General features: G+C 36.2%; 3 protein-coding genes across 6 annotated transcripts in view; 2 read left to right on the forward strand and 1 right to left on the reverse strand.

Annotated features, from left to right (window-relative positions):
- LOC136222971 (E3 ubiquitin ligase BIG BROTHER-related) overlaps positions 1-943 on the forward strand; it is a 6,447-nt gene extending 5,504 nt beyond the window's left edge. The window contains exons 4-7 of the mRNA XM_066010680.1: positions 89-130; positions 209-330; positions 502-610; positions 698-943. Coding sequence (XP_065866752.1) covers positions 89-130; positions 209-330; positions 502-610; positions 698-745 — 321 coding nt within the window. The 3' untranslated portion in view covers positions 746-943. The remainder of the gene's footprint in view (positions 1-88; positions 131-208; positions 331-501; positions 611-697) is intronic.
- Positions 944-38,309: 37,366 nt separating this feature from the next.
- LOC136221609 (pentatricopeptide repeat-containing protein At5g08305) lies at positions 38,310-40,085 on the forward strand. The gene has a single exon (XM_066008993.1). The coding sequence runs from the start codon at positions 38,466-38,468 to the stop codon at positions 40,068-40,070; it is 1,605 nt and encodes a 534-aa protein (XP_065865065.1). The 5' UTR covers positions 38,310-38,465; the 3' UTR covers positions 40,071-40,085.
- Positions 40,074-43,272, reverse strand: LOC136221610 (protein TRANSPARENT TESTA 16). 4 transcript variants are annotated; one of them, XM_066008996.1, is made up of 8 exons: positions 43,129-43,272; positions 42,795-42,988; positions 41,757-41,823; positions 41,509-41,673; positions 40,764-40,805; positions 40,645-40,686; positions 40,365-40,551; positions 40,074-40,287 (listed from the first exon to the last, which is right to left on the reverse strand). In XM_066008996.1, the coding sequence occupies exons 2-7, from the start codon at positions 42,980-42,982 to the stop codon at positions 40,372-40,374; spliced, it is 684 nt and encodes a 227-aa protein (XP_065865068.1). In that variant the 5' UTR covers positions 42,983-42,988; positions 43,129-43,272; the 3' UTR covers positions 40,074-40,287; positions 40,365-40,371. The 4 variants fall into 4 exon arrangements, with proteins under 4 accessions (XP_065865068.1, XP_065865069.1, XP_065865067.1 ...); XM_066008997.1 differs by having other exon boundaries at positions 42,795-42,984; positions 43,129-43,245; XM_066008995.1 differs by lacking the exon at positions 43,129-43,272 and having other exon boundaries at positions 40,365-40,545; positions 42,795-43,091.
- Between the last annotated feature and the right edge of the window lie 28,817 nt (positions 43,273-72,089).

Consider the following 72,089-nt stretch of genomic DNA (forward strand, 5'->3'; position numbering starts at 1 on the left):
TGAATAACATCAAATATGCAAAGTCTAGAATATATGGAAATTATTTTCCTTGTAGCTAATTCTGTAGTTGATCCTGTTGAACCTGCAGGATGCCTGGGAGGAGGTTGATCCAGATGAACTTTCATATGAGGTAAGTTGGCATTGATCTGGTGCTTCTATTGAGGTTTCCAGTTTGAGTTATATCTGATGGTATGCTTCATATTTTCAGGAGTTAATCGCATTAGGTGAAGTTGTTGGAAGTGAGAGTAGAGGGCTTTCAGCTGATGGTATTGCCTCTTTACCTTCAGCTATCTATAAGACTGGAAGCAGTCAGAATGGAAGCAATGAATCGTAAGTTGAGATGCCTTATTTCTCTCTCTCTCTCTCTCTCTCTCTCTCTCTCGATGTTTGTTTTGTTATTAGTAAATCAATCATCATGCTTCTGTTTCAGCTGCGTCTCTCTCTCTCTCTCTCGATGTTTGTTTTGTTATTAGTAAATCAATCATCATGCTTCTGTTTCAGCTGCGTCATATGTCGCTTAGATTATGAGGATGGGGAAACATTGACAGTGCTTTCGTGCAAACATTCCTATCACCCAGATTGCATAAATAATTGGTTGAAAATCAATAAGGTATGTTTCATAAATAATTGGTTGAAAATCAATAAGGTATGTTTTCAAGTAAAAAAGGGGTGTATGCTGAATCTTAGTTAAATGCAGGTATGCCCTGTGTGCAGCACTGAGGTATCCACTTCTGGACACAGTTAGCATTGGGGTAAGTTAGGTAGCTAGCTCTAGCTCTATTTTCTATCATTTCGTAAAAAGGGGCAGTGCCGTGCCGATTTGAGCTCCATATTCTATTCTTGTACTTTGCCAACATTTCTTATCTTTTATTTCTTTCAATTTCAATTGTCAACTCTAATGGATCTCAATTTCAATACTTTTACTTTAAATTCCTTTTTCTCAGTTTTGCCTTTTTGTCAAATTAATACAATTTTATCCAAAAGGTATAAATAAATTTAAAATGGATATTGGGTGTTTTTCCAACTATAAGCAAAAACTAACAACTCCAACATATTAATTATGCAAAAATTATTTTGAATGTCATAATCTTTCATTTTTATTTTTTCGTTCATCAAGTTCTTAAGTCTATAATAACAAAAAAAAAAAAAAGGGTTTGAACCTAAAATTCAAATAACTACATTCAAAATTTGGATTTTTTTATGTGTAATGTGATCATAGGAAAATTGTAAAATTTTTATTTTCAATTTCAAATGTTGTAATTTCAAACACAAATGAAGTGAATAATGTTTTTTTAATTGAATTAGAGGTTTACAATTCGAACTAATTTGGAACAAAAAATAAATAATTAAATGTTTAGTGAATTAAAAAGTGAAAAATCATGGAACCTCATACTTTTGGCAAAATAATAATAATGATGATTTTAATGGGTAAGAGCATTTTAAGAAGCTTTTTAAAAATCAGCCTTAACAGTCTTGTAGTGGTTCGAGGATCTTGAATAAAGGTTGTTTTAAAGAATGTTAAAACTTACCACATCATATTAAAATATAATATTTTATTAATTTAATAATTCATATTATTTTTTTTATAACTTTTGTTAAAATATTCTAATAAGCAACTTTAAAAGTTGCCTACAAATCATTATTTAATATATAATTTATTTTAATTATAAATATTGTCAACCAATAGCGAAGTGAGAGTCATTAAAAATATGCATCAATAGTATCCAAGTAGATCACTTTTTTTATATTAAAAAAAGTTTGGTAACCGTGAAGCAAATTGCTAAAAATTAGCAACTTTTTGGTAACTTTTTTGCCAAACCCAATGCCACACTAATCTTCTGAGCACCATTTATTGGAGATGCTCTAAGACACTAAGGACTTGATTGGATGGAGGGTTTAGAGGGGTTAGTAAGGGAATAGTTAGTAAGGGTTGATAGAAACCCTTGTTTGGAAGAAGGAAGGGTTAGTAAGGGTTTCTACAAACCCATGTTTGGAACACAAAAAAAATTAGGAGAGTAAGAGTTTGGAGGGGTTTTGAAGGGTTTCTTTTTAACAAATTGCATTCAATTTTGAACCCTCCAATTTGGTGGGTTTGGAAGGGTTAGAAATTACCCTTCCTTCCCCTTCCTTACCTTTTCCTACCTTTCCATACCCTTCTCTACCCTTCATTTATTAACTCTTCCCTACCCTTCATCCAATCAAGCCCTAATAGCTTTTCTATAATCTCTACAATGAATCTCTCCATTCTTAGTGTCTTTTTAATTCATTTCTTTTTATTAAGAATTTATCATTGGTAAATATAATAATCATTAATAATTTTAATGATAAAATAATAAATAAAGAGTGAATATGATTAGTATTGTTGGAGATAATATATTTTAGTAAGTGCACTACGAGCTTCTTGAAAATGCTCTAATAGGTTTGAAGTTTGACAATGATTTTAATGGGACAAGGGGTTTAATATTTTGAGTGTTCATATGGTTGTATTGAGGGTCAAAATGATATTTAAAGTTAACGGCTAAGATCACAATGAGTTTTAGTTTATTAAAATTTCTCTTTTCTAAAAGCTAAATTGATATTAAAGTTAAATTTAAATTAATTTGATTTTGGCTATTTTTAGCTTCAATTCACTTTTAAATGTGTTGATTATAAATTGGGAAATTTAGGGAAACATGCATTCTTGAAGCCTTTTTCTTTTACTCGATTAACAAACTGTTTGGATTGTATATATATAAAAAATAAAATTAACAAACTGTTTTTGGGGAATTTTTTGGAGTGGCCATTTTATATATAAACTTGTTGAATGTCAAAAAAATGCAAATGGGGAATTTTTCTTTTATCTCAAACATTGTTGTATGGTTTTTTTTTTTTTTTAATTGGTTAGTTTTTAGCTTTTTATATATTAGATTATCTTCTCTTCTTGACAAGCACCCAATTGGAAGGATGTACTTCTTTTTCTTTTATTATTATTTTTTCTGGTAGGAAAAAGTTAGGTAAGGGTAGGTCTACCCACTCCCAAGGTCAGGGCAAACCACAGACCTCGATGAGGGTTTACAGTGGAATTTACAGATCACCTATCAATGAGGACTAAATTTTCTTTTATTATTATGGAATATTGAATTTAATTTTTATTATTTATATTATAAAAAATAAAACTAAAAATCTCACAGTAACTTTATTGAGGTCTCATAAATTAAATTGGTAACAAAGTGATATTTATAAATTACAATTGAGTAATAATCAAAGTTATTAGTATAAAAATAAAGCGTTATATATGAAAAATTCTTTTATAAGAAGAAAATCACGAGAATACAATAATTAAGATTCTAAAAAAAAAACACCAAAACTCGAGGTATATAATAATTTGAAAGACAGTTGAAATATTTAGATTGTAACCTTACACCTCACAATGTGGTATTTTTCGAACTCTCGACCTCTACTCTCTCTTTTTTTTCTCTACAAAAGGAAAAAAAACTTATTTTCTAAACGATCTTTATGACATCCTACAAACGATGTTTATAGCATAGCACACATACTACCATTGACAAATACAAATGAATGATTATTTGGAGCTAAAGACTTTGACTAATATGTTGGGAAAGTTTTTGTCTATGCCGGTAACCAAAAAATTTAAATGTCCATATATTTTTAGACCCTACAAAGCTTCCCTCCAAACAAATGAGAAGTACTTGATAAGCTCCTTAATTGAATCCCATGTTGATTAACTTACTGCAGAACTCGAGCTTCTTTCGAGGAACCACTTTAGTCAGGATATATGAATGGTTTCTTTCTGTAGGGATTTTATCTAGATGAAGAACTCTTCTTTCTAGTTGATCTCATATCTAGTGACATCAAATATCAATGTGCTTCGTTTGAGAATGATACATATTATTCTTACTTAAGTTGATGATACTTTGATTGTCACAATATACTATGCAACATGCTTTCTTTTGACCCAATTCTTGAAAGAATATTTTCAACCAAATCATTTATTTACCCGCTTCAATAGTTAAAATGTCACTATACCATTTTCTCTTTCACATGATACAAGATACATGACAAACATTTATTTTTGTATCGTCTGATTGTTTTTCGTCACAATATATTAAAATTATGTCATCTGAAAGCTTAATTAAAAACACGCGCGATTCACATGTGACGTTACGATGACAGTCTTCTGTCATCTCAAAAAAACACGATTTTGATTGAAAAGTTACTTAACCATCAGACAACACTTCGTATAAATGACTGTCATTGTTAAATGAAAATAAAAAAAAGCGGCAACCAAGTATTAATTTCGCAGGGGAGCAAAAAGTGTGACTTTCATTTTGCACGCTTAAAAAAAGAAAGGGGTATATAAGGCAATTTCTGCATAAACCCATTCTTCCGAACTCATCTTCTCCTTCGAGCTCTACCTCTGCAAACCCTAAACACAACTCTCTCTTCTACACTAGCATCTAGATCTACATCGTGTGAATCGTCTTCGACTTCGTGAATTTATCATCTCGGTAAGGTTTTTATTAGGGTTTATTTAAGTCATTACGCTGTGTTCAAACAATTAGTTCTTGAAATTATTATACTATCTGCATGTTAGTTGTGACCTAATCCACTGCATATTTATTCTATAATTTGAAGTTTGTTTGCTTAACATTAGGTATCTACATTCTGAAATAAGGGTTTTATCTCATTTTAGTATATCTATTTATTTGTAATGTTTACCTGGTTTTTTTGATAATGGTTTTCGCATTGGATATTAAAGATGATTCTTTCATGTACTTTTGATGCTGGGTTTATAGTTTTGTAGATATATTTACATACTGGGTTTGTTGTTTATCAATGTATGTGTTTATTGTTATTAGTTAGAATAAAACTGATTATAGATTATGTTTGTTCAAGATGGATAAATCATGGATGGTGGCTGATAGGAGATCACTACAGTTTAGGCTTACAAGAGTTTCTGAAGTTTGTATCGGATAATGCTCCAAACTCAAACTATATTTTCTGTCCTTGTGTCAAATGTTGTAACCTCAGAGGTGGTAGTATTGACTTCATTAAGGATCATTTAATCTGTAATGGAATTATGAAAACATATACAACTTGGGTATGGCACGGTGAGTCTTCTATTGCAGACTCAAATCATACAAGTGAGGGTTCTGAAACAGTTGAAATGAACCATGACTTAGGGAGAGATTTAGAAAAAGATGGGTGCTTAGTAGAGTCAGATGAATTTATGCACTTCGTTCATGATGGAGACAAGCCTTTGTATCCCGGTTGTACTAAATCCACCAAGATGAATGGTTTAATACAAACCTTTAATCTGAAAGCCAAACATGGTCTGGTCGAGTCTTGTTATACCAACATTTTATTATTGTTTCACACCCTTCTGCATGATGGGAATGAAATGTCAATGTCTACCAATGAGGCAAAAAAAAAAAGTCTTGATGCTTTAGGGATGAATGTGAGAAGATTGATGCATGTCCTAATGACTGTATTTTGTATAAAGATGTTAATGAGGGTGCTACAAGATGCCCATCTTGTAATGTCTCTAGGTGGAAACTAGATAGGGATAATACAGAGAAAGTAGGGGTAGCAGCTAAGACTTTATGGTATTTTCCACCAATCCCAAGGTTTAGAAGAATGTTTCAGTCTACAGTTACCACTAAGAAACTTACTTAGCACTCGATTGGTAGGAAAAAGGATGGATTGATGAGACATCCAGATGATTCCCCAACTTGGCAAATGATTGACACTAAGGCCCTGTTTGTTGGGGGGAAAATATTCTGCAGGAAAATATTTTCCTAATTTTCCAGTGTTTGTTTGGACAGGAAAATAAGTCAAAAGAAAATAAGTTGCAAGTCAATGGAAAAGGAAGGAAGAAATAAGGGAAAATGTTTTACCATTTTCAAAATGGTAAAACATTTTCCTCAAAACATATTAGTTTAGAGAAAAATGGGAAAAACGTTAAAAAATGTAAAAATATGAAACATGAAAAACATGAATAATGTGAAAATGTTACAAAACACGAGAATATGAAAAAAGACCCGCAAAAAACATGAAAATGTGAAAAAACGCGAAAAACATAAAAACGCAAAAAAAAGCAAACACTTGAAAAGCACAAAACATAAACAATTCGAAAAAGTCACAAAACACGAAATATATAAAAACGTGAAAAATACAAAAAACACGAAAACGTGAAAAAATACGGAAAACGCAAAAAATGCTAAAATAAAAAAAACGTGAAAAACGCGATAAACATGAAAAGACGAAAAATGCAAACAAAACACGAAAACGTAAAAAACACAAAAACATGAAAAATACGAAAAACATGAAAAAAACGTGAATAACACGAAAAAGTAACAAAATGCGAAAAATAAAAAAACGCGAAAAAAAGAAAAAAGGGAAAAACCGAAAAACTAAACATGAAAACACAAAAAAATAAAGAAAAAATGCAGTAACGTTAATAACATGAGAAAATGTATAATTTATAGTAATATATTTGAGGGTAATGTTGTCTTTTAAATGAAAAATTATATATTCTATTCTATCTTATTCTACCAACCAAACATAGTAATAGTTATTCTTAAGAAATTTCTATTCCATTCTTTGCTATTCTATTCTATTCCATTCCACGAATGAAACGACACCTTACAGTTTATGTGTGTTTTTTGTGCTTAATTTGTATTTAGTACATGTGAATATCTTTTTTGTATTTTATATATACAATTGAAAATAAAAAAATACAGAAAATCTATATTTAATGGTTGGAAAATATTTTCATGTGTTGTAGCCAAACACCGAAAAATATTTTCCTGGGTTGTTGCCAAACACAGGAAAATATTTTATTTTCCTGCACAATATTTTCCATGCATAAAATTTTCCAAAACACAATATTTCCCCCCTAAACAAACGGGGCCTAAGTGGCCAGATTTTGGTTTCGAACCTGAGAACCTTAGGATAAGACTATCTTCAGATGGGTTTAACCCATTTGGCAATCTTAGCAGCACCTACTCGTGTTGGCCAGTGATAATGCTTGTTTATAACCTTCCGCCATGGCTATGCATGAAACGCAAGTACATGATGTTAACTTTGTTAATTTTCGGATCCAAGTAGCCTGGAAATGATATTGATATGTACTTGCAACCTTTAATAGATGACCTAAAAGTCTTACGGAATGATGAAATTGATTGAGTGTATGATTCAGTGAGAGGAGAATACTTTAGGTTGAGAGGGGTCTTGTTATGGACTATTAACAATTTTCCTACTTATGAGAACTTATCAGGGAGCATTGTTAAAGGGTACAATGCATTGTTATGGGCAGATCATGTGCTTCACTTGAAGTGACAATGGATATTGTGTGCATGTAATGTTTTTGTACAATATGATTATTTGTTTGTGTACATTGGGTACATTTTTTGTGCTCCTATTTTGGGTATGTTTTGGTACACATTTTCGTACAATGATATGACACTGGTTTATATGTATATATTGTGCACAATAGGTGTATATATTATGTAAATAATGGATACGTGAAGTTATATGTGAAGTTTATAGCTTTGTTATAATTGCAGTAGTACTATCATGTAATTCAATGGCAGTATGTATAGGTGCATGAAAGGGTTACAGGTTATCCGACACAATTGATAAAAAAAATCTATCGTCTATTGCAATATTGAATGAGCGCTAAATTAGAATAAATGTCATATTATGATGCGTGACACGATACCAGGTTAATGAAATACTGTCATGACAAAACGTTAAGATGACATAAACAAAAAATAAGACTGTCGTCTAATAATTTACGTTGTCAAATATGACTAATTTTTATGATAGTTTATTAAATGAAAATGTCATGTGAAATCCTCTCACAAGACAAAAAAAGTTAAACAGTCCGTCATCTCAAATACCATCCCATGACAGTAATAAAGAAAAAAATTTCCGTGTTAACTTATCTACAATGATAGATATGAGGATAAAATGTGTCGTATGACACGTAAAAGCTCTATTGTTTCACAAACTCCAGTGATGGAATATATAAAAGATCTGTTATTAGAATGAAATCAATGTGACAGTTCCAAATAATAACGTCATCGTAATGTGGAAAAGATGATAGAAGTCTAGGAAGCATGTGTCATGTGTTGCTGCAATAGATAACAGAACTCGACCGTCGTCTGATGCTTTATCAGACGGCAGCGAGCCTAGTGACAGATTTATATCTTGCGGGATGACGGGTTTTAATCGTCATCTGAGAGCCTATTTGGCGTAGTGTGTACTCTGCCTTAGTGGTAGAAAGTACAATGCTTTTTTGTAATTTAGATTGCCAAGAAATTGCTCCCTTAGTGTCAATGAAATCTTCTAGGATCGATTCAGATCCTCCATACTAGAAGTTGACCTTCTATGGTTGAGGTTTTCTATCATATCAGAATCCATTTAACGACTTCCATTTAACAACTTATTCAGAAGTTGACCTTCTATAGAAGCACATCTTAAGACTTCTCTTCAAGTATTTGAGAATCCATTTAACGACTTCTAATTGTAATCTTCCTGGATTATCCATGAATATACTTATGACTCCAACAAAATGTTTAATATTTCGGTCTTGTACAAACCATGACATACATCAGACTCCCGACTGCAAAGAGTATGGAATATTTATAATATCCTTCTTCACTTGTTTGGTTGTAGGACAAGACTCCTTACTCAACTCTATATGACCAACAAGTAGAATGCTAATTGATTTAGTATTCAACATGTTGAAATGTTCTAGTACCTGTTCAACATACTTTTCTTATAACAAAGAGAAAATTTTAATATTCTTATCATGAACAATTATCATACCCAAAATTTGTAATTATGGTCCTTATTCGTGTTGAAACACCTTTCCACATGATTTTGATTTGACAAAATTATTTAAGTTAATCCATGATTAAGGGGCAATTAAATTTAAGTGCTTTGATTTAATTGTACTAATATGTTTATTCAATGTTGAGTATAAACATAAATCAAAACAGAACCAAAAAGTAAGACAGGATGAAGTCAGCATGAGAACACAGCACAAGCTGAGTGGAGTGCAACTCAGCATAATAGAAGAAAAGTCATCTTCAGAACAAATACTCAAAGATGAAGCTGACCAAAGAAGCTGAGTGGAACGAAACTCAGGATCAAAGAAAGGAAGTCTTCCTCTAAGCCAATGCTTGCAGACGAAGCTGACCACGAAAGCTGAGTAAAAATACGACTAAAAAAAATGGAACAATAGCAACGTCAAAACAGTCAAGCTGAGTGTTCATCAGGACAACACGAATGATCCGTTTGCTAAAAGACAAGATTCGACAACTGTCTGCACCAATAATAGAAATCTCGGAATTACGCACAGAGTCAATTTCGAGATGCATGGGTCAATTGTTCGTTAGCTAAAAGACGAACTGGCACTAGAAGATGCACCTACGGGAAGAAGACAAGTCTGACGACTGCGGAATTCAGACGACAGGATTGGCCTGCAAAATCTGAAGCTGACCAGAACATGTCGCAAGAAAAAGCCGTTTGAATCCAACAGATAAATATAGATTCAAATCATTACAGCTTCAGACCTCAACTATAAAAGGACAAGCTCATTCTTGGATCCTCAGCCGATTCGAGACATACAAAAAGAGAAAAGAGAAAAATACAAAGCACAAGAAAAAGATCTTACACCAAACTTTCATTTTTGTGTAAAAGCTAGATTGATTTTGTAATCGTCTAAAGTGTTCTTCATCTAGAAAAGAACAAGTTTGTATCAATTGTAAAATTGAGAGAGTTGTGCTGAGTACTCGGTTTTAAGTACTCAGCGGTAGAGAAATCTAGGTGTTCGGTTATAGCACTTAGTAGGAGTTGAGTAGACGAATAGAGGACGATACTCTTGCATATTCAACTGCCTTGTAAACGGGTTGTGCTCTACCTTTAAAGAGCTCAGTATTGGATTGAAAAAGCCCGGAGGGACTTTGGGGACTGGACGTAGGGAGAGAGGCCGAACCAGGATAAGTCGTACTGAGTAATTTCTAACTCTCTCTCAATATATCTATATATGTGTTGCTTGATTAAATTGCTCAGGATATAAATTGTAAGAGCTGACATTGAGTAATCTTGGTGCTGAGTTGGAAGCTGACCTCAAGTGGTAATTTCCAACTCACGAGTAAAACAGTTCTAGTCAGTATCTGACTAAAGCTGTCTTACACTTCTCGGCCGTGCTGACCTGAACTAAGTTAAGTTAACCAAAGCATTATACTAAGTCAGCATAATTAAACAAAAAAGTTATATTAGTTCCTAACCCCCCCTTGGAACTAATCACACGGGACCAACAAGTGGTATCAGAGCTAAGTAGCTCACTACTCAAAGATATAACTATCTTGAGCTGATCCCGATAAATGGCTGAGAACAGCACTCGATTCCTTTCAGGAAATCAAACAACACAGATACTCCCTGAGGGATTATCAATTAGTCGGCCTCCTTTGTTTTTCAGATCAAATTATACATTTTGGAAAAACAGGATGAAGAACTTTATTCAAGCTACAAACATGAGTGTGTGGCTTGCAATAGTTCAAGGCCCATATGTGCCGTACAAAACTGTTGACAACAAAAAGGTTGTCAAGAGTGAAACTGAGTGGTCAGAAGATGACCTTAAAAGATTACAAAATAATGCTTCGGCTATCAATATGCTTCACTGTGCGCTAGATGCTGCAGAATACAACAAAATTTCAGGTTGTGAGTCAGCACAGGAGATTTGGAAAAAGCTCAAAGTGACCTATGAAGGCATAAGCAAAGTCAAGGAGTCCAAAGTAAACCAACACATGAGATTGTACGAGCTGTTCGAGATGAACGAAAACGAAGACATCTCAGAGATGAACTCAAGGTTCACCAATATTATAAATGAGCTTAAGAGACTAGGAAAGATCTTCACAGAAGAGGAGCAGGTGAAGAAAATCCTGAGAAGTCTCCCCAAGAGCTGGCAAGCTAAGAAGACAGCTGTGGAAGAAGCTCAGGACCTGACCACATATAAGTATGACGAGCTGATTGGATCTCTGCTGACTCATGAGATCTCTATGAAAAATTTTGAAGCTAAAGAGAAGTTAGAAGACAAGAAGTAGAAATCACTTGTCATGAAAGCTGACTCAACCGAAGCTGACTCATCAGATGATGAGGAAATGGCCATGTTCACAAGGAAGATGAAGAAGCTGTTCAGAAAGAATGATAAAAACAGCAAGAGGCCATACAAAAGAGGTGATAGGTACAAAGCTGAGTCCAGTGAAAAAAAATATAAGAAGGACAACTCCAAGCCTGTCACGTGCTTTGAGTGCCATCAAACTGGGCACATTAAGTCAAGCTGCCCTAACTTAAAGAAAGAAAAGAAGGGAAGCAAAAAGGCAATGGTGGCCACATGGAGTGACAGTGATGAGTCAACCTCATCAGAAGCTGATGCAAATGAGACAGCAAACATATGTTTCATGGCCGACGACGCTGCTGACCAAAGCCAATCTGAGCAAGCTAACCTCTCTGACGGTTCTGACCAAGAGGAATATTCTAATAAGGTAACATCTCTACACATGCTTAGAAATGAAATGGTTAACGCCCTGAGTGATCTATATACACTAACTAAAAAGTGTAACAAGAAAATAAAGGCACTCAGCAGGCGGTGTGACGAGATTGAAGAGGTCAAACTCAGTGACCTTCGATATCTTCTCGAAGACAACTCAACTTTGCATGACATCATGGAAATCATGCACAAGTTTGTCTCGGAAGTCCAATCGGATTCAAGGAAACTGAGAAAGGATGTCATAACCCTACAGAACCAAACAAAAGGCTCAACTAAAAAATCCCACGCTGAGTACTCAGGTACTGGTCAGCATCAGTTCACTCAGTGTGACTGTTATGGGAAAAGAGGACACACAATAAATGTGTGTTGGTATAATAAGCGGATTGTCCAATGTGACTTCTGTGGAAAGAAAAGTCATACCACTAAGGTAGGTTGGCATGCTCAGCACAATGGTGCTGACCAAAGAGAAAATCACCCTAAAAGGGTAACTCATTGTGACTACTGTGGTAAACAAGGCCACACCATAAATATATGCCGTCACAAATTAAAACATGATATAGCACCTATCTATGCTAACCATCGAGGACCCAAAAAGAATTGGGTACCTAAAGGTGAATGATTCAAAATGCAGGTGAGCATGAGGTGCGTGGAGAAGTCAAAGCTTTGGTATATTGACAGTGCATGCTCGAGGCATATGACTAGTGATAAAACTCAGTTCATCACATTTGAGCTTAAACGAGGTGGTAACATAAGCTTTGGAGACAATAAAAAGGGTAAGATAGTCGGATCAGGTACTATCGGAGGTAACCCTACTATTGAGTCAGTCTCCCTAGTTAAAGGTCTCAAATATAACCTATTGAGCGTAGCTCAGCTGTGTGACAGCGGGAGAAAGGTTGTATTTGATGCCACTCAGTGTCGGATACTCGAGGGAAAAACAAACAATTTAATTCTAACTGCCCATCGTGTTGACAATGTATACATGTTGAGTTTAGAAAAATAGTTTTCTAAAAATATATGCTTAGTGTCAAAGGAGGACAACTCCTGGCTATGTCATAGGAGACTTGGTCATGTAAGCATGGACCTCCTTGCCAAATTAGCAAGAAAGCAACTAGTTGAGGGAATGCCCAAATTGAAATTTGAAAAGGATCAATTATGTAATGCTTGTCAGCAAGGTAAACAAACGAAAAAGTCTTTTCAAAGTAAAAACATTGTCTCAACCAAGCGACCATTGGAATTACTACATTTGGATCTTTTCGGACCTGTCCAGCCACTCAGTTTGGGAGGTAAGAAATTTTCCTTAGTCATTGTAGACGATTTCTCTCGGTATACTTGGATCATCTTGCTGAGTAGCAAGGATGAAACATTTGAGATGTTCACAACATTGATTAAAAAGCTTGAAAATGACAAAGACCTAAGAGTAGCTCATATTAGAAGTGATAATGATAGAGAATTCAAAAACCAACAGTTTGATGAATTCTGTGAAGTCAGTGGCATTGACCATAACTTTTCTGCTCCTAGGACGCCTCAACAAAATGGGGTTGTTGAAAGGAAGAACAGAACAATAGTCGAAATTGCTAGGACAATGCTGAGCGAAAATAGGCTTCCAAAGTATTTCTGGGGTGAAGCTGTCCACACAACATGTTATATACTAAATAGGGCTTTAGTTAGACCTATACTCAAGAAAACTTCTTATGAACTTTGGAAAGGACGAAAGCCCAACATTGGCTACTTTCGTGCCTTTGGGTGTAAATGTTTTATACTCAACACAAAAGATAACCTTGCTAAATTTGATGCTAAAGCTGACGAAGCGATCTTTTTGGGGTACTCAACTAACAGTAAAGCATATAGGGTGTATAATAAATGAACTCAAGTTGTAGAAGAGTCTGTCCATATCGAGTTCGATATAACTGACCCTGCAGGAAAGACAACTCAGCCTGACGAAGATGAACCAAGCTCAGCTTTCGCTGACCAAGTTGGAGCCGCTGAGTCATCAGTACAAGGGCTGACCAAAGGTAAACACAAAACAGAAATTACCTTTGCTGACCAATCTACTCCCACAGATATTGTAGAAACACCTATTCCAGACAACTCAACATTACCCAAAGAAATAAAAATTCCAAGAGGACATTCGGAGAAGTCCATTCTTGATGCTGCTAACAACAAGCTGATGACAAGAGATCAGCTTAGAAAATATCTCAGCAATGTTGCATTCGTCTCAGTTCATGAGCCAAAGAATTTCGCTGAAGCTGAGCACGACGAACATTGGATCAATGCTATGCAAGAAGAGCTTGATCAGTTTAAAAGAAATGAGGTATGGGATTTAGTACCAAAACCTAGGAATCAAAAGACCATAGGAACTAAGTGGGTCTTTAGAAATAAGCTAGATGAGTAAGGCAATGTAGTCAGGAACAAAGCCCGACTTGTAGCTCAAGGCTATAGTCAGCAAGAGGGCATTGACTATGGTGAGACCTTTGCTCCCGTTGCTAGGTTAGAGGCTATACGTATATTGTGTGCATATGCTAGTTTCATGAACTTCAAACTATATCAAATAGATGTCAAAAGTGCTTTTCTTAATGGATTTATAAACGAAGAGGTATATGTTAGTCAGCCTCCTGGGTTTGAAGATCCAAAGTTTTCAAACCACGTTTATAAACTCAAGAAGGCCCTGTACGGCTGGAACAAGCACCTCGTGCTTGGTATGAGAGGTTGACCAATTTCCTGCTGACCAGGAACTATGTTAGAGGCAAAGCTGACACAACCTTGTTCATTAAGAAAAAGGGTAAAAATTCCCTCCTCGCACAAATTTATGTAGATGATATAATCTTTGGTGCTACTGATGAATCTATGTGCAAAGAATTTAGTAAATAGATGCAAACTGAGTTCGAGATGTCAATGATGGGAGAACTCAACTTCTTCCTTGGACTTCAAATCAAGCAAGGTAAGAACGGCATCTTCATTAGTCAGTCTAAGTACGCCAAAGAAATGTTAAAGAAATTCGATATGGAAGAATGCAAGCCCATATCTACCCCAATGGGTACTGACACTGTCCTTTGTGCTGACGAGAAAGGTAAGTCAGTAGATAGTAAGTTATATTGAGGTATGATTGGCTCTCTACTTTATCTTACTGCTAGTAGACCTGATATTCAGTACTCAGTATGTTATAACGCAAGATATCAAGCTGACCCCAGGGAATCTCACCTTATAGATGTAAAAAGAATTTTTAGATATTTGCAGAGCTCAGTTAATGCAGGTCTATGGTATCCAAATATAAATGACTTCACACTCATTGGATATACTGATGCTGACTATGGACGAGATAAGCTAGAGCGTAAGAGTACTTCAGGAGGGTGCCACTTCCTTGGAAGCTGTCTAGTATCTTGGTTCAGCAAGAAGCAATCATCAGTAGCCTTATCAACAACTGAAGCTGAGTACATTGTTGCTGGAAGCTGTGTGGCTCAAGTCCTATGGATAAAGCAACAGCTTGAGGACTATGGTGTAAAAACGGAGACAATAGAAGTCAAATGTGACAACAAGAGTCCCATTGACTTATCCAAAAATCCAATCCAACACATCAGAATGAAGCATGTCAGCATAAGGCATCACTTCATAAGGGATCATGTACTCAAGGGTGAGATCAAGCTGACCTACGTTCCTACAAATGAATAGCTTGCGGATATCTTCACAAAGCCTCTGGCTCGTGAGCAATTTAACATACTAAGGGAAGCTATCGGTATGTCTAATCCTCTTCATTAAAATTATATGTTTAAATTGAATGTTGAGTGATTACCATGCTGAGTGATCTATGCTATATGAGTAACTATTGCATGCTGAGCTAAATATGAACTATATCACCCCATGCTGAGTAGACATACATATTGAGTGATTAATATACGCTGAGTTACTAAGCATGACGAAATTCCTTTACGAAAAACTGACTACTCAGAATATCAAACGTTTAGAATTCTAGAAACTGAGTAAATCCGTTGCATAATAAATGCTAGCACGCGCATTAATAGCCACCTAGGATGATGTAGGCGCAATAATTAGAAAACACATGCGCCGATTGTGTCATAAATGCCAGAATTAGTGTCGATTGATCATCTCGAGGTAAAACGGCTACTCCAACGTATCAGATCCCACTTGTATCTCTTTACACTCAAAATTCTGGCATTCTATCTCTCTCTCTCTCTCTCTTAAAATCCCAAAACCTCTCTAAAAATCCATGAGAAAACCATGTCGGACTCTCAGAACATCTCCAGTGCCGGTTACGACGACAACCACTCCGATAAAAATCCCTCGTCGCACACTGAGCAGGAACGTGAGGAGACCTCGTCTGAGTCTCAAGAACATGGTCAGCATGACCAACCTAAGGTCACTACTCCAAGTAAGAAACCCCAAGCTGACCAAGCAACATCATCTAAGGAACAGAAAAAGAGGAAGGGCAAGATACCTCAAGAAAGAACCTACTCTCCGGTCTACAACAGTGTGAGGGGATACAAGATAGACCATTTCTGCTGGTTCTCCAAGGGCTTTGTAGAAGCAGAAAAACCCTTTTGCGAATGGATCTCTAAGAATGACTGGATCGGGCTATTTTCCATCCGAGAAGCCACTTATCCTGAATTGGTAAGAGAATTCTACGCCAACTTACGAGCTGCTGATGATGACACTGACTACATGGTCACAAAGGTCAGCGACAAAGAAATCTTCGTCAACCCTCCCTATCTTGCCACTTTGCTCAAGCTAAAAAATGAAGGAGCTAGACTTCGAACCACGAATGACCACACCAAAATTGACTACCCTACGGAGTTCTGTAAACCCGCTGGTCACGTTGGAGAAATCACTAGCACCTCTATGGGTCAAAATCAAAAGATGGCCCATTACATTCTATCGAACTTCATATTTCCCAAGGTCAATTCCACATCCTTAGCGTCTAATTTTGAGCAGTGCTTCATCTGGCACATGCTGACCTACCAGCCACTCAATATGCCTGTGTTCCTCATCGGTGCTTTCCAATGAAGTACTGGAACACTCAGGTTAGGCTCATTAATCACCAAGATCCTCAAGGACTACATGGTGAACTTAGTTGAGGAAATAAATGTTTGGGGAACAGAAATCACTGCGGCCATATTGTTCGGTTTGGCTTACGACCAACCCATTAAACCCAAGAAAGGAAAGGGGGGTTGTAATAGAGGAAGGAGATAATGTGGCTGAAGGACCAAAGGGCATGCTGACCAGAAAGGGAAAGAAAGTGAACCAAGCTCGCACTGACCGCGCTAAGCAAGACAAAAAGAGGAAAGTTGACCAGTCAGTAAAAGAGATGAACATAGCTCCTAAAAAGCTAAGAATTGTAACCAGTGCAAGGAAAGCTGATGCTGAGCAAGGTTAGGATGCACCTAAGTCAGCAGAGAAACGAAAAAGGCAAGTTGAGCTTGAAGAAGAAAGTGAGGAAACTCCGGAGCAACCATTGCAGAAAAAGAAGAAGAAATCTTCAGAGTTAAAGCCAATTGATGCACTACCTCTTGACTGTGTTGTCTCTAAAGACTCACACTTTGTCAAAAGTCAAGAGATTGATCTTGAGAAAACCCCTGCTGATCAAGAAGAAGAAGAACTGAGAAACGATGAAGGTTAGCTTGACGTTGAGGAGACAGATGATATTGAGCCATATAAAGAAGTTGATGCTGTGCAAAAACAAACAGCTGATGTTGAGCAGGTTGAGAATCCAACTGTGCCGAGTAAGACAGTTGATACTGAGTCCACAGAGAAAGACAGAGCCGTGGAAGGTTTCAATGCTGACCTTGGGGTGAACTCATCTTCTGAGTCACTTGACTCCATTCCTGTCGATCCTTCTCCTCCAAAAGTTAGCACCGGAAAACGACTCAAGCGAAAAGCCCACAAGTCTCATATCATTGATCTTCTAGATGATTCACCGCTAAGGGAACCAATCTCTGCCCTTACCACACTCCAGTTCCAGTTCTTCAGCAATACCATTGAACCAACTTTGGAACAACACAAGGAAAAGCAAGCCACTGTTTCTCAAACTGAGGAACAAGCCAAGACTCCTGAAGATCCAATTCCTGCCGAGCAAGAGCTCGAAGTCCAAGATGCTCAAGACAATGAGCGAGCAAAGGAAAATTCTACCCAAGTTGGCTCTGAAGTGCCTCTTCCTGCATCAACTCAACTTCAGACCAATGTTGCGCAAGTCAATATCTCTGCCGATCCACCTCTTCCAAATCCTTCAAGGCAGAATGAAAACCAGTCAGTTCCTGCCAGTAATCTGAATCAAAGTCCAGCCGCCGACCATGTCGGCACATCTCATTCTGGATAGCACCAAACACCTCCTCCATCCGGTGCTATTCCAATTCCGGCCGCTGAGCATCATCCTGATGGGACTTACGCTTACTTGCATGCAACTGAGTCTGGGCGAAACATCATTGCCTCAGCTCAATCCCTACTCCAGGATCTTAATCATGCTCATGCCGATGCTGCTGGGTCTACTCATGTTGAGCCAACACAGATCTCCTCCGTCACTCAGCTTCTGGCAGAAATCAAAGGTCTCAAAGACTTGCTGAGTGTCATGACAACCTTCCAATCTCAACAACCCAAGCAAGACTCCATCATGAAGCTGGCTGAACTTCAATTAATGATGGTGAATCACATGAACTCCCTCCAAGGACAAATTAACAACCTTTCAGCTGTGCACTCAACTTATGCCACCTCTGCTGAGGTTAATCAATATTTCACCCAGCTACACTCTGAGTTAACCGGAGCCCGTGACCTAATTTCCTCCTCCTCCCAGTGTTCCATTGAACAAATTAGCGAAGCTGTTCGCTTACTCAACTTGAGTAAAGAAGAAATGGATACTGACCAAGTCAAGACGAATGAAATTCTGAAGTACTCTCAAGCCACATTTAACCACGTCCGCTATACAAATGCCCAACGTCAGTTCTATGATTCGTCTCTGCTCAAAATGTACCATCAATCATTTGCCAAACAGATAGAATCCATCACTTGGATCAGGAAATCACAAGAGTATCTTCTAAGTATGCTCAGTGCCTCTCTTCAAATCCCCGCTTCAACTCTGGATGATGACATGGCAGTTTTTGACGGTCTTCAGCTCAGTATGAGTGAACTCCAAAAGTACTCAGCCCTACTAACTCGTGCTGTTCTTCGTGATACCTTTTCTCCTCCTCAACCCGATGCTGGCAAAATGGGGGAGAAAGAATAAGCTGAAGCTGATGGAACTCAGCAAAACTTAGGGGAAGCATCCGGGAGTCAGCAACCAAGATCTGCCAAAGCCAAAGGGAAAGGCAAAGTTGATCACCAAGCTCAAGTCAACAGGAAGAAATAGATTAGTTAATCTTAGAACTTGGCTTGTAGCATTTATCTGGCGTATTCTAGCTTTTTGTATGCTGACTAATTATCTATCTTAAAGCATCTTTTATTTCAAACTGACTTATCGAAATGCGATGCTTGCTTGTTGTGCTATATGCTAATCTGTCTTAAAGTGAACAAACAAACAAAATTAAGAAGGGTCATACAAGTAAAATAACTCAGTACACATTAACCTTGATACATCCCCTCAATTGCTCTGATACATGAATCTTTATAAAATCTATGATACCTAAACTAACCGTGTATCAAACTGAGTATAAATATGTTCTCTTCTGAAAACTGACATAGGCTCATCTGAATTAGATCTTGGAAGGTCTAGAATTGAACTAAGTCAGTATAGGCATGTCTTAATTATTCCTCGATTAAATCTTAGAAGGTTTAGAGATAAGTTAAGTCAATAGATGCAACCCTTACGGGGGAGTAACTTTAGAAGAATAAAAAATAACTCAATCATGGCGAAATTCAAAACTGAGTTCCATTAATTAAATATTTTGCCAACATCAAAATGGGGGAGTTTGTTGAAACACCTTTCCACATGATTTTGATTTGACAAAATTATTTAAGTTAATCCATGATTACGGGGCAATTAAATTTAAGTGCTTTGATTTAATTGTACTAATATGTTTATTCAATGTTGAGTATAAACATAAATCAAAACAGAACCAAAAAGTAAGATAGGACGAAGTCAGCATGAGAACACAGCACAAGCTGAGTGGAGTGCAACTCAGCATAATAGAAGAAAAGTCATCTTCAGAAAAAATACTCAAAGATGAAGCTGACCAAAGAAGCTGAGTGGAACGGAACTCAGGATCAAAGAAAGGAAGTCTTCCTTTAAGCCAATGCTTGCAGACGAAGCTGACCACGGAAGCTGAGTAAAAATACGACTCAGAAAAATGGAACAATAGCAACGTCAAAGCAGTCAAGCTGAGTGTTCATTAGGACAGCACGAATGATCCGTTTGCTAAAAGACAAGATCCGACAACTGCCTGCACCAATAATAGAAATCTCGGAATTACGCACAGAGTCAATTTCAAGATGCATGGGTCAATTGTTTGTTAGCTAAAAGACGAATTGGCACTAGAAGACGCACCTGCGGGAAGAAGACAAGTGTGACGACTGCGGAATTCAGACGACAGGATTGGCCTGCAAAATCTGAAGCTGACCAGAACATGTCGCAAGAAAAAGCCGTTTGAATCCAACAGATAAATCCATATTCAAATCATTACAGCTTCAGACCTCAACTATAAAAGGACAAGCTCATTCTTGGATCCTCAGCCGATTCGAGACATACAAAAAGAGAAAAGAGAAAAATACAAAGCACAAGAAAAAGATCTTACACCAAACTTTCATTTCTGTGTAAAAGCTAGATTGATTTTGTAATCGTCTAAAGTGTTCTTCATCTAGAAAAGAACAAGTTTGTATCAATTGTAAAATTGAGAGAGTTGTGCTGAGTACTCGGTTTTAAGTACTCAGCGGTAGAGAAATCTAGGTGTTCGGTTATAGCACTTAGTAGGAGTTGAGTAGACGAATAGAGGACGGTACTCTTGCATATTCAACTGCCTTGTAAACGGTTTGTGCTCTACCTTTAAAGAGCTCAGTATTGGATTGAAAAAGCCCGAAGGGACTCTGGGGACTGGACGTAGGCAGAGAGGCCGAACCAGGATAAGTCGTACTGAGTAATTTCTAACTCTCTCTCAATATATCTATATATGTGTTGCTTGATTAAATTGCTCAGGATATAAATTGTAAGAGCTGACACTGAGTAATCTTAGTGCTGAGTTGGAAGCTGGCCTCAAGTGGTAATTTCCAACTCACGAGTAAAACAGTTCTAGTCAGCATCTGACTAAAGCTGTCTTACACTTCTCGGCCGTGCTGACCTGAACTAAGTTAAGTTAACCAAAGAATTATACTAAGTCAGCATAATTAAACGAAAAAATTATATTAGTTCCTAACCCCCCTAGAACTAATCACACGGGACCAACAATTCGTTCATGTCAAAGGACTTTGATAATTTCTCTTTAATTTGAGAATTAATAGAGCATCTTGTCCCACAATCAACATATCATCAACATATAACAACAAAATGGTGAAGTTGTTACCAGAAACTCTTTTGAAGTAGGCATATGGATCTGCCTAGATCTTCTAATAGCCGTGACTACTTATGAAAGAATTGAACTTCTTGTACCATTGTATGTGTGCTTGTTTTAACCCATAGAGACTTTTCTATAGTTTGAAAACCATGTGTTCTTTTGCCTCCATTTCAAATCCTTTTGGTTGCTCCATGTAGATTTTTTCATTCAAGTCACCATGAAGGAACATCTAGTTGTTCAAGCTCTAGATCTAAACTAGATGTCAAGCTTATAACTGCACGAATAGAGGTCATTTTAACCACTGGAGAAAATATCTCATTAAAATCAATACCTTTCTTATATTGAAACCTTTCACTTCTAGACGAGCTTCGTATCTCACCAGCTTTCTGTTTCCATCTCGTTTGAGTTTGAAATTCCATTTGTTTTTCAACATTTTTCTTCCTATAGGAAGTTCAACTAACTCATATATTTGATTTTTGTGCAAAGAATTAATCTCCTATTGCATTACCTGTAGTTAAGATTCTTTGTTTGGATAAGTTGGAACTTCCTAAAAAATTCTCTAGTTTCCTACCGCCAGTAAGGAGAATATACTCAAAAGTAGGATACTTTGGTGTCAGTCGACGATCATTGATAGATCTTATGGTGTTCAGCTTCTTATTTTTAGGTAGGATTTTCCCCATGCTCATCAATATCGTTTGGCTCATGATGCTCCATTACTTTTGGAAATTTATCATTGAATTGAATTCGTACATCTTCTCCACTTGTAGCATTGTTTGGTGGTGAAAGGATGTTATCCGAAATGACATCAATCACATATTCTAGTTTCTCATTCTTCTTAAAGTATTTTGTAGTCTCATTTTCTTGAAAGACTATATCTCTGCTTCTAATGAATTTTTTCTATAGGTCCCACAGTTTGACCTGTGCTATTTAGGCTCGTGAACAAATTTCCAGTATGAAGAAAATAAGAATTGATTTATCATCAAGCTTTGACATGTACTTTTTAGGCCCATGAACAGATTTCTTATATCCAAACACCTTTTGATGCGAACCCACGAGGAACAGTGCCTTGAAAACCCGACAACTAGATTTGAACCCAAGGAAAGCTAACGAATCAGGGTCGGACAGAAAAGAACCCTTACAAAACTTAGTTGTAAAGACCCGATCCCAGTCTCCAACAGTTAAAGATTTAGTCCCGAACTGTTCAAAATAGTGCCTTAAAAGAACACAAGAGAAATCACTCACAAACTCTTTTTTTTTATTTCATCAAAAGGTGCCTTTTACAAATGAAAGGGCTCACCCTTAAATACATAAAACACAAATAAACCATGACTAGAATTGTCCCTTATGTACCTTAAACACTAACAATAGTACAAGGGTAATTAGGGAATTAACTTAGTCAACCATAAAAACAAAATACTACATAAATGTTTCCATACAATGAAAAACCAATAATGAAAAACCAAGTCAATTCATATGGAATTGATAAGGTTCACATTGTGTTGAAATTGTCATTTTGACCATTGAAATAATTAAATCAATTCATATTCAATTGATTTTATTTTCCCAATAAATCCAAATGGTTGAAATTCATATGGTGATTTTTAAATCAATTTCATCTTCGTGTAACTCGAAAGTGATTAAATTATTTCATTTTGAACTTCACACGCTTCATAGGATTATCGAATAAAGGATTAAAATTTGTAAATATAATCTCGCTCTTAGTATGGATTCGATTCTCATCATTCCCCCTCTCTTTAAGATGATTCTTCCTCAAATCGCAATGTTGTTCACAGATAGGCATGAACACCTGGAATTTAGAATCCAGAACACTAAACAAACAAATGTCAAGTTTGTTAGTGTAAGTACGTATCTTTTCAACACCCACGAAATCAACAAAATTTGTCTTTTCAACTACACATAGTTGTTCTTCAATTTTTACCTCATCTTCTCTTGCAACCAGAATCCCTGAAATATAACATTGGTCAGATGCAGATACATATTGAATCTCAACCTTCTCTACATCATCCTCAACTTGAGATCTTGTTTCAATTTTTTTGTTCGGCGGTGTTTCATCTTTCTTTGTTAGTTCTTCAATTTTAAGAGCATCACCCTCATCATTGCATGTAGTGCTCTTAGACTCTTCCTTCACTTTGCCTGACTCATCAACATCTTTTCCAATCTTTTCACCCTTTATTTCTTCACTTACATATGTACGTTTATCGCTGTTACCAATAATCTCATATCGAGATATGAAATCTTGTTTGTTGTAGTAGTTCTCGACCCGGTTGAAATCTTGCAGTAGACTCGGCATGTGTTTGTACAAACCCACATAGAAATGGTTAGGAACAAATCATTTTCTCATAACAGCTTTTAGCTCTTTCCAAGAATCAATTGGTGGCTCTCTACACCTTTCTCTGGCTGTCACAAATTGATCCCACCAGATTAAGGCATAATCTGAAAATTCTGTAATAGCTTTTTGTACCTTCTTCTTTTCTGAAAAATTGTTATAGTAAAAAATCATTTCCATTTTCTTCTCCCACTTCAAATAAGCTTCGGGATCGTCTCTTCCACCAAACGATGATATTTTGAATTTTACATTCCCAAGACCTATTTCTTCTCTACCATAGTCACCCTGATTTCTAGTTGATCTTTCATTGTCATCATAATGATACATTACATCGCCTTGGTTTGTTTCTAGAACAACTCATTGATTTTCTTCCATGATGTCCATACGTTCCATCAAGCGATTCAACATTGTTAACACTTGATCGTCTTCCATATTATTGCGCAAAAGAAATTCAAATAGATCAAGTAAAATAAAAAAATAAAAAAAAACTTACGATTCACTCGGTGTTTCGCTCAATTTTTTTTAGCTATTCTCTCTGATATGCTCACCACTCTGTGCCTTTTACCGCTCGATTTCTCGTACAGTGTTCTTTAAAGAACTCAGTAGAATAAATTCAGTTTTAAAAACTCAACAGTAAAAAACCCAAAATTTAATCGTACAACCTAAGAAGCAAGACGTTAAACAATGAAAGGGATGCGAATAAATCAAACTGATAACCAAAATTTCAACGACGATAAAACGACTAATAAAATAATATAAGTGAAAAAAATAAAAGGAGGAAAGAAAAAAAATATATAAGGGAATTGAGATCAAACTGTTTACGTAATGTGCTATTAATTTTTTTTTCTTTTTTTTATGCTACATATAAAATATAACTTTGTGAATATGCTGGAAAGAAAAGCTTTGATTTTTTTCCTTTTTCTTTCTTTCTTTTTTTTTTCACTATCAATGGATTTTTTTTTCTCAAAATTAGAACAATAATTTTTTTTTCTTTCTTTTTACTTCTAACAGAAAATTAAAAAAAAGAAGAAAATAAAATAAAATAAAATATCAAAGAATATTATGGATAGATAAAACCTGAAAAGATAGAGCTCAGCTCTGATACCAAACTGATGCGAACCCACGAGGAACAGTGCCTCGAAAACCCGACAACTAGATTTGAACCCAAGGAAAGCTAACGAATCAGGGTCAGATAGAAAAGAACCCTTACAAAACTTAGTTGTAAAGACCCGATCCCAGTCTCCAACAGTTAAAGATTTAGTCCCGAACTGTTCAAAGTAGTTCTTTAAAAGAACACAAAACAAATCACTCACAAACTCTTTTTTTTTATTTCATCAAAAGGTGCATTTTGCAAATGAAAGGGCTCACTCTTAAATACATAAAACACAAATAAACCATGACTAGAATTGGAGATTTTATATGGTGCTACTGTAGTTCCATGTAGGATACCCAATTGGAACTTATATCCAATAAAATGCATCCACGATTTACTCATCAATACACTTCAGCTAGCCCACTTTTTTTTTTTTTTGAATTACGCTAGCCCACTTATTAAATTAAAAAATAAAAATTTAGAACTAAAACTTGCGTTATTTCCTATGTTTGGTAAGTGTTTAACTGTTGTTGTTTTACCTCCGGCGACTGTCGTTGCAACCTTTTTCTACCCTTTTACCTCCGCCGACTGTCGTTGCTATCTATGGCGACTTTGTTGCGCAGTTCTGGTTTTTCTAAACCACCCTACTTTTCGAATCTACCGGAGACAATCCGTGGCCACCGAAAGTTTCAGTTGTTGGCTGCCAGAAACAGACAAAATCGAAGAAAGCACGGGAAGTCGGATTGAAGGTGCAGTCGTTTGCTGCCAGAAACAGAAAAAATCGAAGAAATCGGGAAGTCGGATGAAGGTGAAGTCGTTGGCTACCATAAATAGAAAAAATCGGAAAAAACACAGGAAGAGATTGTTTTGCAGTTAAACACAGGAAGTGGTGGGAGGGATCGAAAATTCCATTAATGACAGAGTAAATAATGTAAAATTTAGTTTTTAATTTTTTATTTTCCAATTTAATATGGACCCAGCTGAAGTGTATTAATGAATACACATGAATGCATTCTATTGGATATAAGTTCCAATTCGGTATCCTACATGGAACTATCATAACACCATATAAAATCTCCTAGAATTGTCCCTTATACACCTTAAACACTAACAATAGTACAAGGGTAATTAGGGAATTAACTTAGTCAACCATAAAAACAAAATACTACATAAATGTTTCCATACAATGAAAAACCAAGTCAATTCATATGGAATTGATAAGGTTCACATTGTGTTGAAATTGTCATTTTGACCATTGAAATAATTAAATCAATTCATATTGAATTGATTTTATTTTTCCAATAAATCCAAATGGTTGAAATTCATATGGTGATTTTTGAATCAATTTCATCTTCGTGTAACTTGAAAGTGATTAAATTATTTCATTTTGAACTTCGCACGCTTCATAGGATTATCGAATAAAGGATTAAAATTCATAAATATAAACTCGTTCTTAGCATGATATAACCCGGGTTGAAAATCTGGATTCTCACATGGAGCGAATACATTTACCGGATGGACCTGTTACTCGAGCACGCGCAAAGAAGTTCGAAGAGGAGCTTCAAACATATGTGGTGCAAATGTTAGATATGTCGGAGCAAAATGACACAAATGAAATTCAGGAAGCTCTAACTTTGTCGTACCTCTCGGGTTATTCGAAAAGCGGACACATCAAAGAAACCAAACACGGACTAAACAAAACAAGCGGTGAAATTGAGTAAAAAATCACCATATGAATTTTAACCATTAATATTATCGAGTTGCAACACTGTGTAGACGTGGAAGACATGGTACATGCAGCAAAGATAGTAGAACGACAACTCAAGGAGAGAAAGTATGACAAATCCTACACGGGAGGTTCATCATCTTCTAACTCTAATTGGAAGAACCAGTGGGGTAACCAAGAGAAAGGAAGCAGATTTCCTTCAAAGTTTGACAATGCCAAACACAAGTCAGACTCGATTGACAAAAATAAGCATTCGGAAAGCGGACACATCAAAGAAACCAAACACGGACTAAACAAAACAAGCGGTGAAATTAAGTAAAAAATCACCATATGAATTTTAACCATTACTATTGTTGAGTTGCAACACTATGTAGATGTGGAAGACATGGTACATGCAGCAAAGATAGTAGAACGACAACTCAAGGAGAGAAAATATGACAAATCCTACACGGGAGGTTCATCATCTTCTAACTCTAATTGGAAGAACTAGTGGGGTAACCAAGAGAAAGGAAGCAGATTTCCTTCAAAGTTTGACAATGCCAAACACAAGTCAGACTCGGTTGACAAAAATAAGCAGAAGGGAGAAGAGAAACCGAGACCAAGAAAACTTCAGTGTTTTAAATGTTTGGGATTCGGTCACATAGCATCCGAATGCACAAATAGACGAGCCATGATCATGAGGGGTGGAGAAGTAGTCACGGACATTGAAAGTGACTATGATGAGGTCGAAGAAGAAGATGAAGACTCTGAGGAGGCGGAAGGCTTCACTAGAGCCGAACGAGGGGAGTCATTAGTCGTCCTACGACTATTGAATTCTCAAATGAAGATTGCTGAGGATAAGATACAACGGGAAAACATCTTCCACACTCGATGTCTCGTGCAAGGCAAGGTATGTAGTGTGATTATTGATAGTGGTAGTTGTGCTAATGTAGCTAGTACCACCTTAGTAGAGAAGCTAGGGTTACTAGTCATAAAGCACCCACGCCCTTATAAATTGCAATGGTTAAATGATTGTGGGCAGATTAAAGTAAATAGACAAGTCTTAGTGTCCCTCAAAATTCAGGCTGGTCATATTTTGTTGGGTAGACCATGGAAGTTTGATAGAGATGCTATGCATTTAGGGAGAAGAAACCGTTACAGTTTTGAACATGTTGGTAAAAAAATTGTTTTAGCTCCCTTAACGCTTACAGAGGTCTATGAAAACCAAATCAAGCTTAGAAATCATAGTGGGACTGTTTCTAATAAAACTCATGTATCATCTGATGATAAACGAGAGTCGAGAGAAAAGCATGGTGAGAAGAGTGATGAAAATGAGGATTTGGCGAGAGAAAAGCAAAATTCAAAAAAAAAAAGAAAAAAGAGAATAGATAATGATATGGCCAAAGAGCGAGAGAGTCGAGGTAAAAATAATTCTGAAATTACAAAAGGAGAGGGGCCACATGCAAAAGGAGATTCAAGAGAGAATAATAGTGTGGGGTGGGGTAAGGCTAATTTCTTTGCGAGGTCCAGCGAGGTTAAGTATGCTCTTTCTGTAAATAAACCTGTCTTATTACTTGTTTATAGAGAAGCATATGTATGTCAAGCTGATAATGTCCTGCCTAGTTCTTGTATTTATCTTTTGCAGGAATATCAAGATGTAATGCCTGAGGAATTGCCTAAAGGATTACCACCTATTTGGGGCATCGAACATCAGATCGACCTAGTACCTGGGGCAGTCATTCCTAACCGTTCAGCATATCGGTGTAATCTTGAGGAAACGAAGGAGTTACAACATCAAGTGGAGGAGTTACTTGCTAAAAGGGTACGTGAGGGAGTCGATGAGTCCATGTTCCGTACCTGTGCTTCTTGTTCCCAAAAAAGACGAAAGTTGGAGAATGTGTGTTGATTGTCGAGCCGTCAACAACATTACGGTAAAATATCATCACCCTATTCCTAGGTTAGATGATATGTTGGATGAATTACATGGAGCTATTGTGTTTAGTAAAATAGATTTGAAAAGTGGATACCATCAGATTAGTATGAAAGAAGGGGATGAATGGAAAACCGCATTTAAAACTAAACACAGATTGTATGAATGGCTCGTTATGCCTTTTGGTCTAACCAATGCACCGTCAACTTTTATGCGCTTAATGAATCATGTGTTGCATGCATTTATAGGTAAGTTTATGGTGGTCTACTTTGATGACATATTGGTATATAGTAGGTCTTTAGAAGAGCATTTAGGTCACTTAAGGAGTGTCTTTGATGTGCTTAGAAAAGAACAATTATATACTAACTTGTCTAAATGTTCCTTTTGCACAGACCAAATTATTTTCCTTGGTTATGTTGTGTCTGCTAAAGGAATTAAAGTAGATGAGGAAAAGGTTAAGGCAATCCGCGATTGGCCTACACCTAGTAGTGTGTCTGAGGTGCGAAGCTTCCATGGCTTAGCATCATTCTACAGACGATTTGTGAGGGACTTTAGCACTTTAGCTGCTCCCCTCACTGAGGTGATTAAAAAGATAGTAGGATTTTCATGGGGAATAGAACATGAGAATGCTTTTAATATTTTGAAGGATAAATTATGTTCTACTCCTGTATTTGCATTACCTAACTTTGAGAAAGCATTTGAGATTGAATGTGATGCCTCCGACATAGGTATTGGTGCTGTTTGATGTACTATAAAAGACCAAGTGCTTTCTTTAGTGAGAAGTTGAGTGGGACTGCACTTAATTACCCCACCCATGACAAAGAGTTATACGCTCTAGTGAGGGCGTTGGAAACATGGCAACATTACTTTTAGCCTAAGGAGTTTGTTATTCATTCTGATCACGAGTCCCTAAAACACCTCAAGGGACAAGGTAAGTTGAATAGACGACATGCCCGGTGGATGGAGTTCATTGAGACTTTTCCATATACTATTCAATACAAACAAGGTAAAGAAAATGTGGTGGCTGATGCACTATCACGCAGGTATATTCTTTTAAGTTCCTTGAATACTAAGCTCTTGGGATTTACACATCTTAAGGAGTTGTATAAAGGTGATGTTGATTTTGGTGATATGTATCTTGCATGCGGTAAGTCTGCGGTGGACAAATTCTATTTACTTGATGGCTTTTTATTCTGTGAAAATAGACTATGTGTGCCACAATGTTCATATCGAGAATTGCTTGTTCGGGAAGCCCATGATGGTGGACTGATGGGACATTTTGGGGTTCGTAAGACTTTAGATATTTTGCATGAACATTTCTTTTGGCCAAAAATTCGTAGGGATGTCAATAGACTTTGTTCTAGGTGCATCGCTTGTAAAAAGGCTAAGTCTAAGGTTTTTTCCCAAGGTCTCTATACCCTGTTACCCGTGCCTACGGAACCTTGAGTAGATATTTCTATGGACTTTATTGTTGGGTTACCTAGGACAAAGAAAGGTCGTGATTCCATTTTTGTTGTGGTTGATAGGTTTAGCAAAATGGCACATTTCATTGCATGCAATAAAACCGATGATGCTACCAATGTTGCTGACCTTTTCTTTCGAGAGGTCGTAAAGTTGCATGGAATACCAAAAACTATAGTATCCGACCGAGATGCTAAATTTTTAAGTCATTTTTGGCGTGTTTTGTGGAGTCGATTGGGTACTAAGCTTTTGTATTCTACTGCTTGTCATCCTCAAACGGATGGACAAACCAAGGTTGTTAATCGAACTCTTGGTCAAATTTTGCGTACTGTGGTTGGGAAAAATCTTAAGAATTGGGAAGAGTGTTTACCTATGGTAGAATTTGCATATAATCGCAGTATTCACTCATCTACGTTGTTTTCACCATTTGAAGTTGTTTATGGTCTTAACCCTCTTACTCCTATGGATTTACTACCTTTACCTGTGGATGCCAAGTCTAGTACAAATGGCGTTAAGAAAGCAGAATTAGTGCAATCCATTCATGAGAAGGTTCGCAAGCACATTGAAGAAAAAAATAGACGGGTTGCTTCTAAAGTAAACCAACATCATAAATGGGTTGTGTTTGCACTTGGTGATTTGGTGTGGGTGCATTTTCGAAAAGAGAGATTTCCAGGACTTCGTAAAAATAAGCTTCAACCCCGAGGCGATGGTCCTTTTCGAGTTCTGGAGCGTGTTAATGACATCGCTTACAAAATTGATTTACCTGGCGAGTATAATGTATCTGCTACTTTTAATGTTACTGATTTATCTTTTTATAATGCAGATTCTGATTCGAGGTCGAATCCTTCTGAGGAGGGAGGGAATGATATAACCCGGGTTGAAAATCTGGATTCTCACATGGAGCGAATACATTTACCGGATGGACCTGTTACTCGAGCACGCGCAAAGAAGTTCGAAGAGGAGCTTCAAACATATGTGGTGCAAATGTTAGATATGTCGGAGCAAAATGACACAAATGAAATTCAGGAAGCTCTAACTTTGTCGTACCTCTCGGGTTATTCGGAAAGCGGACACATCAAAGAAACCGAACACGGACTAAAGAAAACAAACGGTGAAATTGAGTAAAAAATCACCATATGAATTTTAACCATTTGAATTTATGTCAATTCAATATGAATTGATTTAATTTTTTTCAATGGTCAAAATTACAACTTCCAAAAACCATGTGAACCTAATCAATTCCATGAGAATTGAGTCTTGTTTTCTCATTTGCATTATTGTCAAATTATGTGTATTGATTTTCTTTGTCTTAATGGTTGACTAAATAAAGTACTTAAATGCCCTTGTATTATTGTTGTTATCAAAGATATGTAAGGGAATTCAAGTCATTGTTTGTATTTGCTTTACCTATTTAAGGGTGAGCTTTTTCATATGTAAGACACAAGTTTGGTATTAATAAAAATATTACTCTTAAGAGTTTGTGAGTGGTTTCTCTTGTGTTCTTTGGGGCACTACTTTGAAAAATTCGGGATTAAATCCTTAATTGTTGGAGACTGGGATTGGGTCTTTACAACCTAGTTTTGTAAGGGTTCTTTTCTGTCCGACCCTGATTCGTTAGCTTTCCTAGGGATCAAATCTAGTTATCGGGTTTTTGAGGCACTGTTCCTCGTGGGTTCGCATCACCTTTAGATGAGAGTATCAAACATGTTTGCTAATCTATACTTTCTAGAATATCAAAATCCAGAGCAAGTGATGGAGACCTGTCAATAACATAGAAAGCTTCTTCTTCCCAAAATGACTTAGGTAACTTAGCCAACTTGAGCATGTATATAACCCTCTCCACAGTGGTCCAATTCATCCTTTCTACCACGCCATTATGTTTTGGGGTACCTAATTCAGTATTTTCATGCCAAATTGCATATTTGGAACAATAGTTCTCAAAGTCGTGTGACGTGTATTCACATCCATTATCCATTTAGAGACATTTGAATTTCTTGTTAGTCTCATTTTCAACCATGATATGAAAATTATGGAATGATTGAAATACCTGACCTTTTGTTCTTAGTATGTACATCCAAAGCTTTCATGATGCATAATCAATAAAAGTAACAAAATATTTGTTACCTCCCAAGGTCTCAGTTTTCAAGGGACCACAAACATTTGACTCTTTGCTTGATGACTTGTTGAATGAAACTCTATGTTGCTTGACAAATGGATAACAGCCGCATGGAGATAATGTTGTACCATTAAAAGGAACAAGTTCCTTTATTTCTAGTATCTATAACCCTTTGTCACTGTTGTAAGTCAATATTTTATGTCACAAGTTTGGTGAAGATCCCTCTTTAAGAGGATGCAATCCATCTCTGCAAATGAATGCATTTTTTTTGTATAGAGTACAACACGTGCTTCCTTTTGCAATCACTAAGGAATTTTGAGTGAGCTTCAATTTCTTGCTACCGAAGAAATTCTCAAAGCCTTATTGATCTAGAGTACCATAGAAAATTATATTAAGCCTCAAACCAAGAATGTGTCTAACTTCTTTGAGAATGAGTGTGCAACCTGTATTAGTTTTGATTTGGAAGGACCACTATTGTCCATCTTCACCGTTCCAAAATCTCTTTCTTCATACATGGTGAAGAACTCTCTATTAGGAGTGGCATGGTAAGATGCTCCATTGTCAATCTAAAAAAATGAAGGAAATCTAGTCGGACTAGAACCACAACAAAAGAAACTAAATATATGATGCAAAATAATAAGAAATAACCAGATTGTAAGTATACCTTTGGATAAAGCACATGCAAATAAGATAACTACTCCCAAATAATTTAAAGACCAAAACAGATCTACAACTTCACAAATGAAAAAAGTGAATCGAAGCAAAAGGGAACTATTTACTATTTATGGGATCATAAGATTCCTCCATCACAGATTCCATGGACACGGGCTTCCTAACGATCACAAAGAAAGAACCACACCGGAACCATGGCCTAACAGAGTCAAAGTATCACAACCCATCATCTACATACCGAAAATAAACCTGCATCTCTTTCTCTTCCATCCCTCATCCCGTAAATGGAAAGAAACCGGTGAAGAAAGCTTTATGATAGGCAATATTAGTTCCAGAAATTTGGAAACCAGAAGAAGAAAGGAGATAAAGCTAGAGAGATGGAAACAAGAAAAGAGCATGTTAGAGCATCTCTAGTTGTTGGGGTGGAGGCCCATTTGTAATTTTCTACACTCCCAACCACTAGAAAACCCAAAATTAGAGTCGCTAGCATCCGGAGAATTGCTCATCCCAAATTTTTTGAAATTGAAGATGACGCTAGCCAAGGAGGTTGGAAGGATAGTGCATGGCGTGCTGAGTTGTGGGTAGGGGTGTGGAATTTCAGTCTCTGAAGTTATGGACGGTGTTGTTTGCAATTGGATTAAAAAGCTGAATTGACACGGGTCCTTTATTTATTCCGCATATGAAGTTTATCATTCTTCTCCTCCTCCCATCTATGTTTTAATTTCAGAGCATACATGGTTTTGTCTTGTTTCTAATAACAAGTTTTATTTTGTCTTGTTTTTGATAACAAGTTTTGTTTTCTCTTGTTTCCGATAACAAATTTTGTTTTGATTTGTTTTATTGTTTTGCTTCATGGCATCGTCAAGTAGAATCGAGACTATGTATACCAATCTGAGTCTGGAGGAAGAGGAAAATAGAGGTATTCTGATTGATGATAGAGATCTCAATTCTGAGCAGATGGATCTAAGATGGTGTATGGTTGGTAGATTCCTCTCTGATAAACTTGTGGATTTTCAACCATTGTGAGATACTATGGTTTCCCTGTGGAAACCAGGAAAAGGAATATACACACGATCCATCAATCCTAATTTATTCCTCTTTCAATTTTTCATGAGATTGATGTGAGAAGAGTGTACGATAGTGGTCCATGGATATTTGACAACAAGATCCTGATTGTACATCGAATGAATCAACATGAACTACCAGCTAAAATTCCATTTTTTCACGTAGATGTTTGGGTTCATATTTACAATCTTCCCTATGGATTCATGTCTGAAAGGGCGGCTGTGATTATTGGAAATCATGTAAGAACATTTATCATCTCTGATCCGAATAACTTTCAAGGTATTTGGAGAGAGTATATGAGAGTTCGTATATCTATAGATGTTCGAAAACCGCTTATGAGGAGAATAAGATGACCAACTAGAGATGGGTTCTAGGAAAAATTTCGCTACGAGAGAATAAACTTTTTTTTTGTTTTGTGTGTGGTTTTTTAGACCATACATATTTCTCATGTCCAAAAGTTTATGATTTGATTTATGGAGAAGTTGAAAAGCTCTATGGCTCTCATATGCTTGTTCAGGTCGGAAGGAAGCAATCCAACAAAGGTGAAAAATGGTTGGTTATTGAGGTCCGGTCAGAAATCAGCGGCGGTGATGAGGGAATGGTGGTGGAGCATGGTGGTAAGATCCAAAAGAAAACTCTCATATTTAGTTGCATTAATGGTGGGACTAATGGCGATATTAGTAGAATAATAATATGGCAGTTGATTATGAAGGAGGAGTAAATTATGGATTAGTTATTATAGAAAATGTTGAACAAACTCCCATATTTAGTGGCATTAATCGTGAGACTAATGACAACATTAATGAAACAATTAATGGGGCAGTTAATTATAAAGGAAGCATAATTCATGGGTCAGTTACTAGGGAAAAGACCAAAACGGTTGAACAAACTCCCATATTTAGTGGTATTAATCATGGGACTAGTAACAGAATAATTAATATGACAGTTAATTATGAAGGAGACATAAATCATGGGTCAGCACATGAGTTTGGAGAAGATATTGTGGTTATGGAAGTAAAACGTAGAAGGAAAGAAGATGTTTTAAATGAGGGGGAGGAGAGAGTTTCAAATAATAGTTTAATTATGGATCCAAAAAACAGATTTCAGATGGACTCTGCTGGACCGGCCCACCCATCATCATAAGCCTATTAGCTGGGAACTATCGTGGACTACGCAACCCATGAGCAGTTGGCGTTTTAATGGATCTTGTCCAAAATTACAAACCATTTATTATTTCTCGTTCTCGTATTGCTAGAAATTTTTCGGTTAGGGAAGGTGCTATTGGTATTTAAGAGACTCTTAGGTGGATTAAACTCAAGCGTTTGGGTGGTGTGGAGGTGGGTCAGATGCTTTGTCAGTGGTGGAGCATATTCATCCAGCATACTTTCGTTCTTCTTATGGTTCAATTGTAGACGATTATAAAAATCTTATTTCTAATATCAATGATATTTTTTATCAAAGCAATTGATATTTTGGGAGAATTTGGTACAGATGATATATGTCTTATATATATAAAAAATTAACGGTAAATAAAATATAAAAAATGTTTATAATGGTAACTTTTTTCTAAAATCCTACAAATATATCAAATTTAACTCACAACAAACCACAAAATTTCAATCTTTTTCTACTCTTGCTGTTTATTTTCAAATGGATTCCCACGATGAATATAATCAATATTTTACTTTTACGTTGCAAATTCTCAAAACACCGGAAATACAAACTCTCAAATCCTGATTGATCATCAGTAATAATTTTCCAATCATGTTATCGTTTTAATTTAATGCATTTAGCTTGTTTAATTTTTTTTTAAATGTATGTTTCTTTAATGTATTGTTCGCTTTTAATATATTTTACAGTTCTGTTAATTACTAATATAGATTAAAATTGGGATAAAAAAATATATTACACTATTAATTTTTTAATTCAATTAAATAAATTATTCAAATTATAAACATTTATTCGATTAATATTAAATGTTAATAGATCTTTTTTGTTCAATTAATATTAATTCAAATTAATTTTATTATTATTACAAAATAGGTTAATTGATTAAAAGTAAATGAAATAAAATATTAATTACGTATGAGACCCATGAATATTATAATTGTGACTAACCACTTGAGAAGATTTTTAGTAGAAAGTGTTTTGAGGAGAGAGTTGTTAGAAATGAGTGAGGTAAAATTGTTGGAGGGTGTGCAACCTATTGGAATTTTAGACTAGAAAGTGAAAGAAGAAAAGCATTTCAAAAAAACATCTTTGTTTTTTTCAATATTATTGTCATATAAAAAACGTATGCCTATTATATAGGTTCACAAATAACTAAAACAGAGAAAAATCTGCTATATCTCATGCAATCCTACTAACCAAATCTCAAAACAAACTATTTTAAAATAACTAAACTAATAACATAAAAATAGGACACATTTTAACAACTCATTTTGAATCATTCTAACAATATTCTCCCTGATTCAAAATTGTTCTTGATGATGTACTTCCCATCACCATTTTTATTATTGGAGCACCTCTCTCCAAACCTTCATCTTGGTGCACTTCTCACCAAATGACTTCTGGGTGCGCTTCTCACCCACCTTCAATTATTGGAGCACTTCTCTCCACTATTAAAATGACAATTCTTTATCAAAATCATATGCCAAATTGACATGTTCTTCTGTTTTATTATTTCTGCAATTCCTTTGAATATGCACAAATTTCTTGCATTTGAAACACTGAGATTTGCCATTGTGCCAACCGTCTTTTTCTTCATGGCCATGTTTCTCACAATGGCCACATTGAGGAATTTTCATTTTTCCTTTTGAAGTTTTGGCCAAAAAAGCTTCCTCAACCACTTTTTCATTTTCTCCATTTCTCATTGCCCTTCTTTGTTCTTGAGCCTGCAAAGAATTAATTAATTCGGATAAAGATAATTTACTTATATCTCTTGAATCTTCAAGAGATGACAGTTTTGTCTCAAACCTTTCAGGCAAGCTCACAAACAATTTTTCTACAATTCTACTGTCTGGTAGATCTTCTCCCATCAACCGAATCTGGTTCACCACCGCCATCAATTTGTCATAATACTCATCAATCGACTCTTTTTCTTTCATACTTAGAGTCTCGAAATTCCTTTTGAGATTCAAGACTTGCATCCTCCTTGTTCTTTCATTGCCTTGGTAAAGTTCTTTTAACTTATCCCAAGCCTCTTTTCCTGTTTCACAAATCATTATTCTTGTGAAATTTGATTTTGAAACAGCAGTATGAATTATTGATAAAGCTCTTGCAGCCTTTGTTAATTCATCTTCATGAGATTTGATTTGATTTAGTGTTGTATTGTTTCCAAGGGGTGGTATGTCCCTCTAGATTCAACCCACTAACATAAACCCAAACCTTTCAGACGAGCTTTCATCTTAACAGTCCAAATTTGGTAATTTGTGCCATTAAAAATTGGAGGAGAAAGAATTGATGGGTAATTGGAAGCCATGGTTGGGTTTTATTTCAAAAAACTCATAGATCCCTTAAAGACCGATGAAGCTCTGATACCAATTGTTGGGATTTTAGACTAGAAAGTGAAAGAAGAAAAACATTTCAAAAAATATCTTTGTTTTTTTCAATATTATTGCCATATAAAAAACGTACATCTCATGCCTATTATATAGGCTCACAAATAACTAAAGTAGAGAAAAATCTGCTATATCTCATGCAATCTCACTAACCAAATCTCAAAATAAACTATTTTAAAATAACTAAACTAATAACATAAAAATAGGACACATTTTAAAAACTCATTTGGAATCATTCTAACACAACCAGCTTGTGAGAGACCTCTCCAACTATTACAGTTGCTCTTAGGAAGCAGCTTGAGAAAGAGAAACTCTGTGATTGAAATCTAAAATTACCAAACTAACCAACATGCAACAACAATGTTTCATACAAAAATGGAGACTAATTGAAATTGGAATTTAGAACTTGGGAAATTACTTAAAAGGACCCTTATTTTAGACAAAAACATGAAGTCTAGAGGGTTCGATGGGAAAAATGTTCCAATTTCACTATTAAAACCATTCAACTTTAAAGTATAGAATAAATTTGGGAGGAATGATAAATAAAGTAAAGTTTAAGGATTAACAAATTAGTAAACTTGATTCATATTTTGAATTTTAAAAGTCTCATTAACTCCGTAAATTTGTTTAAATGGCTATCTTAATCAAGGTTGTAAAATCGCTAAGCGCTAGTCGGGCGGACATGGCCTTCACAGACTAATCGGTGATTAATCGGATTTGTATTTTTGTAGTTTTTATTTGTTAATCAACAAATTATTATATAAATTCAATGAAAATATGTATTATACTATTTAAAAATAATAATATAAAATTATTTAATATAGAAAAACATGTATATTTGTAACATATATCTTTAAAAATGTGCAAACATCAATATTTCAGCAACAATATCATTGAAACAACTTGAAATTGAATTATAATAAACCAAAAAAATAAATTCGCAACAAAAAATGCCTTTATTTATTGTCGCTTAGGCGGTACCTAGGCGGTCTAGGCGGCGTCGAGGCGGAGGCAAGACGGCTAAAAATTACTTAGGAATGAATAAAACGCCTAGAGGGGCTAATTGGAAAAAATCGCAGCGGATTCTCAATTTCGAGGGCCTAGGCGGCCTTCGTTTCGAACAATAATCTTAATTTGTTTACAACGATTGAATTTGCTTATAAGAATCTATTGCTTAAAATGATATATATTCTAATTTTTCAATCATGTTTTGCCATATGAAATTGAGGAACTAATAATACACTTTATATGTTGAGGAAACCAAAAAAACAATAGTTAAAACTGAATTATAATAGATGTTATATTAATTTAGGAATATTAAGCTAAAGTTGAATGTAAATTGATGCTTGGGAGGAATGGTTTGTAAAATGAGTAGGATTGGATAAATAGTTTGGTGATGTAAAGCTTATTGAAGTTTTAAAGATTAAACACTTCCATTCCATATATGAATTGAAACAAAAAGTAGGTGTAAATGTTGAATTCATCCTCCAGTCTGAGTCTGAATCTGATCAGTCTCCTTGACAATTGCAAATCCATGTTTCACCTTAAGCAAATTCATGCTCTTGTATTCGCGTTAGGCCTCTCCCAAGATGACATTTGTCTTTCCAAAATTCTCTCTTTCTCTTCCCTCTCTGATTCTGGGAACAACGTTCTTTACTCCTCCTGCGTTTTATACTCTCTCTCCAATCCTACCATTTTCAATTGGAACACTGTCATTAGAGGCTACTCAAAAACCAGAAACCCTAATGGTTCTCTATCCGTTTACATTCATATGTTGCGGGCTGGTGTCTCTCCTCACCACTTAACTTTCCCTTTTCTCGCCAGGGCGTCTGCTCGCCTTTTCAACCCACATTTGGGTATGTCTATCCATGCTCACATTGCCAAATTTGGCTTCCATTCTGATTTGTTTATTTCCAATTCTTTGGTTCATATGTACTCTTCCTTTCGAGATATTTCTCATGCGCGAAAGGTGTTTGATGGAATGCCTCTTAAGAACTTAGTTTCTTGGAATTCTATGGTCGATGCCTACGCCAAATGTGGATATATGGTTTTTGCACGTCAAGTGTTTGATTCAATGCCTGAAAAAGACGTTTTGTCTTGGACTTGTTTAATTGATGGATATGTTAAAAATGTGAATTATGGGGATGCAATGTCAGTTTTTGAGAACATGAGAACCTCAGGTCCCAGGCCCAATGAGGTTACATTGGTGAGCGTACTGTGTGCTTGCGCTCATTTAGGTTCTCTTGATAAAGGAAGGATGATGCATCAATATGTCATTCATAATAAGTTGCCCTTGACACTAGTTTTGCGCACCTCCCTTGTTGACATGTATGCCAAATGCGGGGCAATTCATGAAGCTCTCAATGTATTTCGGGGGATGCCAAAAGAGACTGGCGATGTTTTAATTTGGAATGCTATGATTGGTGGACTTGCAAATCATGGTTTGATTAGAGAAACGCTCGATTTATTCTTAGAAATGAACACGGTGGGAGTTAAGCCGGACGAGATCACATACTTGAGCTTGTTGAGTGCTTGTGCTCATGGTGGATTCGTGAAGGAAGCTTGGGATTTTTTTGATTGCCTTGGTAGACATGGAATGAGTCCTAAGATTGAGCATTATGCTTGTATGATAGATGTTATGGCTCGTTCAGGTCAAATAGCAGAGGCATATCGGTTTTTATGTGAAGCGCCAATAGAGCCAAGTGCATCGATGTTAGGTGCTCTGCTGAGCGGATGTATAAACCATGGGAAGTTAGATGTTGCAGAAATAATAGGAAAGAGGCTTATTGAGCTGGAGCCGCGGCATGATGGTAGATATGTGGGGTTGTCGAATGCATATGCTATTGTGAGACGGTGGGAGGAAGCAAGAAGCACGAGGCAAGCTATGGAAAGGATAGGGGTAAAGAAATCTCCAGGTTATAGTATAGTGGAGATGAATGGAGGTATTGATAGGTTCATTGCACAAGATAAATCACATCCTAAATGGAAGGAAATATATATGATGTTAAGTTTGGTTGTAAGTCAAATGAAGCACATTGTTAACTATGAAGATGAAGAGTTAATGTTGTGGTTATGATAATGAAGTCCAAACAATTTGAGTATATATAAAGGAGCAGATAAAGTAGTTGATTACATTTTACTGAAAGCCATATATATGTGTATAGGAAGAGAAGAGCAGAGGTTAAAGATGAAGAGAAAACACACCAAGCAAGCTTAAAGCATAGAGAATAATAGAGTATTTGTTCAAAAAAGTAGTGCAAACTCTATAGGCAGTGGAGTGTATGAGTTTGGTTCTGCAAAAAAGCAAAAAAGAAAAGACATTACTAGTACATAAGAAAAGACATCATCTTGATAAAAGAAGAAGAAGTACCTTAGGCTTAATTAATAGAAGAAGGTTGAGAAAGGTGGAGATGGTAAGGGATGGTAGCAAGCTGAAGGACACTACTTGGTTCTCCACAGAATGGGAATTGTTCAAGCACTTGATGTTGTTCCACTGCCACTGCCTTTCCTTCCATTGCTGCCTGTTGATACTCAACAGCTGCTCGCTGCTCCTGTATCTGTCAACATACACTCTTATATATATATATAAATTCTTCTTTTCTAGCTATATTAGATATGATCTAAACTACTAATTAAGAAAGAATCCTCACCCAACGGTACATATTGCTGTTTTCTTCCTCCAGCATTCTCTCCTAACATATCATCATAATAACTAATTAACATTATGGCATTCATTTGCTAATTAATTGCACTTAACACAATTTCTCACCTTCCTCCGCAGATTCTCCAGCTGCTGTTGCAACAATTCATTCTGCACATATAATCATCCACGCCTCATTAATATATAAATGGAGATAAATTTATCCTCCTTCCCACCCCAATGGGCAATGGGGTATACCTGCCCTATTTTGTTATATTTTTTTCTTTCTAAACTTAACTTAATATATTCAATTTCCTAATTACAATAGTTAGGCAATAATTATGATAGAAAATAATAAAAATTCAATATCTTTTTGTTTATATAATAAAATCTAAAGAGGAAATTACATATATTTAATAGGGTAAAGTCTAAAAATAATTTCTATGCTTTCACTTTTATTGCATTTTTTTTATTTACAAACGCTAGACTGAAAGCACACAAGTTTTCCTTAACTTTATCCTATTTAATATTAAGTTTTTATTTTAGTTTGGATTTATATTTTCAGATTTACATTTGAAGGTGTAACTATAATGTTTAAATTAAAAATGAATTGATAAATGTTAAAAAATATGTTATATATCTCCAGTGGTAGTGTCAAGAATCTATACTTTGAATTATTAAAATAATACTATATACGTTAAATATAAACCAATATTCGGGAGGCTACATAGGAGAAAACTAACTATACTGAAGGCGGAGCTGGTGGGCGGGGAGCTTCAACCCCTCGGGCTGGCTCCACCCCTATCCCATAGATAAGTTTAAGGATAATAGGTAGTGTATGAAAATGGAGAATGAGTAAGAAACGAAACATCACCTTGCGATCTCGAACCTTAGCAACAGAATGTTCAAGTTGAAGTTCAAGTTGAGCCAAATCCTCAAATGGAATAGAGGTCATATCTTCACCAGTGTACCTCCTCATGTTTACTTGAAGACGACGAGTTTCTTTCTTTAGCATTGCTAACTCGCCATACAATTGTTCCTGCTTTTTTTATTCTTTATTATTATTTATTAATTTTAACTTTTAATCCAAATTTAAAGCAGTTTCTTTCTTTCATTACCCACCCTGCTATCATGCTCAGGAATGCTGCTCCCTGTAGCCTTCTGGTACCTTTCTATGATTTGCTCCATCCTGCTTAAACATTCTAAATCTCCTCAATATCTATTTAATTAAGCTACCACATTAACACTTTTTTTTTTTTTTTTTGTATAAACAATTCCTATAATTAACACAATTAAATTAGAATCCAAAAATATCTTTTATTATTATCTCTAACATTTTCTAATTTCTAATGAATTAAATAAATGTTGTTAAAGTTAATATCACAAAGATATTTTTATTCTACTTTGATGTTAATTTAAGCATTTTAGTACATATATTATCTGTTATTGTCTTATAATTAAGGATAAGGGAAATAACAATTAATGTAAAATACATGCACTTATGAAGTTTAATTAAATTAAAATGAATATAATCAAACAATAATCTGAAGTTGCATTTTCAGCCCTATACACAATAAAAACTAAATAGAAGTTGGGATTTTGCAATGTAATGTAAGATTATGAAACCCTCCAGCAATTCAAACTTTCCACTTCTTTTGATAATAAAAATAAAAACCCATGGCTAGGTGTATGGGTTGATGAGCATCCCACAAAAATGGCAAGAATTGAGAGCTCAGCCAAAAAGATTCTGAAAAGCTTAACATCGATGATGATCATGATAATGAGAATTTTTTGTTAGATAATTAAGAAAATGGAGAGATCAGTTAAAGTATGATCCTCATGACATGACAGATCTAAGGGGTGAGTGTCCTCAGTAGAAAATTGAGCATCTATAGATCAAATTCTTAAGCTCTATGAATGAAGAATCCATGGATGTTTTTGTTTTAAAAGAAAAGAATGATGAGTAGAGTAGAGATCTTAAAATCAGTTGTTAATTAATAGAGATCTTGAGATTAAAACATAAAAAGGAAGCAGCTGGCAGAGAAAGAGACGGGTTGACCCATGATCAGAAAACCCTAGATAGCTACTTTGTCAGAAAACATAAAAAAAACTCTCAAAGACATTGAAAGTAAATTTCAAGAAGAGAAGAGAAGAGAAGACCTGAAAGGTTCAGAGCAGTACTGGCACATCTTGCCAGTGCTAGAGAAGATGATGAGACCAATCTGAGCATCACAAAGAACAGAAAGTTCATGTGTTTTCTTCAAAAGACCAGCTCTTCTTTTTGAGAAGGTTACTTGCCTTGTTGTCTGGTTTTCAATCCTCTTTATTGGTATCTTTCCTCTTCCCATTTCTTCCTTTTTCATGCAAACACACACATATAAGTATATTATCACTACAAGACATACAACCAAAGGATAAAATGGAAACTAAAGCTTCTCAGAATTCATCTACCAGATCAAAGAAAACAAAGAGAGAACAAAGGGAGACTACCTACCTATATATCTCTCTACTCTCTTCTCTTGCTTCTCCAAATAATGCCTTCTATTCTATTCTATTCTATTCTATGTCTACATATAAAGATATATAATTACCTCATTTATATATATGCTTCTTAACATATTAAGAAAAACTACTATATAATTACCCTTTCAAACATCCATCCTTTTTTAATATCAAAAATCACAAAATTATTCATTTTACAACCTCAACTTTACCCTTATCATAATTATGGTTGTCACTAAAACTTCTATAAATCAACCTCAAAAAAAATTATTATCTTATTAATTTATAGAATGAATTTTATTTTTTATATTATATTTTTCAAATTAAACAATTAGTGTTTTTCGGTAATTAAGAGAAGAAAATAAATAAACAATTAATTAAGGGCAAAGTACCCAAAAAAATGCTCATGGTTTGTCCTTTTTGTAAATAGAGGTTTGTGGTTTAAAAGTTTACAAATAGAGTTATGTGGTATGTTTTTTTTTTACAAAATAAAATATTTGAAATTAAATTATTGAGTTCTGATGACAATCAAGAACATTTTTTAATGTTCTGAAATTATATTTTATATATTGACAAAACACAGACCCCAAAATCAAATTTTAACTATGTAAAATGAACTTAAATATCAATTTAGTTCATAAACTGTCAAATTAATAAGAAAACGTAAAATGTCCACCATATAATTTAATGTTTCGATTTAGCGAGTTGTTGTTTGGAGGATTGTGTTTTGTCGATATGTATGAATATTTTTTTAAGATAAATATGCATTTGTAATCAGAACTTAACTGTATAATTGTAATATTTTGTTTTGTAAATAAAATATACCACATACCTCTATTTGCAAATTTTTAAACCACATGCCTCTATTTGTAAATTAGGCAAACCACATATTTTTTTTTTGTACTTTTTCCATTAATTAATGATAGTGCATTGTATCTAAATTTATTAATCTTGTAAAAAATAAGTTTATTAATCTTGCATTAGCGTGATTCAAAATAGAATGCATGTACATGTACAATAAGATACAATCAAGATCCAAATAATAGTACCATTATACCACCCACATGTTTTTCCAAAAGAAGCTTTTCTTGTCGTAGAGATTTTGAAAAATTACTTGATTCAAAATAAGAAGAATGTGTTGAATGTATTCTATGTTTTTAAAAAAGTTAAAGATGAAAATGAGTTCAGTTCGCATGAAAAGAAAAAACAATTGATTATGATACATATTTTAGGAAAAGCATAAAATTTAAAATAAACATAGTTTAGGAAGTGCTTTATTTTATGCATTACATATATAATTTTCATACGTATTCAATGAATTATTATTTTATATTTTCAATGGGCATCAAGGAATTCTTTTAAAATTATTATCTTATGCATTTAGTGAGGATATTATTTTATCCCTTTGGCCCAATTTGGGACTAGAGAAAATTATTATTTAATCGAGATTATTAATTTATCAAATATTCATTTATCGAGGTTTTACTGTAAGTTATTCGTTATTGTTTACTATTAGCTTATTCATCATTAGTATTTGATAAAATTATGATTAATTGTTGTTGTTAGTAAGTAAAATAAATAATATGATTAATCGAGTTTTAAATCAATCAACAAATAAATTATATACAAAGCTTACTCCATCTTTTATATTGGAGAGTAGTAGTATAATAACAATTTATTCACTATTAATATATACCTTTGACTAATGGTAACTACAAAACCATCGATGATAACTCTAATACCATTCCTTAAGCTTAAGCTGGATGGTGAAGATTGACCATATGTTGAATTGGTAAGATTTAGTTAGAATGTCTACAAGTTGTTGTAATGGAACGCCTAGTGTCTCGAGTTGTAATGACTAAAGCATTTTAGAGTAAGTGTAGATGATATCCGCCTCATTAGGAAAATACAGAAACTCTATAGCCAACCCTTCATCAAAATAATTTATTTTTTCAGGTTTCCCAAATCTCAGTAGCACAAATAATCGATTGCACAACACAATGCTTTATCCACCATTGATGCCATGCCAAGCAGGAATCACAAATAAAGATAAACAACCATCCACAAAGCATAACTTCTTTTTAGCAAGTAAAGATCAATTGATTAAACGACTTTAGGAAAATTCATTGCAGCTATTCCGAAGGGCTTTTTTACCGAAAGATGCAAAACATAAAAGATTTCAAAACAAAGTGGTTTTGGCCCAGGGGTACTCCCATAATTCCGAATGACATTTATATTGACGACTTCCCCTTTTAAACTACTTGGAATGAAGATCCTTGCAATCCAGACACATGAAAACCTGAGTAGGAGCTGTCCAAAGAAGAGGAAGCCGATAGTGGGCTTCTATTCAAGTAAGGAGAATGATACTTAAAAGTAGGTAGCTTAAGTGAGCAAGGGGAATGAATTATATACTTTTTTTAGTGTATTATGTATCTTTTATTATAGGAGGATTGTGTTATGCGTCCTAGATGAGAGTCGAGGTTCATGTGGTGGCCAATCAATGGTGTGAGTCTGCTGTCAACCTCAAACGATTGTAACAACTGCAATTATGGTTCCGTAAATTCAAGGAACCAAACTCGGATGGAATGTGCATGACATTAAGATGTTTTTTAATTGATTCATGCTGCTTGAACGGTTACTGTTGATAAGGGGAATACCTCATTAAGCTGCATAATATGATTAACTGTTTAATATAAATTTATATATAAAAATACTGTCTAATGAATATTTTCAAACTCATGTGACAATTTCTCTGCATCTGCATGAGAGAAAAAACATGTTAGCCGGTGTTAATTGTAGGTTTTTTTTTTGTTACAATTTCAAATCCTTAATTGGAGATTTTTATAATTCAAATAGGATATAAAAATGATTCTTCTGTTAATTTTGAAAATTAGATAAAAACTTTAAATCCAGACGAGTGTAAAAAAAAAAAAAAAACTCTTAAAATACAATATCACAATAGAGATAAATGTCATCTAAATAATAATAAAAAAAATCTTAAAATTTCATTTATTAATTTATTTTTTTAGTTAGTAATTTCTTGGTATAATTAATAATAGATTAATTTGTTTTTTTAAATATATAACTCAACTTTTAAAGTTAATTAGAACTTTAAACTATTAAAATCCATGCACTAAGAGAAAATCAACAATTAAAAATCATTCGATTGAATAGTTTCAGATCTCATTCTTAAATTCATTTACAAGCAAGACATATGTTAATTAATTACTATAAGCTTTTTAGTTGCAATTTATATATAATATATAGCTTGGTCATGTAAAGCATGTTATAAATGTGGAGTAAATTATGTGAAATTGAAATTTAGGATGCAAAAAAGAAAAAAAGATTAATGAAATTAAGAAAGAAAGTGTGGTTAGATAAAATGAAAAGAAGGGGGAGGTGGTGGGGGCATGAAATGTGAAAAGGGATTGCTGTGACTGTTAACCACTCTCTGATTGGATCTGCCAAGTTTTCTAAATTTGGAAAAATTATTAAAAGAGAAATGAGTCTGAAAGGAAACAGACAAAGTGTAACAATACTCCTTTTTTTTATTTTTATGAATTAATCATACTATCTTTTTTAGTATATTTATGCTTTGAAATTATCATCTACTATTGATATTCTTTCTGTTTTCCTTTCACTATTTATATAATTAATTCATCCATTTCATATTATTAACAACTTAAAGATAAATGTTCTAATTGCACCACAACACCTACTTTTTCAATATCAAACATCTTATAAGAAGCTTCCTTATGCCTAAGACCATAATCAACATTCAACATTCAATTATTGCCTTAAACACTACATACCTATAATATCATCTCTTTTCTTATAAAATTATATTATAACTTAGATCAATATATATGGATACTAATACAATATAATGAAAAATTTAGAATTGAACAAAATTAATAAGAGCATAAAATGTCACAATTTTGGTGTGCAATACAAATGGAGAAATAATCCTTATTTATATTAATAGACTTATAAAATGAAGAGTTCTAATTACACTTATCTTTAACCATCACATGTTCATAATGAATACATGTTTAGTCATTGGTGGACATCCATTATTTACATAATTATTTTATAATACTCCTCCTTGGATGTCTATCCATTCGAATAAAGCACTGCCTTTTTAAAAACTTTATCAAGTAAAATCTATTGGGACAAAATCATTGGTTAACGGAAAAAGAGTACATTGTTTACTCCTCTTGTTCGCAATATTACTGAAGATCTTTAAGACGACGCATTCCAATATAAACCAACTTCTTTAAAATTGTAGAAGGTAATGCCTTTACGAACAAACCTACTAGATTGTCACTTGATCGAATTTGATGAATATTGATCTCACTATTCTTTTGAAGATCGTAAGTAAAGATAATTTTTTTGGTGAAATGTGCTTTATTATGTCTCCTTTAATGTAGTCTTCCTTCAGTTGAGCTATGCAAGTTGCATTATCTTCATATATTGTAGTCAGGTTCCTTTATCTGACGATCTACCATATGATTCTCGTATATACTTGGTTATTAACTCCGCATGATTTGAAGAAGTAGCCTAATAGTTTGCTTCGTAGAGCGCTAATATGTAGCTTTACTGTTGGCGTGCGCTAGTTCATAAGCATTGGTTCTTATACAACATATTTGTGTCATATTGATAAACACATTAATCTAGTTCATTTATATCTTGTACTATAATATGAATAGAGAATCCATTAATTGACAATCGTAACACCATATCCCAAGTCTATTTTATAATAGGAATGATTAGAACCATAGACTTATATATTAATATTCGATGATCGTATGATAGTAAATAATACTAGCCATAGTACTCGTTAAGTCAGTTGTGAATATGAGTGCATGTTGTATACATGTGACTGGATCGATCCGCCCGAGAAAACTACATGATGGTCGTGGCATAAGTTTTCTTAAGTAGGTCTCTAACTGTCTTCAGATCAGATCTCATTATAATACCAATGTGGAATCCAGTTCACTTTGACATATGCCTAACAGGTCAGTAATAGGATGCCAAATACAGATATGATTGGGTGAATAGGTGAACAAATTGGTATTTATAGTGAAGTGATGGAATTACCACTCATATAACAGTGAGATGATATCACCTGCCACTTGATAAGTAAGATTGATAAGTGTGTGGCCACACCCTGAAAAGTAGTTTACCTATCTGATTCCTTAATCTGCTTAAGATCATGAAATATCATAAACAACAAAGTTTATAACAGTCATCATACCTCTAGTTTATAATATTGACATCAAATGGTAAAAGAAGTTAATGGATAACTACAGGGTCTATGCATCTTTAGACTGCTGAAATAGATGTATTAGTTAGAGGCAATAATGATTTGCTAGAACTCACTTACTATTTGTAGGTCATAAGCCCACTGCTAGCTAAGGATAGTCCCATAGGATCGTGCACATTGAACATCTGAGTTAGAACTTATAGAACGGTACATTGGAGAGATGGAATTAATTAATTGATTGATAGTAAAATGTCAAAGTAATTAATAGGTGGTTAATTTTGATTAATTGATACTTTGTATCAAGTTAATTGATTAATGATTTTAGGTGTTTAGTATTTAATTGGTTAATTAGTTTATGGGATGTAATTAATTAATTTGTAAATTAATGAAATTACATTCAGTGAATAATTAATTGAACTAATACGTCAATTTAGTAATTAGTGTTGCTTATTTAATTAAGGTAATTAAATTTAATCTAATTATAACTAATTACAAAGAATAAATATTATTGGTATTTATTTAAGTGATTTGGTTAGGATTGGATTAGTTTTATAATTAACCAATTAACCCTAAACCAATTAGTTTTAGAAATAAATACACTATATATATTGTTTCACCCATATTTTAATTTGGGCCAATTTCGTAATTAATCTACTTAATTTGGTCCAAATTGGTAAAATTAATGGGATTGGGCGCAATTGAGCAGTTACAGAACTTCCTTGACGAGGATCTTCCTTGCTGAAACGCGGAACTTTCTTGCTGGGCAGTTTCTAACATATTTTTACAGCAGAAAAACATAATTAAGCAGCAAAAATAGTTAGTGGAGGAGAGCTGGCCTGTAGAAGGTGTAGAAGGCCTGAACATGAATTTTTCTTCTTTAAAGTCTTGGGCGGTCTTGCCCCTTCCATATTGACTTGTAAACATCACACTAAAACTCCCAAATCATTATTCCTAAGGCTAAATTGATTCACCAAACTATCTCTTTAAGTACCGAATTAATTTATATTGACATTTGGTGAATCAATTAACCAAACAGAATGGAAAGTTCAGGTGAGAACTTAACTTGGTATTATTTTATTCAAAATGACATAAATAATACAAAAAAGTGATAAAAGTGTTAAATATGATAACAAGAATTAAATATTTGACAAAAGTGGAATAAAACATATAAAATTGATACCAAATTATTAAAATTAGTATAAAAACATCCCAAAAACCCGTACTAAAAGATAAGAATTTTTTACCACTATCATTATAAACTAGACAGTAAGAGATACAAAAGACAAGATTAAAAATAACAAATATTGTGAGCTATGTAAGACAAATAACCCTCATTCACTCAAACTTCTAAGAAGAAGTTTGCATTCTAGATTTCATCCATGCCTCTAGATGCAGCAGCTCCTCGTCGTTTATTGAATGGCCAAGACCAGAATATCCCTGCAAATTCATAGGGACAGAAACTGGGATCGGTTTCATACATATTCAAGTGAAAACAAGTAACAAACTAGGTACATATAGAGATATACCTATATTTAAGTGCGTTCTCTTCTTTTTCTATATGTTCTGGAAGAGAACATATAAATGAAAGTCAGTAAATTTACACAAATGAAATGAAAGTGAGATTGAATCTTAAATTAACAATGATACCTAGGATTTGATCATTCTCATCGTCGACAACCTGAGGTGCAGATAGAGTTTGATTTGCAACATCTCTATAAAATTACACATAAATAAAATGAAAGTGAGATTGTAGCTGAAAGTAAAAGAGGATTGAAGCTAGAATTACACATAAATTTCAGAGGAAGAAATTTTAAACAAATACTTAAATAAACCCTAAACAAATACTTACCAAGATGGAGTCGACTTGATAATGAACGAGGAAGAAGACGAATTCAGATGTCATAGATGGAGATGGAGATGGAGAAACGTAATATAAGAATAGGTTTTCCAGAGCTCGATGAAGAAGGTGACTATGAGAGAATTAGGTTTTTTAGAAGGTAATGTGAATGAATTAGGCTTTTATATCCTTTACAATTTGAGTGCGTTTCTAACTTTGGAAAATTTTTGCTCCCTTGCAAAACTTATAAAATTTGTTGCTTTTTTTTATTTTCAGACAATAATGATAGTTATATATACATAGTGTCATCTTATGATTATGTACCTTTTCGGTTAAAATCTAGTTTGTTTTTGGATGATAGATGTGTGTCGTCGTAAAACCACATGTAATTTGAGGTACTTTGCACTTAACCTTTCAGATGATAGAAATTTAAAATAATGTCGCGAAAAACAATCAGATGATAGGGAAAAAATGTATGTCATTGATCTTGTGTCATCTGAAAGAGAAAATGACATAGTGTATCGACAAACTTGTTTTGAAGGTTAAATATGACTGTCAAACCAATTCGTTCAAATTTTCTATTAGATATGAGTAAAATTGATTGCTTGGAAATGTTAGGGGTACATTAGTACTATTTTGTACATTAGGGTTAAATATGAATTTTTCATATGTATTTAATGAATTATTATTTTATATTTTCAGTTGGCCTTAATGATTTTTTTTTAAATTATTATCTTATTCATGTAGCGAGGTTATTGTTTTATCTGATTGGTCCAAATCGGGACCGGAAAAGTTTATTTTATATATATATATATATATATATATATATATATATATATATATATTCTTTTTGTGAGTTAACTGAGTTTATTGGACTTTGAAAACTATAAACTAAAACCATTAACAGTTGTTTGAAAAAAAAATGTACATTAGTCTATCTATTTCAACTTACCTAATTTTCAGTTTGGTTTCGATTAACGCACTCAATAAAAATTCTAGCTCCGTCACTAATTTTATAATTGAGTTGTGTGTATTTTTTCCTCCTTACTTCAAAATCCTTACTTGGCCATTGCTAGTAATTACTCATGATGATAAAAAGATATTGATTTTGAAGCAATTTGATTTATCCTAATTGTACTCTTAGTTTGTAGAGTTGTGACTCTCCTACACTATTATTTTTGATAGGAATTAATAATATAAAATTGTTACAACGCTACAAGAGAAATTAGAAAATAATAATAATGAAAGATTCTTTTTATGAAATGTGAATGATTCTTTAATTGTCTACGTAATTGCTAAAAATAAATAGGTTTTTTCCTCAATTTGATTGAAAAGTCAAATCAAAGTGGTAGAAGTTAATGGAAACTTAATTAAAAATTGGGATTTAACATAAATAATGTAAATAAATAAAAATAGTGGATGAGGTTGCTAATAAATAAGTATATTTACATGTATGTATAATATTACTATGTAAAACCCATCAAAATTGGTCAAACTCCAGTATGTACTAAAATGAATGAAAATAATAAAAATAATTTTAGAATAAATTGATGAAAAAAAGGAAAAGAGAGACTGATCATAGGTTGTGTTGTTTATATAAAAATGGGAAATCTTAATGAGGGAAAAGAAGAGTTAGCAAAGTATAAAAAGGGAAAATTAAAACTAGGGTTAGGATAAAATTGGTCCCCTGTGTTGCATTTATTAGTTGGCAATATCCCACTGCCAGCCTATGCAGTAAATTTCCATATTCTATAAAATAAAAGGTTCAGATTGCAGTTATAAAATAATGATTAATTTTGACCAAAATTAATTAATCTACACCAATGGTGAATAGTAAAAAAGAGGAACATAAGGCAATTGCCAAAACTGGAAAGTGTAAAAAGGAAGTGGTTTTACGTCCACTTCATTCACATCACATGCCCATTTCACCACTATACAATAATATCAATTTTATGTCTCACGCTAATAATTAAATATCTAAATTAACTATCATACAATTAAATACTAAAAAAAATCCAAAATACTTTGAATGTAAACAGTCTTATTAGATAGCTTATAATCTAAAAATTTCGAATTCCAATTCAAATTCTAATGTATGTGATATCAATGATATCACGTGTGTGACATCATCACTACTTTCGTTACAGTCCATGTCTAAGCATAACAAAGGCCCAAGTGCATCCAAGACAGAAACAGTTGATGCGGTCTAAACCCAACGAGCGACGGCCTATCACCCAAACGTCCAAGCCTCCAAACCTTAAACTCATCAAAGGACATTCTAGAATCCTACGAGATAAAGGATTCATTCCAGGATTCGGAATCCTTGGGGAACACATAATTCTAAGATTGTGAGAATTTCTAAGGATGTGACAAACCTTAAACCTAGTCATGCATTATAAATACATAGGTATATGCACCATGTTCGGTACATTAACTACTATCCTTAAACTATTCTATACCCTTCCATTTGGTCCTAATCATAAATTGACGTAGGCATCAGAGCAGGTTTACCGAACTTCGACCCCGTCTGACTTGCTTATTATTTTGTAGGCTCGAGTACGACGTCGGATCATCACCACGGTCATGACACATGACCAAATTCAGGTAACAAGTTATCATTAGTGCGGTGAGCGTGGATCCAGATTATCCACCATCTGTCAGAATATTTAGTGATGGCTCAATCCGGTCAAGTTCATTTGGAGGTCCACCGGAGTAACGATGAAGAGGTTGATCAGCGTGCGAAGCCCCAGCCCAGGTTAGACCCTCAGTAGCAACTCTTGGCGGAGGAAGTATCCCGCAAATTAGCCCAGAACTTAGGGGCCGTACAGAAAGAGATGGATGACGTGAAAGCCACTCATGAGCTAAAGATGGCTAATCTGCGGTGATAATTACGAAAGTGAAAGACGGTGAGTGAGAAAAGCCCACTTGTGAGGTAGAATCAGACGGGAATCCTCTGGGGCCCTAGGGCCCTTTCCCGAGGCTTCTCACCTAGATGAAGGTATTCCAGATCAAAGAGCCCTCACAGGCACCATACAGGGCGAAGGAACCCAAGAGGCGATGAAAAACCACGTAGGCGAGGCAAACATCGTTCCCCTATCGAAACCCTAGAGCAGCCACCACCGAAGGTCCGAGCTTGAGAAAACGAGGGTTAAAAAGGGTGCGCCCCTCAGCAAAGAGGACATCTTGGAGCTCCTCGAGTAGAACTCTTCCCAAAAATTTGGTTCCTGAGACGGATATTCGAACTTAGCAGAAACCAATACACCTCTATCGAAGGAGATTCAAAGGAAGCCCATACCTTGGGGATTTCAGGTCCCAACCTTCATACAATATGGAGGAATAGGCGACCCTATTACCCACGTCAAAAAAATTTCGACGAATTATGGAAGCAACTACGGCTACTGACATTGTCTCATGCCGTATTTTCCCCACCACTTTAAAGTAGTCAATGGCCCTTTGGCACGAGTAGCTCCCGATTGAGTCTATTCGTAACTTCAATCATATGGCCGAATAATTTGTGGACCATTTCACCACCTCAGATTCGGAGGGGAAGACCACGCTAGATCTCAATCGATAAGTCTAGAGCGAGGGGGAATCTTTGGCCCAGTTCATCGAGAAATTCCAAGCCATGGTTATTCAGGTGAAAGAATTTAATATGTGCGAAGCTATCAATGCCTTGGCAAGCAATTGTCGAAGCTGGTCCCTTTAGAAAATTATTATCACTGCTCAACCCAAGGATTTTCAGGAATTGATGAAGAGAGCCAGAGATTACACTCGTTGGGATGAGCATAAGCCAAACCTGTTGCTTCAGAAAGAGTAACCCGGCAACGACAAATGTCCCAGGAAGGAGGCGAACAACAAGCGGAGCACTGATAAACCTCAAGAGCATAAGGATAAGGCTCGGCATTCCTTTAACGCTCCCAAGAAAGAAATGCTCTTTTGGGTGGAAGATAATAAAATGTGAATCGAATATCCACCTAAACTGAAAAAGGGCCGGAGCAATGGGAAATACTTCCACTTCCACAAGAGTTAAGGGCACGAAACGGAGGAGTGTAGACAGCTGGAAATGGAATTGGAAAAAGGAAGAAAGAGGCAAGTTAGACCGATTTCTTGAAAAATTTAAAAAAGAAGGCGAAAAGGAGAAAGAAAGAAAGAAGGAAAGAAGGTCGAGCCCCTCGTGGAGTGATCAACATGGTGGAAAGAGATCCTCGGTCCCTAAAATGCATGACGATCGATGCTATAGAACATCAGTCAAAACTATACGAAGAGAGCAATGAGGCACTAGTGGTCAAAATACTAATTAACGATTGCACAATTAAAAGAGCCTGTATTGACACTAGTAGCTCCGTCAATATCATAACCAGAAGGTCGTTTGAAGGTCTAAAAGTCAAAGGAAAGAAGTCTAACCACAGTATGCTCTTTATAACGGGAGTCAATGGTGGCACAATCCCCCTTAATAGGTCACATCTGTTGAAAGGTGGAAATTGGTGATTCAAGATCCATGTGGGGGAGTAAAGCGGAGGTTTTTTATGGTAGATGTTACACTCCCATACGGCGTGATAGTAGGAAGACCGCTCCATCCAAATCAACAAGAACATTGTCCATTAGGTATTTGTCATGGCGAATACCAACGAGCGGGGCATGACAATTGCCTAGGGTTGCCAATGGAGGACCCAAGGGACCCATCAGGCCCCGTTAAGTGGGGGATCTAATGTAAACAACCGACAAGAAAGGTGGAGACAGACCAAGCCCTCAGAACCCTCAATTACTACTAGAAGGCTGATCGAAAGCCATCCCTCATGGGAATTCACAGAAAGGAGAGGTTCCTAACTTCTCCAAGGGCCCAATCAAGAGGCCAAGGGTTCACGCCCTGAAGCAAAGGATTACACACATTAAAGACAAAGGACCTTCGGATACCGACCAAACAATGTTGAGACTTCATTAGCTCGTGGCAGGAAGGGGGCATAAAGCCCCCCAGGGCTGCATAACAAGAGATCAAGGCTCTAGCCACGATGCGTCAATAGGCTCAGAACACAACAAAGGGCATCTGGATCAGGTTAAAATCAAAGCTAAAGGGGATCCATGCTCAAGCAGTCTGGGAGGACATAAGGTGCACTTCCCCATCTTCGAAAACACCAAGGAAATCGTAAAAGGAAAAAAGCCATTATTCGGCACTAGAAAAAAATGCCAATATAGAAGATAGAAGAAGTCAACAAAAAATCATACCAACCTTTACATGTTTGGAAAATCATGCCGAAGCAAAGGCATGTTCTAGCCACAACCATAAGAAATAGGCCCCTTGTTGGGCTTAGCATGTGTAACGGTCCTTAAGGTAATCACTTACCATTAGAGAAACACCGCCACGAATGGCAAACTGATCTTCGGTTCGCTTCCCTGCCATATCTTCCTTTTGAGGAATGAGGGAAGTCATAAACCAAACCTTAGAGGTTGATTCCCAGAGCATGAACGAGGCAAGCATGACATCTCTGAGCATCACAGTTCATGATCTTCAGAAAACAATGGGAAAACGATCATCTCTCCTCCCCATATCCTAGCCACGAAGAAAACTCCAGTGGAAATAAAGCATCAAAGCCTCCCCTAAACTCATAAAAGGAAAGCCCATTCTTAAAAACCAAGTGTATTAGCACATGCACCTCGAGGTAAAAAAGAAAGGGCAGAAGGCAAGCATGGAAAAGAAGAGAACTTACTAGGTGGTAGCGCTTAAAAGTCAATTTAACTTAAAAAATACTACCCTTAGAGGATATGGTAAGTATTTTATTATTCTTTATTTAAACATAATATAAAATGTACCTAGTGTTATGACATTTCAATAAAAGACATTTTACAATCATATTATTGAGTAAATTAATCAAGAATTCCTTCAGTGACCATATTAAAGGTTAATCATATGCATGCTAAAAGGATTTCGATCAAAGTTCTTAAGTCAAAGAAATTCTTCGATCTAATACACTCACTCTAAAAACAAGGTACATGAGGTATGTTCTCAAAATAACCATTACATGGAACAAACAAATGAACCGTATGGTTAATAAGAGATGTTTCATATACACTTGTAAAAGAAGATAAATGATTAAAAAATCCACTTCATTTATAGAAATTGTTCTACTACAATATCAAAATGAAGTTAGAAGAAAGAGGAAAAGATAAAGCCTAAATGCCTAAGTTTGGCACAACCTCACCATCAAATTCAGAATCAGACTCCCAAGGGAGATCCACATTCTCCAAACTAGTTGGAGCAGGAAAAGAGGAGTCAAACTCTATATAAGATTCGGTATCATTTGGAGCTTGGACGTTTACCCAGAATTTCATATGGCCCTCAACAACTTCACCCGATACCGATTCATTCTGACCAAACCAATCTCCTCAGTGCTCTTCTCCTTCGCTGGATGACTCTTCTCATCCTCGACCAATTTCTTCTTGAGCTGGGAGATGGCAGAGGCTTGTTGTTGTCTCCTTAATGGACTCTAGAAAGTGCACTAGATACAAGTAATAAAGTGATAAGTCAAGTATCGTATCCACAGGGATTGATGACCAAAGTTTATGAGAAATACTTTGTGAACAGGGTGCTCGTAGTGTGTGATTCTTTTGTATTGACAGTTGTGTTGGTCCCTTATAACGTGACAAGTTAGTTCCAAGGGGGGGGGATAGGAACTATTTAAAAAATTTGTCCGTTGAGGCTGACTTCTTTTCTTATGAAAAGGTTTACACAACGTCACTAAGTAGATTCAAGACACAAGCTTAGTCAACTTGTGACTAAGTCTGCTTCTCTACTTGAGTCAGGAAATAGCACTTAGAGTCTATTCCTGAACTCAGCTTCTTAGTAAACTTAACTCAGTGTGAGTTCTTTACTTAGTCAGTTTTATAGCAAGCAATATATATTAAAGGAGTTTAAGGGTTAGAAAGGTGTTACTCAGCAGACTTATCCTGGTTCGGCCTCTCCGCCTACGTCCATTCCCCGGAACTCGTTTCGAGCTTTTTGAATTCTCTACTGAGCTCTTTAAAGGTAGAGCACGAAACCTTTTACAGATAGAAGCTGAGTATAACAAGAGTACCTTCCTCTATACCTTTACTCACTCCTATATCTACGCTGAGTACTATAACCGAGTACTCAGCCTCTCCTTTCTATTCTTCTAGAAATGATAAAGTGTTTGTCCTAAACAACGATTGCTAAGACACTTTAGATGATTGGAAATCACTCTAGACTTTTACATAAAGATTAAGAATTGGTGTAAGGTATTTGCTTTGCTTTTCTCACAGAAACTTCAAGTATGAATTTGGTCAGCGTTTCGACTAATTAAAGATCTGCCTCGATTGAAGCAAATGAATGGCCTTTATATAGTGACACTTGAGGCACCTGGTTATTTCGAATTTCGAAATAACCGTTGGAGGGAAACGGCTTCCTGTCGTTGTCACTCTGGGCGTGCTCAGCGTCGTTGGCCAATAGGATTCTTGCATCTTCTGTCTTCGTCAGTCTTCAACAGAATGTTTCGACATTTAAGGAAAAGTCCACGAGACAGCTTCCTGCGCCTTCTGAACTTTTCCCAAAGTAGAAATACTTTGTCTAGAAGTTGAACATTGTCTGCCGCTGTCCAGACTGCATTGTCGTCCAACTCAGCAGCTTCTACTTGAAGCTTTTGCCTCGAAGGCTTCTCGATCCTTCTCTTGCTGAGTCGTCATTTTACTTGATACGGCTTCGTTTTGAACTCTTGGGCTGAATGGTCTTGATGTGTTAATTTGGGCTTGACTTCCACTTTATGGGCCTTTGGGCTTTTTAATCTTAATGTCTTATAAACAATTAACTTAACATTGAACAAACACATTAGTGTAATAAATCAAAGCATTTAAATTTAATGTGTTAGAATATTTTTATCATCACTTAAATAATTTTGTCAAATCAAAATCATGTGGAAAGGTGTTTCAACAAACTCCCCCATTTTGATGTTGGCAAAAATATTCAGTTGAAGAACTCAGTGTTGAGCTCCCCCATGATAGTTGACCTAATTTTATCAAATGACTCCCCCGTAAGGGTTGAGCTACTGACTTAGTTTTACTCTAAACATTTCAAGGTTTAATCGAGTAAGTCTAAGGTCAGTTTTCAGAAATAGGCCAGCTCATGGAACATATTCTATTTAACTCAGTTTTACACGGAAGGTTTAAAAATCAGAGAGCGCTGAGTAAGCTTTGTTCAATGAGTTTTTCTTAAGTGGACATATAAGAAGTGGTCAACATATTTGATCAACACAGCAGACATATCATTAATCAATATAGACTGTGTAGCACAGTTGATTTAATGAAGATGCGTTTTAACACATTATAACAATCACTTAAGTAAGCATCGCATAAGAGTAGACAGTATGAAAGAGATGCATATAATTTTTTTTAAATTTAAAGTCAGCACAACAAAGTTCACAAGAAGAATACAAATATGAAGGTTCAAAAAGCTAGCTATTCTAGTCAGTACAAGTGAAGCTATTTCTTCTTGTAATTAATTTGAACAGCATGTTCTGTAGCTTTGCCTTTACTCTTGACTGTCTGCTGACTAACTGAAGCTTCTTCAGTTCGCTGAGTTCTTGGGGCTTGTTCTTTCTCCCCCGTTTTGCCAGCATCGTTTTTGGCAATGAAGGTTTCTTCAATGGCAGCTTGAGTTAGGCGTCTAGAAAATGCCTTTAGCCTTCTTGTGCTTTCATTCATTCCGTCAAAGATTGGGACACCCTCATCCACAATAGCTCGAGGAATACCGATAGATGAAGCACCCAGCATACTCAAAACATAGGCTTAAGACTTGCCAACCCAGTGTATGGTTTCAGTGAGCATTGCAAAAGCTTGATGAAACATCTTTAGCAAAGATGAATCAAAATACTCACGCTGAGTGTTGATTTAGCGCACATGGTTGAAAGTTACTCGAGAGTACTTCAGAATCTCGTTGGTTTTGAGTTGGTCAGTGTCCATCTCTTTCTTACTTAAGTTAAGCAGACGTACAGCCTCGCTAATTTGCTCAATGGAGCATTGGGAGGAGGAAGAGAGTTGGTCATTTGTTTTCTCTTGTTCAGTATGAAGCTGGCTGAAGAGATGATGTACTTCGATAGAGGTGGCATATGCTGAGTTCGCAGCTGACAATTGATGAATCTCCCCTTACAGTGAGTTCATCAGGTTGACCATGGTTAGCTGGAGTTTGGCCAGGTTTGTTAAAGAGTCCTGCCTGGGCTGTTGAGATTGTAGGGATGTCATGACACTCAAAAGATCCTTCAGACCTTTGATCTCAGTAAGAAGCTGAGTGACAGATGAAAGCTGAGTTGTCTCAACAGTAGTAGACCCAACGGCATTGGTACTTGTTTAATGGAGGTCCTGGATAAGAGCTTGAGCTGAGTCAACGATTCTTCGACCAGACTCAGAGGCATTCAGATAGCTTAAGGATCCATCATTTGTTGACCCAGATGCCAGAGGAGGAGGAGAACCGAATGAAGGCGGTGTTTGGTTCTGCTCATCATTAGAAGGCCCAGCATTATCAGCGGCGGACCTAGAATTAGGATTGTCAGTAGAAACTGACTGAATTTGATTCTGCACATTGAGTTGTGGAAGTGGAGGATCGGCAGAAAGTGTTACTTGCTCAGTGTCAGGCTGAAGCTGACTGGATTGTGGAAGCTGAGGAAGTTCAGTGTTCACCTGAGCAGGTAATTCCTTGGCTTGCTCAACGTGTTGAGGAGCGGAATCTTGGAGCACTTGCTCGGCATTACTTCAGTTTGGAGAAATGGTTAAGTCGGCATGTTCCTTTGGCTGAGAAACAGAGGCTTGTTTTTCTTGTTGCTCTGGTTGAGACTCAGGAGGGGTGGAGAAGAACCTAAGATGTACATCTGTAAGGTCGGAGATTTCATCCCTTAACGGTGAGTCACCCATTAGGTCAATGACGGGTGCTCGAAATGCCTTCTTCCTCAGTCTCTTTAGCTTTGGAGGAGTAGGGTCACAAGGAATGGACTCAATGGAGTCAGTGGGTGAAGCTTCCCTTTGAACAGCGGGAGCATTTGCTGTGTGCTCAGTTTCTTCTTCGTCAACCAACTCAGTGTTGATTGGTTCAAGGTGCTCATCATCAGCTGTTTCTTCAGTGTCATCCTGACCACTTTCTTCTTCTTCAGACTCATCATCCAGTTCTTCTTCCTCAAACTGTTCCTCCAGTTCTTCCTCGACAAACTGACCACCCAGTTGGTCTTGTTCTTCCTGAGCATCTAACTGTTGCTCAGCTGTTGGGGTTTAGTGTCCTATAGACAATTGTTCTAGGATACAAACTTAATGTAAATGAATTGTTCTTTATATCATTTGTTTAATGAGATATATGTTTTGTAACTATATAAAGGCAATCCCTTTTTTAAGCACTAAATAAAGTCTAATAAAAGGAAATCTGTAAGTTTGTTTAAAGTGATTATAAAGTGTTCATACAAGCATGAAGTGAGACAAAACTTTATAGTAAACTGATAAACTTAAAACCACCCCAAGTCAAGTGATATGTTTGGGATTGACATATCACTGTTGAGACTTGTATGTAACAATGTCTTCTGTCCGACAGAAAGCTGATCTCACGAGCTTCATATATACAGATATCTGGACAGTTACATAGATCCGATGAAACGTTGTTCATTAGGATTGGGGATCCGATTTGAGATAACAGGATGGGTAGATTCATCCTTGTCACCTGTTCATCTCATTGGTATTAATAGGTATAACTAATCCTCAGACTCAAAGGAATATTAATTGGTATTCTGGATTACGGAATGTGACGCTTTGACTCTGGTGTAACACGATCCTTAACAGAGATGACTCTGGGGTGTGAACAGTAGACGTTGGGTATCACAGAAAGTGATTGCGGGATCGTTATATATTGGATTGAGTATTTATCACTCCCGATAAATGGGAGATACGCCCATGGATCACTTGTGGAAGACTCGACTCTAAATCCTTGCAAGGTGATAGCTTAAGACTTGAAATGCAGATTTCACTTAACCTATCTATTTGAGTTGACTCGGCCTGTACAAGTAAAACGAATGTCTCGCTATATGTGACTTGACATCATCCATAGTCATAAGATTCAGTTCAAGGATGTAGTTGATAAAGGATCGAATTATACTGTAACTAATACGGAAAGGTTAACGACGGAATCAACCTGTCTTCTTAACGGACTCTGGGGGAATGATTACAGACTTGCCAATAACATACTCAGTACATCATTCCGTTATGCAAAGATTAAATATAATTCTTGAAGAAATTAATTTAATAGTTGCATACGGCCAGAAGTAGTAAGAACCTAATGGATCACACATAAGACTTGGAACCAAAAGAGAGATGGATGTTATTGATTGATGGAAGCCCAATTGAGCCCAGTAAAGCCCATTTAATTAAAGGGGGCCGAAATTTATATATAATTAGTAATTAATTATTTTGATTTTATTAATCCTAATTTGATTAGGAATATGAATTAAATTAATTAAGAGATAATTAAGTTAGGAGTTTTAATTAGATTAATATACTCCTATTATTATCCAATAAGGTTGATTATTATTATCCTAGATATATTAGATATATAGTGAGATAATAATTAGGAATTCTATTCCGAATGGAATTCCTATTAAGTAACCTATTCCTATCTAACTAGGGTTTAGATACAAGTGATTATATATACCCCCTACTACATAGAATTTCGACTAAGCCTAGACACTCCCTTTGTGAATTTCGATTTTTGCAAGAGAGAGAGAGAAAAAGAATTCGACTCCCCTAGTTCGTGGACAAGAATTCATACGGCTTCCATCGATCGATTAATTTCATCTATCTCCCTTTTTCTTTGATCTTGTGTTGATTAATTAGAGGCAATCTATTTTGGTTGCATCTCATACGGTTGATTCTAACTTAATCTTCTTGTGTTTTACTTTGTGCTTGGGAACTCGGATTAGAGTTGTGGGCACTTCATTAACAACGGTAGATTGTTCATCGTAAGGTATTTCTTCTTAACCCTCTTTATATGAAATAACGATTAACGGATCCTATGGTTATATGGAAGTAGGCTAAATTTTTTATATTTCCGCTGCTATACCTTAGCCTTATTTCCAACATCAGCGTCAACGTCTTGACTTTGTACATAATGTGAGTTAGGAGGAACGACGACATCAGTTGGTAGTGCATCGATAGGTCTTAACTCAAAATTGAGCTTCTTCCTCTTCCTTAATGGTTGTTCATCAACTTCTCTTTCTTCTGCCTCAGGCTCAGCTTGCCTAGGTCTTTTCTCAGCTGACCTAGATCCACCCTGTCCTTGTTGAATCTGAGGCTTAGTTCCTCCGCATACAAATTTAACCTTCTTTGGGGCAGAAGCAGCAGCTTTAGAGGTGCTCTGGACAGCCTTCCTCTTTCTTTGAGTTCTTCCCTTTCGAGTCACCGCCCCCTCAGCATTCTGGACAGCTTCCCCTTTTCCTTTCTTCAGCACAATAGGTTGATCATATGCCAAACCGAATAGGGCAGCAGCTGTAATCTCGGTTCCCCAAGTGTGGATTTCCGCAACCATGTCCACATTGTGATCCCTTGAGGATTCGGGTGATGAAGGAGCCTAACCTAAGGGTTCCTGTACTTCGTAGAAACCCACCGATTATGAAGACGGGTAAGTTTATCGGTGTGTAGGTCAGCATGTGCCATATAAAACACTGCTCAAAATTGGTTGCTGAGTTGGTGCAGTTGATTTTAGGGAAAAGGAAATTGGTTAGTATGTAATGGGCCATCTTTTGATGTTGACCCATGGAAGTACTCGAGATTTCACCTACATGACCCTCAGGTTTACAGAAGGTCTCAACGTAGTTGGTTTTCTCATGGTCACCTGATTTACGAAGTATAGCTCCTTCGTTTTTCAGTTTGAACAGTGAGGCAAGATATGCTGGGTTGATGAAGATGTCCTTTCCTCGAACTTAGGGTAAGTAGCATCACGAACTGAGAACAGCTCGGTCCAACCATTATTCTTGATCCACTCACAAAAGGGTTGCTCGGCATCCATGAATCCCCTTGAAAACCATCGTGAGTGATCAATCTTGCATCCCTTCACACTCTCGAAGACCTGAGAGTAGGTGCGTTCCACTACTTTCTTGCCCTTGTCCTTTTGCTGTTGTTTTCCCTTCGAAGAGATGGCTTGGACAGCTTGAGCTCTCTTACTCGGTGTTGTAACCTTAGCGTGGTCACGCTGGGTTGGAGATTTGGGGTTTTCATCGGAGCGGTTGTCGGGTAAACCAGCACCGGAGATATTTAGAGAACTGTTCGTCATATTCTCAGAGAAGTTTTTGGGAGGTTTGGGAATTTTTAGAGAGAGTAATTGGAATGCCAAAGTTTTCTAAGCGTAAAGAGATAAAAGTGGGAATTCCTCCACAATTTATAGAGGTATTGAGTTGATCTAAAGCGTTGGGTTGTCAATTTTACCTCGAGATTCTCAATCGACAAAGATTCTGGCATTTATGACACATACGGCGCGTGTGTTTTCTAATTATAGCCTATACGTCATCCTAGGTGGCTATTTACTTCGCGTGCTTTGCATTAAAGTTTGCAACGGCTCTTCACTCACTGTTAAGAATTTCAAGCATTTAAAATTCTGAGTAGTCAGTGTTATGCAAAGGAATAATTCTTATGCTTAGTTGCTCAGCTTAAGATAAACACTCAGCATGTAAATCTACTCAACATGTGATAGTAATTGATTTAGCATAAATCATTCAGCATGGTAATTCACTCAGCATGCATACTATACTTGAAATTTATTGAAGAGGATTAAACATACCAATGGCTTCTCTAAGTATGTTGAATTGCTCACGAGCCAGTGGCTTTGTGAAGATATCAGCAAGCTGCTCATCCGTTGGGACATAGGTCAGCTTGATCTCTCCCTTAAGTACGTGATCTCTGATGAAGTGATGTCTTATGCTGACATGCTTCATCCTGCTGTGCTGGATTGGGTTCTTTAATAAGTCAATGGCACTTTTGTTGTCACATTTGACTTCAATTGTTTTGGTCCGAACGCCATAATCTTCAAGCTGTTTCTTAATCCATAGGACTTGAGCAACACAGCTTCCAGCAGCAACGTACTCAGCTTCAGTGGTTGACATGGCTACTGACACCTGCTTCTTGCTGAACCAGGACACAAGACAGCTCCCAAGGAAGTGGCATCCTCCTGAGGTGCTTTTTCGTTCAAGCTTGTCTCGTCCGTAGTCAGCGTCAGTGTATCCAATGAGTGTGAAGTCGTGATTATTGGGATACCAAAAACCTGCATTCACCGAGCCTTGCAAATATCTAAGGATTCTTTTTACAGCTATGTAATGAGATTCGTTAGGGTTAGATTGATTTCTAGCACAATAACATACCGAGAACTGAATGTCCGGCCTACTAGCAGTTAAGTAAAGTAGAGAACCAATCATACCTCGGTACAATCTGCTGTCTACTGACTTACCATTCTCATCAGTGCAGAGGACAGTGTCAGTGCCCATTGGGGTAGATATCGACTTACAATTCTCAAGTTCATACTTCTTCAATATCTCCTTAGCATACTTAGTTTGACTTATGAAGATGCCATTTTTCCCTTGTTTGATTTGAAGTCCAAGGAAGAAATTTAGTTCTCCCATCATTGACATTTCAAACCCAGTCTGCATCTGCTTACTAAATTCCTTGCATATTGACTCGTTAGTGGCACCAAAAATAATGTCATCAACATATATTTGAGCCAGCAGGGTATCTTTACCCTTCCTCTTAATGAATAAGGTTGTATCAGCTTTACCTCTGACATAATTTCTAGTTAGCAGGAAACTGGTTAGCCTCTCATACCAAGCACGTGGTGCTTGCTTGAGACCATACAGAGCCTTTTTGAGCTTATAAACGTGGTTTGGGAATTTAGGATCCTCAAACCCTGGAGGCTGATTAACATAAACTTCCTCGTTTATAACTCCATTAAAGAATGCACTCTTAACATCCATTTGAAACAGTTTAAAGTTCATATAGCTTGCATATGCACATAATAGCCTCTATCCTTGCCACCAGGGTAAAGGTCTCACCGTAGTCAATACCTTCTTGCTGACTGTAGCCCAGAGCTACAAGTCTTGCTTTGGTTCTGACCACGTTCCCTTGTTCATCCAGCTTGTTGCGGAAGACCCATCTTGTTCCTATGGTCTTCTGGCTTCTTGGTTTTGGCACTAGATCCCATACTTCATTTCGTCTGAACTGATCAAGTTCTTCTTGCATTGCATTCATCCAGAATTCATCATACTCAGCTTCAGCGAAATTCTTTGGTTCCTGGATTGAGACGAATGCTACGTTGCTGAGGTATCTCCTGAGTTGATTCCTCATCATCAGGGTGTTCTCAGCGGCATCAAGAATGGCACTCTCTGAGTGACCTCTTGGTATCCTAATCTCCTTTGGTAGATTGATGTCTTGCACTGGTTGTGTTTCAATAATCTGTGCAGGTGTAGATTGGTCAGTGAAAGTAATTTGAATTTCACTTTTACCTTTGGTCAGCCCTTGAGGAAATGACTCGGCGGCAGTTTCTTGGTCAGCGGGTGCTGAGTGTGGATCATCCTCGGTCAGCGGCTGGTATCTTCCTGCAGGGTTAGTTTCATCGAACTCAACATGTACTGACTCTTCTAAGACTTGAGTTCGTTTATTGAAAACTCTGTATGCTTTGCTGTTTGTTGAGTAGCCTAAAAAGATAGCTTCATCATCTTTTGAGTCAAACTTAGCTAGACTGTCTTTGGTATTTAAGATAAAACATTTACAACCAAAGGCACGAAAGTATCCAATGTTGGGCTTTCGTCCTTTCCAAAGTTCGTAGGGGGTTTTCTTTAATATAGGTCTAACTAGAGCCCTATTAAGAATGTAGCATGCTGTGTTAACAGCTTCTCCCCAAAAGTACTTTGGAAGCCTATGTTCACTCAGCATTGTCCTGGCTATTTTAACCAAGGTTCTGTTTTTCCTTTCAACAACCCCATTTTGTTGAGGCGTTCTAGGAGCAGAGAAATTATGGTCAATGCCGTTGGTTTCACAGAATTCAACAAACTGTTGGTTCTTGAATTCTCCACCATTATCACTTCGGATGTGAGCTAACTTAAGGTCTTTATCATTTTCAAGTTTTCTTACTAAATTTGAAAACGTCTCAGAAGTTTCATCCTTGCTACTCAGCAGGATGATCCAAGTGTACCGAGAAAAGTCATCTACAATGACCAAGGAAAATCTTCTTCCACCCAAGCTCAGCGGCTGGACTGGACCGAAGAGATCCAAGTGTAGTAACTCTAATGGACGCTTAGTTGAGACAATATTTTTACTATGAAAAGATTGTTTGGTTTGTTTTCCAGGTTGACAAGCGTGGCATAATTGATCTTTTTCAAACTTAAGTTCTGGCAGTCCCTCAACCAATTGCTTTCTTGCTAGTTTGGCCAGGAGCTCCATGCTTACATGACCAAGTCTCCTGTGCCATAGCCAGGAATTTTCTTCCTTTGACACTAAGCATACAGTTTTTGAAAACTTCTTTTCTAAGTTCAGCATAAAGACATTATCAATACGAGGGGCAGTTAAAATTAACTCATTTGTTTTACCCTCGAATATTTTACATCCAGTGTCATCAAATATAACTTTTCTCCCATTGTCACATAGCTGAGCTACGCTGAGTAAGTTATATTTGAGTCCACTGACTAGGGAGACTGACTCAATAGTAGGATTACCACCAATGGTTCCTGACCCTACTATCTTACCCTTCTTGTTGTCTCCAAAAACTTACACTTCCTCCTCGTTTACGCACAAACGTGATGAACTGAGTTTCATCACCAGTCATATGCCTTGAGCATGCGCTGTCAATGTACCACATATTTGACTTCTCAGCACACCTCAGGCTTACCTGCAATATAGCTAGTTGCTTTTAGGTACCCAATTCTTTTTGGGTCCTTGCTTGTTAGGTTCAACAGGTAAAGCATCATATTTCATTTTATGACGACATACTTGGACAGTGTGTCCATTCTTTCCACAGAAGTCACAGCTGACCTTCCGTTTAGGATGTCTCACTGACTGGTCAGCACCCTAGTGTTGAGCGTGCCAGCACACCTTTGTGGTGTGTCCTTTCTTCCCACAGAAGTCACACTGGACATTCCGCTGAGGATTCCATCTCTGCTGACTAGTACTTCGGTACTCAATGTTCAGAGGAATATTTCTTTTATTCGGAACCTTAAGTTGGTTCTGAATTGATGTGACATCCTTTCTCAGTTTCTTAGAATCTGATTGGACCTCAGAGACAAACTTTTGCATAATTTTTACATTACTATGCAAAATTGAAGTGTCTTAGAGAATATATCGAAGGTCACTCAGTTTGACCTCCTCAACCTCGTCACATCGCCTGTTGAGTGCTCTAACCTTTTTATTACACTTTTTGACAAGTGTGTAGAGGTCACTCAGGGCATTAACCATTTCATTTCTGAGCAAGGGTAGTGACATTACCTCAGTTGAGTGTTCCTCATCGTCAGATGCAATGGAGGGGTCAGCATGCTCAGAAACACATGGCTCAGCAAGTTCGTCAGCCATGAAACAAATCTTTGCTAACTTAGTGGCATCAGCTTCTGATGATGAAGACTCATCACTGTCGCTCCAAGTTGCCACCATTGCCTTCTTGTTGTTCTTTCTTTCTTTCCTCAGCGTGGGACAGCTTGACTTGATATGGCCAGTTTGATGACATTCAAAGCATGTAATAGGCTTTGAGCTGTCCTTCTTGTACTTGTTGTCGCTGGACTCAGCTTTGTACTTATCAAACTTCTTGTAAGGCTTCTTAGAATATTTGTCATTCTTTCTGAACAGCCTCTTCATCTTTCTAGTGAACATAGCCATTTCTTCATCGTCTATTGAGCTCCCATCAGTGGAGTCAGCTTTCATGACAAGAGACTTTTGCTTCTTGTCTTCAGACTTCTCCTTCACCTCGAAGTTCTTTATTGATATCTCGTGGGTCAGCAGCGAGCCAATGAGTTCATCATACTTGTAGGTGGTTAAGTCTTGAGCTTCCTAAACAGCAGTTTTCTTTGCTTGCCAGATTTTAGGAAGACTCCTAAGAATCATCTTGACTTGCTCTTCCTCAGTGAAGATCTTTCCAAGTCTCTTGAGCTCGTTGATGATGTTTGTGAACCTTGCGTTCATGTCAGAGATTCCTTCATCATCATTCATTTCAAACAGCTCGTACAACCTCATGTGCTGGTTGACCTTGGATTCCTTCACCTTGTTGGTTCCTTCATAGGTGACCTCCAGCTTCTTCCAAATCTCCTGCGCTGACTCACAACCTGAAATTTTGTTGTATTCTGCAGCATCTAAAGCACAGTGAAGCATGTTTATAGCCGAAGCATGATTTTGTAGCTTCTTGAGATCATCCTCTGTCCATCTAGTCTCAGCTTTGACAACCATTTGGCCATCAATAGTTTCAACAGGAACAAATGGGCCTTGGACTATAGATAGCCATGCACTCATATTTGTTGCCTGAATGAAATTTTTCATTCTATTCTTCCAAAAGGTATAGTTACACCCGAAGAATAGAGGAGGCCGAGTTATGGACAGACCCTCAGGCAAAATCTGAGTTGTCAGATTTCCTGGGAGAAACCGAGTGCTGTTCTCAGCCATAGTGGGGATCAGCTCAAGGTAGTTAAACCTTGCACATTGAGCTTTTAAGCTCTGATACCACTTGTTGGTCCCTTATAACGTGACAAGTTAGTTCCAAGGGGGGGGATAGGAACTATTTAAAAAATTTGTCCGTTGAGGCTGACTTCTTTTCTTATGAAAAGGTTTACACAACGTCACTAAGTAGATTCAAGACACAAGCTTAGTCAACTTGTGACTAAGTCTGCTTCTCTACTTGAGTCAGGAAATAGCACTTAGAGTCTATTCCTGAACTCAGCTTCTTAGTAAACTTAACTCAGCGTGAGTTCTTTACTTAGTCAGTTTTATAGCAAACAATATATATTAAAGGAGTTTAAGGGTTAGAAAGATGTTACTCAGTAGACTTATCCTGGTTCGGCCTCTCCACCTACGTCCAGTCCCCGAAACTCGTTCCGAGCTTTTTGATTTCTCTACTGAGCTCTTTAAAGGTAGAGCACGAAACCTTTTACAGATAGAAGCTGAGTATAACAAGAGTACCTTCCTCTATACCTCTACTTACTCCTATATCTACGCTGAGTACTATAACCGAGTACTCAGCTTCTCCTTTCTATTCTTCTAGAAATGATAAAGTGTTTGTCCTAAACAACGATTGCTAAGACACTTTAGATGATTGGAAATCACTCTAGACTTTTACACAAAGATTAAAATTGGTGTAAGGTATTTGCTTTGCTTTTCTCACAGAAACTTCAAGTATGAATTTGGTCAGCATTTCGACTAATTGAAGATCTGCCTCGATTGAAGCAAATGGATGGCCTTTATATAGTGACACTTGAGGCACCTGGTTATTTCGAATTTCGAAATAATCGTTGGAGGGAAACGGCTTCCTGTCGTTGTCACTCTAGGCGTGCTCAGCGTCGTTGGCCAATAGGATTCTTGCATCTTCTGTCTTCGTCAGTCCTCGACAGAATGTTTCGACATTTAAGGAAAAGTCCACGAGATAGCTTCCTGCGCCTTCTGAACTTTTCCCGAAGTAGAAATACTTTGTCTAGAAGTTGAACATTATCTGCCGCTGTCCAGACTGCATTGTCGTCCAACTCAGCAGCTTCTACTTGAAGCTTTTGCCTCGAAGGCTTCTCGATCCTTCTCTTGCTGAGTCGTCGTTTTACTTGATACGGCTTCATTTTGAACTCTTGGGCCGAATGGTCTTGATGTGTTGATTTGGGCTTGACTTCCACTTTATGGGACTTTGGGCTTTTTAATCTTAATGTCTTATAAACAATTAACTTAACATTGAACAAACACATTAGTGTAATAAATCAAAACATTTAAATTTAATGTGTTAGAATATTTTTATCATCACTTAAATAATTTTGTCAAATCAAAATCATGTGGAAAGGTGTTTCAACAAGATGTTGGTAGTTGTGAAGACTAATGACTAAACAAGTTGCTTTACGTGTGAAAATGATTGCTTGATAATGATAATAAGGAGAACAGGCTAAGCACAGCGGAACAGGTTACTGTAAGCTTCACAACAACCAAGCAAATCATGAATGATGCAACTGAAGCCAAGGTTTCTGTTTTAACTCTCACTTAAGTCAACTCTCGTGTGTTCTTAAGATTCTAAAATTTACTAAAACCCGTCGCGTCCTAAAGGTTTGTTCTTTCTTGCATTAAGATTGAAACATCATTTCTTATGAGAAAACCCTTGGTAAAACCACCTAACATTTTTGCTTCGGGGTTGGATGTTTGATAGAGAGTTCGGTGAAGATGAAAGCAGTTTCCTATCATTCATCTAACACAAACATACATGCTCAAGCATTGGAATATAAAGCCTCAACAAACACTTCATGCATTAACATCATTCATTCATTGCTAGACTTAGAAAAACTTACATTACCAGCCCCGACTGGTCAAGCCCATTCAAAAGGATTACTCACTCATACAGGCGAGTGAGCAATCTGATAGTTCGAAGCTCTGAATCTCCATCGATGGAGCTCTCTTCTTCCAAAAAGTCTATCTTTTTGTTTCTTCCAAAGTCTGATACCTTTCCTTCCTTACTACCTCTATTTAAAGGAAAGGCCAGAGTCTAAAACGGTACTAGAAAAGTATCCGCACAAAATATATTACAAAACAAAGTCAACTGTTCAGAAATCTAAAAATTGCTAAAAGTGGTTGAAGATCATTTTGACCCTTAAACACTCAAGGGTCGAGCTTTCTTTTCATCTTGTTACTTTATGCCTGCACTTATCCGCCTCTCTGCCAGCAGCTACTGTTGTACCTGCTTCCCCTAGTCGTTGTCCATCATCAGGGGTTCCAGCGTTTGACCGCTGGATCAAAGAATGGCATAATCTCCTCTTGGTAGTGCGAACAGGTTGCTTCCAATCTATTCAGCTAAGTCTTTCCTTATCTGCATAAAAACACCTATAAGGCCTTCTTTCATGTAATAAAGCACTACAAACACCCTTAATTCATTATAATTAACACCTTTAAATGTAGTCAATTTCATGCCTAATTGAATCTTTGCTTGTCCTCAAGTAAACAATAGATAGAAAGCAAGTTAATCTAAAGGACAAAGAGTTAGGAATGAAAGAATACGGAAACAGGAGTTTGAATGTTACAGGGAACTGAGAGGGTGATAGTGACATAATAACTGCAAGTTGTGATCTTTTGATGAAGTTAACCCAGTGCAGGATTGTGTACCTTTCTCTAGAAATTCCTTAAAGCTTAAAATTAGACCTCAAATTCCATAAAGAACAACCTGTTTGCCTGTTTGCCTCACCAAGGAATGGAATTTTTCACTCACTCTCGTATGGCCTTTGTTTGCCATAGGGGAAAGAATGCAACTTCACTCCTCAGCTCAGCAAATACACCCTTAGGATGTGAGTTTGCTTTTTAGTCCCATGTCAATGGATCAACAATTTTCCAAACATAGTCAAAAGGTCTCGAACATGGTTGTAATGAATGGCTTAGGCTAAGGTATTTAATTATACCCAATTCTCAATATATGAGCAATTTTTGTTCTTAACTTAAACAATCTACACAGCCTGTTGCTTAATATTGGCCAGACTATTCATTTAAACACACAGATGTCAGTCATCTAAACATTTTATTTCAGGCTCAAGATTAACAGACTTTATTTATTTTCCCATATTCCAGTGTCATACCTCAAATGTCAGTATTTTTATCTACATAACTCATATTTTTGTATTTTTCTTCTTGT

This window comes from Euphorbia lathyris, chromosome 3, assembly GCF_963576675.1.
Source record: "Euphorbia lathyris chromosome 3, ddEupLath1.1, whole genome shotgun sequence".
Lineage (NCBI taxonomy): Eukaryota > Viridiplantae > Streptophyta > Magnoliopsida > Malpighiales > Euphorbiaceae > Euphorbia > Euphorbia lathyris.

Bases quoted from the DNA above. Each gene is read 5' to 3' on its own strand.
- LOC136221609 (XM_066008993.1), top strand. From the start codon at position 38,466: ATGTTGAATTCATCCTCCAGTCTGAGTCTGAATCTGATCAGTCTCCTT.
- LOC136221610 (XM_066008994.1), bottom strand. From the start codon at position 42,997: ATGAAAAAGGAAGAAATGGGAAGAGGAAAGATACCAATAAAGAGGATT. The intron at 40,806-41,508 runs GTGATGTTTCGT...TTATATGTGCAG, and splicing joins CTAAGGTTCGAGATCGCAAG to AATGAATTGTTGCAACAGCA. The intron at 40,687-40,763 runs GTGAGAAATTGT...ATGATATGTTAG, and splicing joins TGGAGAATCTGCGGAGGAAG to GAGAGAATGCTGGAGGAAGA.